Source organism: Coffea eugenioides, chromosome 2, assembly GCF_003713205.1.
Source record: "Coffea eugenioides isolate CCC68of chromosome 2, Ceug_1.0, whole genome shotgun sequence".
NCBI lineage: Eukaryota > Viridiplantae > Streptophyta > Magnoliopsida > Gentianales > Rubiaceae > Coffea > Coffea eugenioides.
In genome coordinates, this window is record NC_040036.1 from 866,779 (window position 1) to 937,955 (window position 71,177).

General features: G+C 37.0%; 7 protein-coding genes across 8 annotated transcripts in view; 3 read left to right on the forward strand and 4 right to left on the reverse strand.

The window, feature by feature from the left end:
- The window catches only part of LOC113753672 (AAA-ATPase At2g46620), a 2,328-nt gene extending 1,698 nt beyond the window's left edge, over positions 1–630 (forward strand). Inside the window, exon 1 of the mRNA XM_027297894.1 lies at positions 1–630. This exon is cut by the window's left edge and continues 1,698 nt beyond it. Within this exon, the coding sequence (XP_027153695.1) occupies positions 1–316 (316 nt within the window). The 3' untranslated portion in view covers positions 317–630.
- Positions 631–4,462: 3,832 nt separating this feature from the next.
- LOC113761623 (rhodanese-like domain-containing protein 14, chloroplastic) lies at positions 4,463–6,824 on the reverse strand. 2 transcript variants are annotated; one of them, XM_027304693.1, is made up of 6 exons: positions 6,422–6,824; positions 6,229–6,275; positions 5,680–5,772; positions 5,177–5,315; positions 4,983–5,085; positions 4,463–4,740 (listed from the first exon to the last, which is right to left on the reverse strand). In XM_027304693.1, the coding sequence occupies exons 1-6, from the start codon at positions 6,654–6,656 to the stop codon at positions 4,662–4,664; spliced, it is 696 nt and encodes a 231-aa protein (XP_027160494.1). In that variant the 5' UTR covers positions 6,657–6,824; the 3' UTR covers positions 4,463–4,661. The 2 variants fall into 2 exon arrangements, with proteins under 2 accessions (XP_027160494.1, XP_027160493.1); XM_027304692.1 differs by having other exon boundaries at positions 4,495–4,782; positions 6,422–6,814.
- A 4,726-nt stretch (positions 6,825–11,550) lies between these two features.
- LOC113762800 (molybdate-anion transporter) lies at positions 11,551–16,238 on the forward strand. The gene is made up of 8 exons (XM_027306397.1): positions 11,551–12,015; positions 12,590–12,734; positions 12,820–12,988; positions 13,602–13,872; positions 14,655–14,920; positions 14,997–15,212; positions 15,460–15,562; positions 15,724–16,238. Exons 1-8 carry the CDS (start codon positions 11,865–11,867, stop codon positions 15,786–15,788), a joined length of 1,386 nt encoding a protein of 461 aa, XP_027162198.1. The 5' UTR covers positions 11,551–11,864; the 3' UTR covers positions 15,789–16,238.
- Positions 16,239–17,277: 1,039 nt separating this feature from the next.
- Positions 17,278–19,650, reverse strand: LOC113761793 (F-box/WD repeat-containing protein pof10-like). Its single transcript, XM_027304930.1, has 3 exons — positions 19,446–19,650; positions 18,275–18,434; positions 17,278–17,801 (listed from the first exon to the last, which is right to left on the reverse strand). The coding sequence occupies exons 1-3, from the start codon at positions 19,591–19,593 to the stop codon at positions 17,561–17,563; spliced, it is 549 nt and encodes a 182-aa protein (XP_027160731.1). The 5' UTR covers positions 19,594–19,650; the 3' UTR covers positions 17,278–17,560.
- Positions 19,651–28,130: 8,480 nt separating this feature from the next.
- On the forward strand, positions 28,131–32,208 carry LOC113762049 (protein FAR1-RELATED SEQUENCE 5-like). Its single transcript, XM_027305295.1, has 6 exons — positions 28,131–30,316; positions 30,398–30,710; positions 30,803–30,886; positions 31,000–31,051; positions 31,210–31,226; positions 32,089–32,208. The coding sequence occupies exons 1-6, from the start codon at positions 28,131–28,133 to the stop codon at positions 32,206–32,208; spliced, it is 2,772 nt and encodes a 923-aa protein (XP_027161096.1).
- Positions 32,209–35,057: 2,849 nt separating this feature from the next.
- LOC113760986 (MAG2-interacting protein 2) lies at positions 35,058–53,210 on the reverse strand. The gene is made up of 12 exons (XM_027303769.1): positions 52,972–53,210; positions 52,839–52,887; positions 52,113–52,286; positions 51,534–51,735; positions 51,204–51,430; positions 49,399–50,371; positions 47,568–48,544; positions 46,976–47,058; positions 40,514–40,873; positions 38,442–39,678; positions 38,014–38,279; positions 35,058–37,852 (listed from the first exon to the last, which is right to left on the reverse strand). Exons 1-12 carry the CDS (start codon positions 53,092–53,094, stop codon positions 35,243–35,245), a joined length of 7,281 nt encoding a protein of 2,426 aa, XP_027159570.1. The 5' UTR covers positions 53,095–53,210; the 3' UTR covers positions 35,058–35,242.
- Positions 53,211–61,574: 8,364 nt separating this feature from the next.
- Positions 61,575–67,811, reverse strand: LOC113762076 (RNA-binding protein 2-like). The gene is made up of 9 exons (XM_027305330.1): positions 67,718–67,811; positions 67,438–67,559; positions 67,037–67,322; positions 66,897–66,958; positions 66,737–66,818; positions 66,195–66,299; positions 65,975–66,041; positions 62,357–63,121; positions 61,575–62,208 (listed from the first exon to the last, which is right to left on the reverse strand). The coding sequence occupies exons 1-6, from the start codon at positions 67,809–67,811 to the stop codon at positions 66,205–66,207; spliced, it is 741 nt and encodes a 246-aa protein (XP_027161131.1). The 3' UTR covers positions 61,575–62,208; positions 62,357–63,121; positions 65,975–66,041; positions 66,195–66,204.
- Between the last annotated feature and the right edge of the window lie 3,366 nt (positions 67,812–71,177).

A 71,177-nucleotide genomic window follows, 5' to 3' on the forward strand; every position in this document is an offset into this window, starting at 1 on the left:
CCAAAGCGGGGCGAGTTTGAGTCCGGCCGAAATTGGCGAGCTTATGATTGCCAACCGGGCCTCTCCCAGCCGGGCCTTGAAATCCGTAATATCCGCGCTGCAGAATAACGCGGACACCAAGTTAGCTGGCAGGGTGTCGCGCAACGGGTCGGTTCGGTCAGCGGAGGAATCCGGCGACTCGGGAATATTGTGTAAAGACGCCGGTGTTTCCACCGTCAAGGAGTTTCGGAAATTATATGGATTCTTGAGGAGGAGTCGAAGGGAATCCGCAGATTTGGATGACAAGGAAAGGGAAATTGGTCGACAAGAAAGTTGAGTCGTGCCCACCCGTCCACCAATCAAACTACACCAAATCAGAAAACCCCGTTTAAAGTTTCAGAAGAGTAGTCTGTCTTTCTCTCGCTGTTGTGCTCAATAGTCCAGTAAAGATATTTTTGGCTTTTTCTCTCCCCTTTTCCTATCTTCCTTCCATAGTATAGTTAGCATTTGGGGGAAAAAATACTACTGCTGTAGTATATTTAATTAGCACAGCGTTAATGTTTAGCGGGAAAACTTCCACAGGATACTACAGTAACGATTGTTGTAGCAGTACATATAGATCCATTTTTAAGTAGCATAGCATTACATTAATTATTATTTGTTTGCTGGGATCTTCTTCCCAAGAACAACATAGCAGAAAATTTTCCTTTCGTCCATGTCAGGTGTCTAACGATCTAATGATGTACTAGCAGTTACCCAAACAAAGTGCGGGGACGGTCCTAGTCAGAAAATAAATGTTAGCGACAAAAGGAGGTTTTGGTTTCAACGCCTTTAGAAGAAGGAAGGAGGGGGCTGGCAATGGCCTGTTGAAATTGGGATGCCCTCTGAAAATGGTCATTGACTTTGGACGTCCGTTGGTTGCATTTTATGTCTGATTTTGACTTTTTTGCAAAATGGCGCCGAGATTGCCTACCGTTTTCATATCATATCAATTAATCAATCAATAAAGGCATAAAAAGGGAAAGGATGACTTTTTTTTTTTTTTTTTTTGGGGGCTACCTAGTAGATAACACGACGCCTCACAAGATTCAAAGGTTGCCCTTATTATTCCTTTCTACTGGATTGGTATGGTTTGGTTTGGTTACGCTATATCTCCAAAGCGAGTGGTGGGTTCGTGAATAATACATGACGCAGCGTATATGTGCTGTCGAAAGAAGATGGATATGTCCATTCCATATGTGATATCGAATCATATCACTACTGCTTCGATAGGGTTTGGATGTGGAATGTTGCTAAATTGGTCTAGAAAATGAAAATTTAGTAGTAGAAGTAGTAGTATCAAAGCTAATCCATTCGCATATGACGACATGGAATTCATTTCGCAGCGTTGAGAATGAGAATGGCATTCAAATTGGGAATCAGGCGATCGTCATAGCTGAATGTGAATGTTCTCCGTGTATGGACTAAGTATAGTATATCCTTCTTTCTTTCTTTCTTTCTTATGATGGAGAGATGACAATAATACGCGGATTTACAATTGGTCTCCAACAACTCTCCTTAGTATACTATCCAGGTCCTTATATTCTTCTCTTAATCTAGTAGCCATGACATGCCCCCTTTGGATAATTACTCTACTTTTTTGCAAAATCTTTTTGTGGCCATTTTCACAAAATTAGTTCTGACTTGACATAAAAAGAGGTGCTTGATTTAATTCTCTGCAAATATATTTTGTGATCTAATGGCAGGTATAATGAACACTAATGCAAAATTTTACTCGTGTCACAAAGTACGAAAGTCCGCATGAGAGCATTGCAGGAATGAACGCATGCATATTCAGGAAATTTTCATCTACGAGGATTGGATTGTCGTCTAATCAGTTACTTTCGCTAATCTTAAAATTTGGTGGTACTAGTGTACAGAGTGAATCGATCAATTTGGATTGTCATCTAATCGGGGACGGTGAGGTCGTTCCTCTGCCGCTACAGCTCCGTCGTCATCGCAAGCTCTCTTGGTAATTTTAGGGCTTACACCTGCTCTGCCGCCTCCTCCTTCTTTTCACATAGCGCCAAACGAGTGGGTACTCAACAGTGGCAGCTTTCATTGCGACGAAGCTCCCGGCTGCTTTATGATTCGCCTCTTCAACAGCTTCTCCAATGCCCAAATCATCCGTACCCGCGATTCCCAGGCACTTTTGAAAATAATTTTGTTATGACTGCCCGGACCTTTTTCCCCCCCTTTTCTTGCTGTTAAAGTGACTAATTAGGAAAAAACAACCTATTCATTTGAGGTTCTGGAAGGGCTTGTTGCTGTACTTGATGTTGGAGGATTCTATGACCCCAAGCATTATAGACCGTTACGACCGTCACCAGGAAGGTTTTAACGAGGTTTTGGCTATGGACACTCCACTGAACTTAGCAGTGCCGGCCTCGTCTGCAAGGTAGCTTTTACTTGCCCATAAATCTCTCGGTGCTCTGTATTTTTTTTTTTCCATAGCCCTGGATCCGGTGCCTGTCTTTTAGTAGCAGCAGCAGTAGCGGGTTTAGTCTAGCAGCAGAGTTGTTGGTGCGTGAAATTTACAGTTATTCAGATTACTTTGTTAGATAAATAAGTTTATCAATCTGCGGTTATCCTTTTCTGTTCCTGATTTTTTACTTCCAGCATTATGGGAGGGAGATAGTTGCCAAGGAGGTTCAGCTAGATGAGGGACATCCAGATGTACACCTGTTATTTTTGACAGTTTATGACTTCATGGAGGTAACAATCCAACCGTGTATTGTAAGCCTTGTCCTGAATGGTTCATGGACTTAGTACTGTTTTACCTGTCCAATAATATTTTTCACTGAGCAAATGAAACCTTTGAATCCTATCTTCTTTCTGGTTTTCCCTGTCCTTTTCCCAGGGAGTTGCTTCTTTAGTTTTATTATTGCTTTAGATTAGACAAGGGAAGCTAGCTGATAGACTGGAATGGCAGTATTGAAAGGTATTGCTCTTGCTTCTTGACATGGCCCGTGTATGTTCTGTCATTAGGCAGATGCTTATCAACTTGCACCAAATTTTTTGCTTTAATTGGCTGTAGATGCTACTGACAATGGAATAAATCAATGCAATACAGGCCAGCCTCCTAGGTTTGTGAACAACACAAGCTTGTGCTCCAGCGTTGGAAGATTGAATCTGGATTGGACTCATTTTGATCAATCACCCTAGCATGAAAATAATGCCTTTCAACAAGCAATGGAGCTAGCGGGGAAGGAATTTTTGGAGGAGACTTCCCCTTGAACTCTCACTATTCTGAGTTGGGCTTGTCTTCCACTCGACAATATTTTTGAAGTTAGTACGAGGCTGATTGGAAACTTTTGTTTTCCTATCATCCTGCACAACTTCAGACCTTCAACTCATAGCTTAAGCATGACAAGATTGTTAAAGGAACAAATTTTTTTTTTTAACTTTTCATATCGGAGTGCTCATTTCTATGCAAAATCATGGTTGCAAGTTCGATCCGTAGTTATGGAATGTCTAGCAGAAAGAGAGAGCTGTAGATCCAACTGGGGAAGTCATTGTGCAAAATAGATCTTTTCCTGTAAGTGGAAACTGGTTGTCTCAATCATGTCCTTTTTTTTTTTTTTTTTTTGTCAGCAACGATATATTTTTTTGTCTCAATCATGTCCTTGATGACCTTATTTAGCTTTTTGATTCTGTCATCCTTCACCTCTTTCAATTGTTTGCCTATTGGTCTGTGATCATACCTTTCCTTCTTTAACAATCAATAAACCCAATGGTCATGACAACCCATAATGACAGTTATTAGCATTTCAGCAGTGGAAGCTTCACATTTTTGACCTGGAGAGGGAACTGAAGATTGATCCTTCAATTATGTATGTTATTTATGAGGTACCATCATGTTCATCACCCTACATTATTCTTTTTGAAAAGCATGTTAATAGGTTTATTCTCTTGCAGTCCACTCATTGTCGATGATCTTTTATATCAGCATGTGCATGGAAGGAAAACAAGTTCAATGTCGTCTATTAATGAAAGATATTCTCTTGATAAATATTCTTGCATTACTTGCTTTTCTTGCCTCAAAGAAGCAATAGGAATAGCGACCTCATCAAGGTCAAGTAATTTATGCTTGGCTAAGTGCAATGTTTTCATTTTGTTAGGTCAAAATGTGTGCAACAGATAGCTGGTGAATCATCTTTTCTTGGAAAAGAATATCATTAGTTGCAAAAAATTTCACAGTTTTATTGTTCTGTAGGATGATAGGAGTGAGAACTGGCATATTCAGGAAATGGCAGTCTCACCTGAAAATTTTGAAAGCCGGAAACCCCGACCATCTCTCTGGAGGGGTCTCAATGATGGAGAGCTTTGCGAAGCTACTCATATCCCTGGTTGTACTTCTGTGCATTCATTGGAGGAAATGAAACTTATGAATGTGTTCTTGCTATGGCAAGGGCTTCTTTGATGGCTTAAGCAACAAACAAGGTAATGAAGAACTTTATTTGAATAAGATGCATGTGCAGTTCGAATATGCTGACTCAAGTACCATTGTTTTATCATCCTCAAATCCTTAATTTCTTGAAACTCATTTCTGTACAACTATCATCGCAGGTAAAGAAACACACATTATTAGATACTATTATGTCAAGGTTAAAATTGAGTCCATTGGGAACAAAATTTGTGGCTCAACCTGAATCTTCAGAAGCTGCAGGCAATCCTTCTTTAAACCAGGTATTTAGTCCTCCTTCCAAGTGGTAGACATTGCTGTAACCATTGAGAACTAGCAAGTAAGCTGCTATCAGTGACCTACATAAAGTAACAAAAGCAGGTAATGAATCTTCTCCCTTGTACAGTGTGCAGACAGTGTAATGAACTTTTTAACACTTTGCATTATGTAGCACTGTCTTCACACACGTTAATTTATATATATATATATATATATTTTCCACTAGTTATATTTGGCACATCACTATGACTCTGGATTTTTGAACATAGAAATGTAATACCTTGATTGTTGCCCTTCCGGAAGACTTTGTGATGGCTTCATTGTACCACCAGATGAGCAAGCTACTATTATCTTCGCTTTCTTATCTATTTTCGATTCCACACCTGCTCACAAGTATTAAAAAATTAGTTCTCAATTTACATCAGAGCTTTTTCCATAAGCCTTAAGTTGATTGATTTATGCTAAGAGCCATACTTTGCATAAAGTCTGGATTTTCTTCTGTTCCTTGGAAGATGCCGAAAAATGCAAATGCTGCCCTCCGGGCAATGTCCCATGGTGTCCACTCCTTTATGAGCCTATAAATTTGAACATTAATAGCTCCTGGCGGATGAGCCTATGCCAGGAAATGATCATTTAGTAAAGCTTTTACAAAACAGGCATGGACATTTGAAATTATAGTTGGTTTGCCTAACCATGGGCAAGGCAGATGATCTATATGCTACACTAGTGTGAGAGAAGATCTTGCATAATTTGGTCAGTGCATCAGTTTTAGCAAAAATGATCCATGTGTCTTAGGTCTGAAGTATCCTGTCTTGAAAAGTGTTTTTAATACTTAAAAGTACTTATCGATCTATTGGTACTTGCATTTTGCGTGTCTTGGTGTGCACATTAAAAATTTGGGTTGCTGCTGATGACTTCTTTCTGACTTCAAATCAATAGTCATAATTCTGTTTCTATGGCAGAAGAAGGACATTTACCTCTTTAAACTCTGCTTCTGGACGTACATCAAGAATCACAAAGTTATTTTCTTTCTGAAGTCGCAAAGCTTCTTTCACCTCGACACTCCTTACCTACATAATCTGGCATGGTTAGGCCTTGTATGAAGTAATTTGTAATTTTATCACAATTTGCCATACATAAGCTAAGTTTTCATTTTGAATTAATAAAAAAAAAATGATCTGGATCCATAGAAACCTCACTTCTGCTTCACTTGTGGTTATTATCTTCTGGATGACCAAAAGGTTTCTACGGTTAAATAGATGGACATGGCATTGGAAGTAACTATTAAACAGCCACTGCTATGTTAAAAAAGTTTTGATGAATGTTAAAACTTGTGTGATATCTGAAGCATCCAAAACTCCGTATGCACTTGCGAAAAAATGTGGTTCTAAAATTTATGATGGAGACAACCTGTAAACTGAGAGACTATGCACCCTATATGAAGTAATTGCATTCTTTAGCCGTGTCCACAATGTGCATGCCTGCTTGTGTCAGTATGGTTTGTCGTATAGTGAATCAGATATTACCTTCTTCTCAAGTAGATACTTCCTCTTAATCGACCAGTCCTCTTCAGCTGATCCCTCCAAAAGGAAAGAAATCACTGAGATTATGCTTAAATGTTGCGATTTTGTGATTATATATCATGGGTGCATTTCTGAGGTCTTCTATAGTTTGCAATTACAAAATGATACGAGTCATAGGAGCAATAATAGCAGGTACCTGGTGATTTGGCGGGTTTGGTTGCGGCGCTTCGAACAGTGAATCTAGCAGCTGTTGAGCCTGAGTTTGTCCTGCTTGAGTTTTGAATAATGGCTTTAGGGGTCAAGCAACAGGAGCTGGGTTCATTAGCAGAGTTCGGGCAATAATTGTAGTTAAAAGCTGGGATCCTGGAATGAAAATTGCGATGTAAAGAGCAAGTTGAATGTGGATTGACTGAAGTGGTGAGGGAAGCCATGTGTCTAAAAGAAGAAATGCGCTTTTATATCAGGCGTGAATCAAGATTGAATTCAAATCAAATTCAAAGAGAAATGCGAGCTAAGCTTTCTTTCTCTTCCTGGGGTTCTTCCTCTGCGTTTGATTTCCTTTCTCTGAGAAATGTGCTTTTGTGTTGTGGAAGTTAGTGGGCCAGGGATCTTGTGGATATTTCGGAGTGTCAAAATCTGGAGTCGTGGCTGTGGTGCGCTGGTTCTCTGCCATTATGGACTTCTTTCGTCTCCCCTTATCCTATCAGCTTTATTACGTACGGTTTCCTAACTCTCTTTCTCCACATATTTTTCTTATGGTTTTATTTTCCTTAATTATGTGGTTAGCTTAACCCGCTCCACCGCCTCAACCAAAAAGCATATACCTATTGGCTTAATTATGTGGTTATGAAACTCAAGTCCCACAAACCAAAACTTAACTGTGGTAGAACTCTTGAGTCTTGCTCATTCCCCTTCCCACCCAGGGTTTCCCTTTAAAAAAAAAAAAAAAAACCATTATTGGTCTCATCCTCTTCCTGCCATGGTATATTAGTGAAAAGGCAACATGTATAACTTGATTTTCTATTATGTTTCGTTGAGGGCTTTAAGTAAGAAAAGTCCTGCAGACTCTCTCTAGTCCTTGTGAAATTATATTTACTTCCCCATTGAAGTTAATGGGCAGTACACATCGTATAATTAATTACTCATATGTTGTATTACAATGTGGTCCCCTTGTTATTTTTGATCTAAAAATATTTGTATAATATTTTTGTGGTGTTTCTCGTGTTGTTAAACCTTTCAAAACCAATACAAATGGGTTATTCATAAGATGTGCCTTTCTCACTAATGAGAGATAAGGCATCAAAATAAAGATCTTTATAGGCTAATATACATTAAAAGGAACAAGTCAAATTCCCAAAAATAATAATAGCAAATACTCGTATTACCAATACAAATAGTGAACTAGATGGTATTGGCACCATTCTTTAAGTCTAAGGATTTATGGCGAGCACTGAGAAATTTTTTTTTTTTTAATGGGGTCCATCTTCCCATCATCAAGTACTCAAATATTAGCATTACATGCCTCGATAATCCAATCTTCTGGGATGCATGCATATTTCGGTAGTTAATACTTCCTCACTCCCATTTTATATGTTATGGTCAACCTTGTAAATAGTTTTAAAAAAAAATGAAGTTTAACTGAGACAAGTAAGCTACTAAAAAAATGTCTTTTCATTATTGCCCTTCAATTAAACTCTAAATTTTTGTAAGTTGAGGTTAAAATTTTAAAAATGGCACAGCTACCTAAAACAAAGATAGTAGTAGTTTATAGCATGATTTATTCAGAGAATATGATTTAAATGCTTTACCTTGAGAGTTGTATCAAGGATATAATGGAAAAGTTGAATTTCATTTATTTCTATTTTAAATCATGACAAGTATTTAGGGACAAATCAAAATACATACCATGACATAAAGAGTAAGAGTATTTTGGGAGTATTAATTGTTTGTTTGGATTGCTTCATATTTCCCCAATTTTATTTGCTTACATCATCTTTACAATTTCCAATACACCTTTTTATCTTCCCAATATCTTTTTATCTCACATACATCACATCACAAAAAGTGCTACAGTAAAAATATCCCAAATAATCCCAAATAACTTACAATCCAAACAATGACCTAGGACTTTGTCATGTTAATTATGAAAGAGATACTCTCTGTAAAGAGATCAATTTAGTGTCGTGGGCTTATGCTTGGACAACGTAATTTATTTTCTTCTCCTCATGCTTGCGGCTGTTAGAAGAAGAGGTTGCTTTCGCTTATTTAGGTGGATTTGGATTCTGAAGTCCTCAAGGAACGTTCTGATTTTATTCCTTTCCCACAAAAATGGAAAAAAAAAAAATTAAAATCTTCAATATGGGCTCCTGTGCCATCATCAGATGTAATTGATCAGGCACCGCATACTTCAGCCTGGTTTTGTTCTGCAGGGACAACTTTTTTTATTTTTTCTGCAGAAATAACTTAATACTCCATCTGTCCCATTTTGATAGTCCTGTTTTCCTTTTTCGTTTGTCCCAAATTATAGTCTACTTTCCAATTGAAGAATGTACCTGCCTGTTTGGAACCTCAGGTATTTTGCAAGTTTGTATGATACTCTAGTTTTTTAACAACTTTTGCTACAAGAATTCTAAAAAACTTATCAAAATTTTTAACCTACACACTTCATCTAATACACAAAAAATTTCCCTTCGACTTTTCTTCTTTTTCCTCCCTCATCCAACTCACCATGTCCTCCGTCGCCAGCCACCACTTCCACCTCCGCTCCCGGCGCCGGTCACCTATTCCAGCACTGCCTTCCTCTTTTTTTCTCTCTCTCCCTCTCCCTTACCCCCTCTCCTCCTCTCCTCCCCTCCCCTCTTCCCTTCTCTCTCCCCCTCCCGCTTGCGACCAGATCGCAAAAGTGGAGGGGAAGGGGGGTTGCGATCTAGTCGCGGAGGGGGAGGGGAGGAGAGGGGGAGAGAAAAAGCTATATAAAAAAAAAAATTCCATGGCTTCCATTACTCTGGCGTCGGAGTGCGAGAGGGAGAGGGAGAGGGAGAAGAGGGGAAGAGAAAGGGAAAAAAAAAATTTTCCATGGCTGCTGGGCGACCAGATCGTAACTAGGGGGAGGGGGAGGAGAGTGGGGAGAGAAAAAGCAAAAGAAAAAATTCATGGCTGCAAGTTCTCATGGCTGTTGAGGGCGACGGGGATGGGGGAGAAGAGGGGTAGAGAAAAAGAAAAAAAAGAAATTTCCCATGGCTGCTGGTTTTTGCTAGTCAGAGACAAAGGTGTCGGGGGAGAGGGAAGGGAGAAGAAGAAGAGAGGAAAGAAAAGAAAAAAGAAAGAAAAAGAAAGAAAGAAAGAAAGTTTTCATCCTAAAAATTTTTCTTACAACTTCTACGGTAATCTATAGTAAATTTTTAGACAAACACCCAAAAAACTTACCTTCCAAACGGGGCGTAGTTTTCTTTTAATTTCTCTAAAATACCCTTATTCAATGTAGGTTGTTATTGGTATAAATTATCTTATTTAATATAGATTGTTAACCTATCCCATTTAATACATTTAGATTTTCCAAAACATATTGATGTATGAAAAGCCAACTTTGCTATTCTTTCAAGTCCAAATGTGAAATAATGTAAAATGAGGATTGATTCTTTCTTGGTCATCAATTCAAGTTCTTATAAACCATCAATTCAAGTTTCCATGAATAATTAATATAAAATTATACTTTACTTAATGTAAGGGTATTTTAGAAAAATAGCAACCTAAATTTATTGTTCCAACAAAATTAACTACTTTTTCTTAAACTGTGTGAAAAAAATCTAGGATTATCAAAATGGGAGGGAGGGAGTACATTTGAAGATTCTGCTTCCTTTTTTTTCCTCTTTATTTTTGTAAAGGAAAATGCTACATATTTTCTTGTCTGATTCATATATTTCGGTCTGAGTCCAAAATAATAGAGGAAAATGAATAAAACGGCCGGTGTTGGATGATTATTTGGACGTAATTATGTACCAAACATTTTCAGTAATAGAATGTTATGAATGCTTGCAAAACATGTGACTTATGCAACTTACAAAAAAAAAAAATTTTGTTTCCGTTTCCGAAAGGATGACACGTCATCAAATCAATCACTGCCCTAATTTTGATTGAAGAATAAGTGAAAATGAAGGTAAGATCACTTCATTTATTTATTGGTTGAAAATACGTACAACCCCATGTGACTTGCAATCTAAGAAAGTGATGGTAGGGAAGCAATCAGACAAGGATAGAAGAGCAAATAAGGAAAGCAATCAGATAAGGATTCCATTTGGATTGCTTTTTTATACAATTTTTTATAGGAGGATGACAATTTAAAATATAAAAGATAAAAAATGTGTTTAGAAAAATAATTTTTTTTAAAGAAAAATGACAGTCCAAACAAGTACACATCTGGTACTATTACAAATATCTAATTATTCCAAAAATAAAGAGATCATGACCGGTGTCAATCTCATTGTTACTCTTACCCTGTGCCCCAATAAAGCTAAGGCCGTGTTTAGATTGTAATTTTTTAAAAAAAATATTTATATTTTTCGTGAATATATTTTTAATTATTTTTTATTTTACACACATCATATTGCAACAATATATTTTTTTTACAAGAATTTGAAAAGTTAGCAGTTCAAACTAATTCTAAGGCTTTTAATCAGTCTCAAAAAAAAGATTAGAGGAACAAGGGAAAAAAAAAAAAAAAGGAATCTGTGCTAGGAGCCTTGAACTCCGGAGACCTTGCTCGATCAATTTCTCACATTCCTGCCACCAAATCTAGAAAAGCCCAAAACCGTTTGGGTAAGGGACCGTAGATTTTGAGATGCCTAAGGTAAGTAGGAACACAAATCAAGCAAACAAAAAATTAATTGCTTTTTTTTAAGTAAAAAATATTAAATTCAGAATCTTTTACTTAACAAATATTTCCCACTTAACAACTCAACTCAACCTTCCAACAAAGAAATTACTTGATTAGTCTCAATTCTTTTAATTGGGGAGCTGGACCTCGCCACAGAAAAAAAAAAAAAAAGAAAAAAAAAAACCAGCAACAACAATAACATCCAATGTGCCCGGTGCGCCACCCCAAAAGCCCAATCGGCAGTTGGAAGGGAAAGTACTGAGCTGACAATATATATACTCCTATAGTAACATAAAGCACCGACAGAATCACACCAATCCCCAGTAGCCGCGTGTCAGCTCGGTTGAATCTAACGGCTCAAAGAAATGAGAAGATGAATCTAAGGAGTTGTTTCCATGATTAGGCGCGTCCCTAGCTGGCGGGTATAAATAGTGAGCTTTCCCCCGGCTAGCTGCTGTGAAACCCCGGGTACCGGGTACGTAAAACAAATCCCACTACTTGAAAAGGAGTGGCTATTACTCTCTTTCATTTGTTGTTTTTTCGCAGTGGAGAGATAGTGTGTGTGAGGTTGCGGAGGAGGAGGAGCACCGGCGTCCGATTTCGATTCCCCAAATTAGATCGGCTCTTCTGTGTCTCGTGTGTTTTGCATTTTGTTTTTTATTTTTGACGGAAGAGAGATTAATTTTGTTTAGGACGACAAGGGGGACAGAGATCAATTGATTTTAGTAGAGTTGGAAGTAGTTTGAAAGAGATAATACACAATACAATGGAGTTGTTCTATTACATGGTGTTTGGGGCGCTGGGGGCGGTAGTGGCAGCTTTGGAGTTGAGTAAGGCCAACAAAGATCGGATCACAACTTCTCAGGCTTTCACTTCCTTCAAGAACAACTACCTTCTTGTTTACTCTCTCATGATGGGTACTTTCTCTATTACTTTCCTCTATTTTACTTCATTTCGTCTCTTCATTATTGTTCTGCCTCAGATCTACAAATTTTCGCAAATCAATTGCCACGCGTCCTTATTTGCCTATGTTTCAGTCTGATCTGTCTGTTATCATTGAGGAACCTCGGGTTTGTGGAATAAATAATTGGATCTTGGGGGGGGAGAGAGAGAGGAGGGGGGGGGGTGCTTCCAATGCTATCAATTCCTTAATCATGTTACTGCTTGTCATGCGCTCTCATTTTGAGGCTTCGGATCTGGATCTCGGGGATTTCATCTATTTGCGATTGCGTTCCTTTTGATTGATAAAGTGCAATTTGGACGGACGGAAGCAGGGCTGTCTTCATATATAGTATTTACACAAAAAATTGCTTATGCATTCACAACGTAACGTATTAAAACATTTCTTCAGATTCTAGATTATTGAAAGGTAAATAGCTGAAGCAAGTTATATATTTCTATATGTTAGCTGCTTTAGAACCCACGTGCATTCTTGTCTTGTATAATTCTGGGAGATTAGAGTGCTGACGATTAGCATTCTTGTGGTGACAGCTGGTGACTGGTTGCAAGGTCCATATGTCTATTACCTTTACAGCACCTATGGCTTCGGGAAGGGGGAAATTGGACAGCTTTTTATTGCTGGGTTTGGATCTTCCATGTTGTTTGGCACAATTGTCGGATCTCTGGCAGACAAACAGTGAGAAATCCCACCTAAAAATTACGCAGTCATAGCTTTTTATTTTCTGCCAATTCAACTCATTTGAGCTTTCAATAAATTTCAGGGGACGAAAGAGAGCATGCGTGACTTACTGCATTACTTACATACTCAGCTGCATCACCAAGCATTCCCCACAGTACAAAGTTTTGATGTTGGGACGTGTACTGGGTGGTATTGCTACCTCCCTACTTTGCTCAGGATTTGAGTCTTGGCTTGTTGCTGAACACTTCAAGGTGAGGGGAATTTGAATCACCTTTGATAAGTTAGAATTGTGAATGCATCCTATGCTAGAATCTCTCTGTCTTTACTGAATTTTGTTAGCTTGGGATGACTGTCCATCAACAAGGACAGGGGTGGATTGATCTGCAAGTACTTTCTCCTTACAAGTATTTCTTGTTTGGTCATTTTGCTCCATCAGTTTTGTTTCTGCATATCTGGTAGAAAACTTAACTACGTGGGGGTCCCTTGGTGTATTTCGGGATGATGAACTCATTTGCATGTTGGTCGAAGATAGTCTCCTAATTTATGCATCTCCATTTGCCTTGCTTCTAGACTTAGATACATGTGGAATTGAAAACTTGGTGTGTTCCTTCTATAAATTTATTTTTATCTTATAAATCCGGAATAAATGATTTATCTTCAGGATTTATAATCTGTTTCGTTTTTGGATTCGAAACACATCACTTTAGCATTTGCATCTTTTTGCATTTTTTCATTAAGCATGGTATCACCCCACCCCCCCCCAAAAAAAAAAAAACCACCCCTTTGAATAGTTTTAAAAGAATCAAAGTTAATAGCTTAGGTAGGGTGAAAGTGTTAATTCTAAGGGTTGATTTATCTTTGTAGAGGGGCTTTGATCAGCAATGGCTTTCATTAACTTTCTCAAAGGCTATATTTCTTGGAAATGGTCTTGTTGCTATTCTCTCTGGATTGTTTGGAAATCTGCTGGTTGATTCCTTAAGTCTTGGTCCTGTATCTCCCTTTGATGCCGCTTCATGCTTTCTGGCAATTGGAATGGCTATTATATTGTCAACATGGACTGAGAATTATGGTGATCCGTCGGAGAATAAGGACTTGCTAACTCAGTTCAAGAGCGCAGCTGTAGCAATTGCTTCTGGTAGATCTCCTAACCTGCTTATGCACTGAAAACCATTCCTAATGCTATCAACGGGGCGAATGACATAGTTGATGAATCATTGTTTTAGCCATTTACTCGAAATATATGTCTGTCTCGTGTGTTCTCATCTTTGGGCCCATTCTTATTTGCTGTATATGACTACATTCCAATTTCTTTTATGTTTTTGGTTACTTTTCTTTAGTTTACTAATTGATATCAAAGAATATTGGTTGCTAATTAAAACAGAAAATCCGGAAAAGGCAACTGTAGCAATCTTGAGTGCTTGTCCAAAAGAATCATTTTATGATAAGTTTTTGACATATAGATTCACATTTACTTTTATTTCAGTCCTTGTATATATATAACTATTGACAACAGGCACTAATTTCTTTTACTGAATGAAAAGGCTCTAATTTGAATTCTCTAGCAATAAAAATGAAGAATAGGAGAGATTCGAATCTACATGTGCTTTGAACCATGATTTTGGATGTGGTGTTCTTCTCCATCATGTGCAGCTTGTCATATTGAACTTTTTTAGCATGCAGTGATCTTGATGATAATTGACATCTAATGGCCCGTTGAACTCTTAATAAGGATGCAGTGACTTTTATAATAGTGAGTCACCTGTCAAAGTCTTAATTTATATTGGATGTGTTTTACTACTTTTGTAATGATGATATATTCTCAAGTGATGATTTATCAATTTTCTGCTTTCCTTTCTTTTTATCCTTCTTTTAGATTCCTTTATGTGGTCCTTAGTGCTATATTTTGTTGTGGTTCAGATGAGAGGATAGCATTATTGGGTGCAATTCAGTCCCTGTTTGAAGGTTCAATGTATACTTTTGTGTTTCTCTGGACTCCTGCTCTGAGTCCAAATGATGAAGAAATTCCCCATGGTTTTATTTTTTCAACTTTCATGTTGGCTTCAATGTTGGGAAGCTCATTTGCATCTCGACTTATGGCGCGTAACTCACCTAAAGTTGAGATTTATATGCAGATTGTCTTTGTGATCTCTTCTGCCTCTCTGCTGCTACCTATAATGACAAATGTATGTGCCAGCTCGCTTTCTCCACTCTTTACCTATCAATTATGGTTATTATCTAATTTTCCTAATTTTTTAACAGTTCTTGGTAGCCCCCTCGAAGGTAAAGGGTGGTGGTATCTCATTTTCTGGTTGTCTCCAAGTTCTTGGTTTCTGTACATTTGAAGCTTGTGTTGGAATTTTTTGGCCATCAATTATGAAGATGAGATCTCAATACATTCCTGAGGAGGCACGCAGCACTATAATGAACTTCTTCCGCATCCCCCTGAACATCTTTGTTTGCATTGTACTCTACAATGTAAGTTACTGATGCTTGGCAGAAAATAAAATTTTTTTTATTAGAATGCATAGCCCTTTGGTTTACACATTTCGCCAAAACATGGTAATTTCAATCCCACTCTAATGGGTAATGCTGCACCATTGCTTTGACACCATGAACTTCTGGGTATATGCAGGATCTTCTCATCTTTAGTTCTGTATGTTGAAAAACCCTTGTATCAATCATGTACTTTCCTCTATGCTAAGTGGATTTTTGCAATTTGAAGGTTGATGCATTCCCCATCACTGTTATGTTTGGCATGTGCTCGATCTTCCTGTTTGTGGCGTCCATCTTACAGAGACGGCTGGCAGCAATTGCGGACAAGCCAAGTAAGTAAATTTTGCTGCCTGTAGACATCACTCCTTGGTACAAGTTCATGTATTGAAAATTGTTGGAACAGAGTTGACACATCCACGTGTAGCAATTTAGTTAATGGTCTTGTATAATGTTACATTGCCACATGGTTACTCACCGGAATATTTGGTTGTAGAGGCAGAAGATTGGACGCCAATGAAAGAAAGAGACGCTGAAGCAGAGCCACTAAATGCTCCTTGATATTAACGAGTCTTCACAAACAAATGTTTTGTGAGGGTTCATCCCATGGCGGGCACACATTTGATTCATTAGTAGCCTATAAGAAATCTAAATTCACTCTTTCAGAAATGCCTAAGGAGAGCAGAAGCTGATGCCAAGAAGAAGTTTAATGCCGCTATAGCAATTTTTGGATGCAGATAGAACAAAGTTTTAACATTCATATACTCCTGAACTATTGCTGTGGAGATATCTTGGTGTTTATTTTTTTAATTTTCATGTTTTTGTCGATAAGCAGAAAGTGAAAAATGGTTGCCCCTTTCGTAAATTTGACCTCAGTTTAAGGTTATATTGAGGCCGTAGATTTGTATTTGATATTTTATAATGTTCTTTTTGATTAGCGACAATTTGTAAGAACAACATGCCATTAAGCATTCTTTGTAACAGCGGATTACACGTTTATTTTCCTCGGTAGCTGAGACGAGAGAAAAAAATTCCATGCAAGAATCAAGCACTTTTTAGTACATCATACACCTTTAAGAAGGTCATTAATATTAACACCAAAAATCAAGCACGCTCAAAAGAGTCATCGGATGGGCTCAGTTGGTCACAAGGGATTATAGGCAAGGTGTTTGAAATTCTTTGCCTATATTTTCCGGCCAAGATTTTTTGGTGCATTTGCGGAGGTAGTTTAGTTTTTTCCAAATTTTCAATAGCTTAGTTGGATCTATCCCTTCCCCCCACCCCCTGGCGGGCGGGAGTAATATAGGATTAGTTGTAAAAATGTTGTACAAAAAAAAGAGAGAGAGGAGAAAGAGCAAGAGACACTGCATACTCGAACATGGTGCTGAGTATGTCATCTGCCGTTCATTTGTAAGGTGGTAGCAACAAATGCTTCAGTAATTCAAAAGCCTGGAACAATGAAATAACCACTTGCGACTTTATGCTAAAGGTGATTCTACTTTTTACTGCCTGTGAAGGGTACGGCTAATACAAGCAATGCTTCACGTAGATATTACTGCTACAGTATCTTCAAGGAATCTTTTACGTTACTTCATACGTATAGCGCTGTTATGAAGAAAGGGATTGTAACTGGTCAGATTGCAAATTGAATCAAATGCAGGTTTGGAGGAGTTCTAACGGGTGTTAAGGAACCGATGTGAACATAAATTAATGTTTGGAGTTGTAGGAAACAAAAATCTCCAGCCATAAGTAATATTATTGCAAAAACCATTGCTGAAGCACTGTATAATGTTCAAGTGTAATTGCCCATGAAAGAATCAACAGAATACATTATATACAGTTGTGATTTGCAACAGTGCCGTTGAAAGAAGGTATAAAAACAGCAGTGGCCTAAAATAATACCTTGCTTTTTCGGTAGTTCCGCGAGGACAATAAGATACAATGCAACTGGCGTTCCATTGAAAACTGACCCATCAAAAGGATGCTTTCACAGATAAAATATGTGCAGTGTGTAAGCCTTAAAAAAAAAAAAAAAAAAAGGTTGGGATGGTTTTAGGCGCCGTAGCCATCCTAGGCCAGGGCAAGCTCTTGGAATCACAAGTTGTTTGCTAAATACTTACAAATTACCCACCAATGCAATACTCATATCCACAATGAAATTTGAAGACATGACCTTTATAGAGGAAGTAGTCCGTCCTAACCAACTGATCCAGTGTGCATTGTGCATTGGCAGCAAATTTCGTATTACAACTTGCGCTTATATTCTGTATTACAACTTGCGCTTATATTCTGTATTACAACATATGTTATACACAAACACAATTGAGAATTATTCACAGAACTCGACTCCTTTTTGCATGTACAGAAGCAGACTCCAAGTCCCCAATGAAGAATAGGATCTTATCTAAAATACCTGAAGATGGTTCCACCATGTTAGAAAATTCTTCTTCCCCAACAGTTGCAGGAGAATGAATGATTTCCCCAGTTTTTGGTCTTCTAGAGCCTAAATGCCGTTGAATCTCGCCTTGGTGGACAAGGTAATAATCATCTCCTTCTCTTATGATCTTTAGGCCCCTGAAAGTACTAAAGTCAGCTTAGTAAAACAGCAAAAAGGATATTTAATTACTTTGTCACAATAAAAAGCTTAAGGTCTTCAGCAAAACAGATTGCTAAATATATCAGGTCCTTAGTTATGAGCCTCAATTGAATCTTCTTTATCAAATTCTTGAGACCAAACACTTGCGTGCAGATAAATAGTGGTCTACAGGGGATTTTTTTTATTGCTATCACAAAAAATATCCAAGGGTTATTTTCCAATTTGGGAAAAAGAAAAGGACAATAGCTTCAAGGATAATGAATTTAATAAAGGTAAGACACAGAAGACGTTGCAAACAAACGCATGCATTTGCACTAGTGACAGGGCAGCATTAGCAGGCAAAGGGACCAAACGTTCTTCAACCGAGGTAAGGCCAGGGTTAATGTAATATACTTCCAACATTGCGTAATGTGTTGCTATTTGAATGAGTTGCTATTTGATTTCAACTTACAATCCAACACGATCACCTCGATCTTGCACTGCATACACATCTTTCCACAATTTTGAACCTTCAGGAGCAAAGAATGTGGCATGATCTACTCCCCATCTTTGCGTAAACAGGTTAGACCATAAAGTGTCGTCTGAGGCTAAGATTTTCCACTTCCTGCACACTTCAACAATAAGAAGGCATCTTTCTCCATCAAATTCAATACAAGGAAACAGAAGATGCATAATCCCAGCATGTAAATGGAAAAATCCAGTTACACTAAAGCAGACAATGGGCTTGCAAAGGTATTTTATGGCTATGAATGATATAAATCAAAATTCAAAGGTTGCCCTTCTCACAAAATCATTTTCTCTACCACTATGGTGTTTTTTCCTGTCTGCAAGGGGTGGGTGCATGATGAATACAAGATCTCGTATCCCCAGTTAAAATTTGAGAACTGGAAATTCGGGGGAGTTAGCAAATAGACATAACGAGCCAGTGCTTGGCAACAATCTAAAGGATCCTTACTCCTTAGAAGCTGATTCTGTCGAATCCTGATTGACTCTTGCCCATGTATATATAATGATGGAGCAATTTTGATCGCTTCTCAATTTCAAAACTAGTTGAGTAATAGTAAGAATGTTAGAGGCTCGAAACTGCAAAACAGTTATCTGTTGGTTCGGTTCCCCTCAACTCAAACAGTGATTTATTGCCAAAAAGCTGCAGCATTTCTTTGCTGAGATGCAGGAGAACAGCCAATCTTAGACAAATTCAACAATGGCAAATTAGACTTCAGAGAGGTAGAATTTTAAGTCCTGATTAAGCGGAAGTTGAACTATCCCAAAATAATCAAGATTCTCAACGCAGCCAATATAATAAGGAAATAAAGGACTGAACTCAGACATTAACATCGATCAGATGCTAAAATGAAGGAAAAAATTCAAAGACCAGCACTCGGTAATCACCGTTCGGAGAATGGATCCCTAATGTCACAAAACCTACAGGCACTCCGCGAATTATTAATTAATGGAGGATAGTACTGTCTTGGGTAGAATTTACAAAAGAAATCGAGATCGGATCTTAACTAAAAATTTAGCAATCCAGAGCAACATCAAGTACACTGAGAATTCAATCTGGGGGGAAAAAAAAGGTTTGGAGAAACCAGAAGAAATAAAAGGAGTCAGTCGATACTAACCCAATTGAGCAGTTGCAAGATTTTGATGATCTAACAAACTAAGAATCTTGAGACAGACATCGACAGGTAATCTCTCCATCGAGCGACAGAGAAACAAAAGTGGGAGACGAAGAAGACGGGATGAGATATGAAGATCACCCCATCCCATGTGCCGATGTGACGAATAATCTCTTTGTTTCTTCTACCAGCACTGCTTCAAATTCTAATTTACCCTTTTTTTGGGGTAATAAATAAATGACAAATATATATATATATATATATACACACACACTAGTAGTGCCCGTCTCAAATTTAAACGGCGAGTCGCACTAAATGGAGGAGCAAAACTTTATGAGGCACGTGTCTATCACGTGTTCAGTACTCTTACACCCAAGCCGTCTGTCTAATGCTGTCAGAGCTTGGAGGCATTCAACTACAATAAAATCTCCCGTTGTTTTGTTTGTCACAAAGATTTTTTTTTTTTTTTAAAAACAAAATGTAAAATTGGGCATGCTCCAACTGCAATAAAATTTTTTTATTACTTCGAAATGCGGACCACAATAATAAGCGTAACAACCAACGTATACCTTTTGTAATTATAAACCGGTAAGCCGGAGAGATTGATGTAGATTAATACGACTCGTTTTACTGCTACAGTACTACTACTGCCACCTGTATTCTCTGGCTTCACAGAAAGTTGTCCATTTGCAAAACTAAAAATGACTAACCAAATCTCTTCATTGCCTTTGTCTGATCCAGCAGAGCATGGATCCACCTGACAAATGCACAAATAGACTACATATTCACCGGATATCACTTCAGCACAGAAATAATTCTTTTGTCTGTTGTGGTAGAAATTTAATTTGAACCATAAGATGGACTTGTGTGCAATATAGCCGTTGGATCCTACTTAGAAGAAGTGGCACGATTTCAGATGTAGTGGTTGGATACCGGTTGTAGAAGTAAAAGCTTTCATTTGACCAACTAAAAAAATGATAAATTGTTTAAAGGGTAAAAAATGAATTTAACATATATAAAGACACATATAGGGCTGCCCAACCCGACACCATTTGTCTTATGAAGAATCTAATGCTTGCCGACAAACATACAAGAGTGTTGTGATAATGGTGCGGCGGGTGAGACAATCCAACACCATCTGCTTGAGTTCATCCAGCGAAAGAGGTTGCGGAGAAAACTATCCATCAGGCAAGCATAAGGGCGTGGACAGCAGCAGTAGTAGAGAGATGGAAATCCAAGAGGAAGCTGAAAATTATGAGGAGGTGGAGGATCTACTCAACTATTTTGAAAGATGCACATCTGAGATAAAGGAAAGTCAGAAACAACTTTTGGACGTTGTAATGGGTTTATCCAAGTCCCTGAATCATCTAGAGTCTGGGATAATGAAGGAGCTGAGAAGAATTAGTGTGGGCTACTGTGATGGATGTCATATGAAGGCCATTCAATGTAAAGCAGAGGATGCTGAGCGAAAAGTGAGCAGGAAATCAAAAATGGGATATGATTTCACTATGTTGAAAAAAAATAATCACATTCCTAGCACACCAGCACAATCCATGAAACAAATGATGGTTAAGAGTAGGGGAAGAAGAGAGAGTCGTATGGTTATCGGCGTTAAAAATGGTAACAATTTTGGTGACTTTATAGCCTCCCCAACTAAAGAGTACAACTCTCGGAAGACAAAGTGGAGCACTGTTGGTCTTCAGGAGAATGAACCCAGAAGAAAGATCTCAAAAAAATCACCTAAAATTGGTGAGCCAGATTCTGAGATGTCATCTAACTCGACAAACGAATACAAAGTCAAGAAGCAAACACCTAGCAGGGCACATGAAAGAAAACCCAAAGGACTAGCAGGAAGGGTATCAGTATATACCCAAAGAAGGAACGAAGCACGGAGAAGAGCAGAAGGAGCTTTAGAGGTGAGAAACTTGATATTGAATAATGTGAATTAAATTGCTCATCCTTTAACCTCTGTTTTTGTATAGCAAACTTGATATAGTAAAATGAGGCACTAATATGCAAAATTTAACCTTTGTTTTGAGTTTTCTAGACAATAAGGAGAGAGGGAGTTGATAATTGCAAAACTGCTAGTGCTGTGGTTCATGATTTTCTCATGAATATGACATTGCCGCTGGAGTAAGTGAAAGTGTTCCTAAAATTATATTTAGAAACACATTGCCCGTATGGTGTTGATAAGCAAACATAGATATCTGACTGAAAAAACACGTGCAGGCAAGCCGTCGTTACAATTAGAGGCCAGGTAGCTAACAGAGAGCATATTCTTTGTCTATTGCCTTGTATGGGTGTCGAAGCTGAGGTAAATCTCACATAATTAAGTATTTTTATCACAAAACATTAATTTTGAAAACTTAGTATACTGACATTGTGTTCTTGTAGATTGTTAACTGTTACTCTGCATTGCTCACGGCACGTGCAAGGAGAAATTCTGGGAATGCATCATATCGCGTGTGGTACATGCCGAGTTGGTCAGCGGTAAGTCTGTTAGGAACATAAATTGAGCTGAAGGATCATTTCCATAAGGTTCATTGCTTGGTAGGAGGAGTCAGCAACAGTCACTGATTTTGGATTTGGGCTAATATTTGCAATTGTTTGTTGAAGGAAATGGTGACAAAAAATGAGATGACACTGGATGAGCTGTATATCTATTACCTAACTGAGAACAAATTTGGTGGCTTGATTATGGAGTGTGAGAAGGTAAATAGTCTCATTAGTTATTAATGAATGGGATGTATTAAAAAATATGGGATTAGTAATTTCATTCGTTATTGATATCTGCAGATTTGTATACCACTGAATTGGGATGGAAAACACTGGTATTTGGCAGTCATTTACATGAAAGAGAATAAGGTTATGATATTCGACCCATTCCCTGATGAAGATTTCAATGAATTGCGGTTGATGAATGCAAAGGTGGTGGTAAGAAATGAAAACTCTTACATGATATATGTCATGAATGCATGATATTTGATGTGTGTAGAATGAAGAGTTTGAATTGCTTTGAAGCTACTGGTATTGTCATCTTTTGTAGTGTTCAAAAATTAGTGGTGCACTATATACGGGATATGGGGAAAATTTCAGATATGACTTCAACGACTTTGAATACTTGAGTCCCAGTTGGTGCCCAAGGCAAATCAACAAGTAATTTGTCTATGTTTATGTCTAGTAGAATAGCTTGAGACCTGATTTTTCAATATGTGAATTGTTATATAACCTTTTTTGGCTGCACACGAACAAAATAGGTGGGACTCTGCTATGTTCGTGATGAAATACATGGAAGTATGCGATGAAATGGAGGATGGGATCAAAATTGAGGTAGGTAGTTCACTCATTCATTAACTATGTCCAATTTTCATGTGTGTGCATTTGATTTTTGTTTATATGGGGTTTCTGGCTTTGCCTCAACTCAGATAATATCCAATCAAGCTAGGAGAAGCCGAGCAATTGAACTATTTGTGGATGCATCCAACGAAGCCAGACAAACCTGTGTTGATGAATTTGAAGGCCTTCAAGAGATATTCCAACCAGTGCATCCCAACTAGCTTCAAGAGAATTTTTGTGAAGTTCAATTGGTTGGGAGTCATCTCCTTCTTTGAATAGGACTGCTAGTGGGAGTTGAATTCATGAGATTACTGTGCCTCTGTAAGGTTGATGGTTTCCTGAGAGATATAATATTGTGGCATTGATGCTACTTCTTCTGTCTTTGCTGTATCATCTGTACTGAGCGATGATTTTCTAAGTTCTGTGTGTTTTGAGCTTTTCCTTTGTACCTATCACCAACCAAGTGGTGAATTTATTGTCAGCGTAGCAGTGGCATTAAAATTCTTGACCTGGTTTTGTATGTTTAGTTCTTTTGTCAATTGGTTGCGCTTTCTGCTTTTTGTGGAAGATGTTATACTGTCTATTTGATGAAGCAGAGTCAGTTTTTTGTTTTTTCAATATTGTAAACTTGAAGAGTGACGCTTGGTTTTTGCTTGAACATTTTCTTGAGGTTTTGAGAAATTTTTGGATACTCAGCACTTGATTTTGTCTTTATTGCCAGATATATGACATTTTTCAGCTTCTACCTGCCAAAGTTCAAGTAGGAGTTTTCTCTGCTACCATGCCACCTGAAGCCCTTGAAATCACTAGAAAGTTTATGAATAAGCCGGTCAGGATTTTGGTTAAGCGTGATGAATTAACTGTCGAGGGAATTAAACAGTTTTATGTGAATGTTGAAAAGGAAGAGTGGAAGCTTGAAACTTTATGTGATCTCTATGAGACTCTAGCCATCACCCAGAGTGTGATTTTCAGAGAAATTTCCAACTTTGTGATGAATTTTAAAAAAATTCTACAAAAGGGGTGATTTTGGGTTTAATTTCCGTCAGGGGGGTCTTCGCATTTGTGAAATGCGAGCTCAATGAGCTCGCATTTCACAAATGCGAGCTTACAATGCGAGCTCTTATCTTTTTTATTTTGGTATTTTTTGAGAGGTAGGGAATTATTTGCAGAAAGCTTCTAATTTTTGTTTTAAAAAATGTTGCAAATATTTAAAATTTTGCAAATAGCTCGCATTTGTTAAATTTGACCTGCAAAAATTGTATTTAACTTTTTTGTTAGATTTCGCATTTATAAGTATGACTTGTAGAAAATTAGATTCAAATTTAGATGTATTAGGGTTTTAAAAATATTATATAAGTGATAAAAATTTTATAAATTGTAAAAATAAAATCAAACTGCTTGGATAATTAAATGTTATATTTGCATAAGAAATAATACAATAATCATAATAATGATAATACAATAATATTGGTGTAATAAAACTGCCATTAATTTAAATATTTACTTATAATGCCCAAAGAGCCTAATTACCAATTTTTTCTTCTCGCGCTCAAATATAACATTAACCCGCATGCGAGCTAACCTTGAAATAGAAAAAACACAGAATCCCGCTTGCGGGTTTCAGGAGTATTCGGATATTCTCATATGCACCTATGCAAATCGAACCAACCGGATATCTTATCCGTATCCCATTTTTTTAAATAAAAATCTTATAAATTTGAAAAATAAAATCAAATTTAGATGTATTAGGGTTTTAAAAATATTATATAAGTGATAAAAATTTTATAAATTGTAAAAATAAAATCAAATTTAAATAATTAAATGTTATATTTGCATAAGAAATAATACAATAATCATAATAATGATAATACAATAATATTGGTGTAATAAAACTGCCATTAATTTAAATATTTACTTATAATGCCCAAAGAGCCTAATTACCAATTTTTTCTTCTCGCGCTCAAATATAACATTAACCCGCATGCGAGCTAACCTTGAAATAGAAAAAACACAGAATCCCGCTTACGGGTTTCAACGTTATTCTGCGCTTCGTGTGTTTGCTTTTGTTTTGCTTTTGTCTTTTTTTTTCGAAATGGAGGGTTGGCGGTGGAGCTTAGTACGAGCTCGCATTCTGAGAATGCGAGCTCAGAATGCGAGCTCACTGAACTCGCATTGCGATGTTGAGCTCTCACTGAGCTCGCATTCTCAAAATGCGAGCTCAATGAGTTCGCATTCTCAGAATGCGAAGACCCCAATTCCAGAAAACCATTCACAATACGCCCTCGTTGTAGAATCATTTTTTTTTTCATCACAATGTAAGAATTCACCCGTGATTTTCGTGAATACTCGACGCAAAGTTGACTGGCTTACTGACCAAATGAGAGGCCGTGACCACACAGTCTCAGCTACGCATGGAGACATGGATCAGAATACCCGGGATATAATAATGCGCGAATTTCGCTCTGGTTCTTCTCGTATTCTCGTATTATCATATTCCACATGGACAACCACTATCATCTTTTGTTATGTTCATACTCTAGTGAATTGGATAAGACCGAATTGGATGTCTAATGCGACTCTCCTGATGGTTACCCACAATGGCATAAATGCAAGTGCACCTGCAATCCTGGAGACCATTAAAGTCTATATATAGCGTTGTTGTGCCTAAGTCTCACACAGCATTCCAACTTGTATAGTGTACTCAAAAAAAGATAATGGCCAGTAGCTCTTCAAATTCAGCAGCATCATTTGCAAAATATCCAGACCGCTTATGCGAGTGCAAGAATGGTTTCTGTCGAATTATGGTGGTCGGCAAGTCAGAGGCAAATCGAGGGAGGCACTACTATGTATGCCCGAGTGAAGTGGTAAGATCAATCTTGCTGGAAAAAGATGTTATAGAAAATTAATCTTAAAAAATCATCTTCCTTTTTTCTCATACTGACTAAGTTCAGCTATCCAGCGCTGCCGACCATGGATAGGATGGTGTGATGAATATGCAAATGCCCTTGACACGGTGAAATCCGGCGGTCACCTTGCTGCACCGACAGTTGACGAATTGCAGGGCCGAATTCTGGATGAAGTCATGCAAACAAGAGCTGAAATAATGAAGATTAGAGCAATGATGAAGGAAGTAGTTGCTTCACAAACTATGGTGAAGTATGTAATGTTTCTAGTTATGTGTCTATGCCTTATTTTGTTAGCTAAGGTGTAGGATATGGATTCTGATCATCTGCAAGACCAGTTGTTGGGTAATTTTTTGGTACAAAAGCTTCAAATAGCTATTATCGATGTTTTTGGTTCTTTAGAATAGCTTTATGTCGTTGATCTGCTACAAGACCATCTTTTATCAGCTTTTCCTGTAATGCTTAGAAAGTATGGGATGCTTTGCCTTGACCTTAATCTTTTATCTTGGGTTTGTTGTAATGCTTAAAAGGTTTAAAGTTGATTTACAACAAGGATTTCCCACCATTAGCAGGCATTAATTACCTTTGTTCCATTAATTACCTCTGTTCCATTAATAGCTGACATTAACTACCTCTGTTCCATTGTATCATTAATGACTCTCAACTGCTACAAAATCATCTTTTATTATGTATGGACCCTATTAGTCTTTATTGAAGTCGTTCATATCAGCAACTGAACTGAACATTGAGACTTGCGTTTCTGTTTCCTCGCTGCCATTGCTCTTAACTAGCTTCTACACATAAGGGAGCAGCTTGTAGACAAATACACGAAAGACCTACGTTTAAGGCTGAGCTGATATTCCCTTTTTTTTTGTTTTACGTTGAAATTGAATATGAAATATAATTATAAATACACAACCAAGGCAAGTCAGTCAATAATACGTAAGACAAAAGCAAAACAAATATTTTTTCTGTGCAGGCATTTGACAGACATCAGAGATAGGAACAAGCTAGAGACATCAGAGCGACATCAGAAACAAGAAAATAGAAAATATCAAAATTCTAACAAAGAGATTTATTTACTACCGAAGCAGTTGCTACGTCTGTAATAGATGCATTGGTTGTGGTTGCCCAAAATAGCTAGAAAGGTTGGAGACGACATCATCACCTTCTGTGACCACTTGCGCTAATATCAGAGGAACTGGAACTGGGGAAGGAGATCCATTGCCAATCCAGCTCGTGAGATCGCTGAGCTTGAAGACCGTATCATTTGCTACTAAGGAGTTCAATCACTCACAGTCTATCCATAACAACGATAAGACTAAACAGAAATACCGTGAAGAGAGACAAAGCCATGGGCGGGACCTATATAATACATGGACTGGCAGATTTGAAATGTACTTCACATATGGGTGGGAGATGAAATAATAGCCATCAGATCTAGTTTTCAAAAGGAAATTATAGGCGGGATTTGAAATTATAGCCATCAGATTTGAAATTGGTTTCATTATAAAGGAAATTATAGGCGGGAGATTCAATTACGGATTAATATTTCATACTAGTTTTCAAAAGCCAAAATGGATACCGGTTGCTTCAATACTAGTAACTTCAATTACGCAACCTTAGAATTGAGTAATGGGGTAGTTGGCAACGAGTCTGGACCAACTCATTAATCATGAAGTACATAACCTGCATTTAACGCAACCTTAAATTGTTGAACGAGGTAGTTGGCAACCAAATGATATCAAACAATACCTCGGACTCAGGACAGCTAAAATCAGAGTTTAATGCCAGACCAGATAATTGGTTGGGGATTTGATGTGAAAACTAAATAGCTATTGTTATTAATGCCAACAACCAACGTAAATGGGCAGATAATAAAAATGAATACGAAAAAAATAAAAAAAAATTACAAAGCCCCTTCTCAAACGTCAAATAGCACATAGGAAAGTTGGCATCGGATATCCACAAAGGGGAGCTTTTTTTCAAAAACTACAGGCCAAGAATATTGGGAAAAAATAGAGACCGGAAGGGGTACAATAGGAGCACAAGGTTCCTATTGTAACAGGTAATCATCTTATCCTATTTAAAATACATTTAAATTTTGTTATCTATGATTGCCTGCTACATTTTTATTGAGATTTATATGCATCGTGTATATGAAGACAGTGAATAGAAAAAAGTATATTGAACTATAAATTTGTCATTTGTATGAAAGAAAATAATGAATTATCAGATGAATAGAAATAGCTTGAGAAATTACTCCTACAAAATATTATTATCAAGTAAAAATTGTAGAAGATGCAGATTTTTAGAATTAATTTCCGAATCCCACATGCAAAATAGAAGTAGATCAGGTATAGTAAAACATTTAGGAATAAAATATTCATACAGAACATATTGTGATATGTTCAAAAGGTGAGCAGTGGAGACCACTCAAAGAGACAAAATGAATTGGCACGAACCATCTTGTCTGGAGCATGCAAATGAAGAGTTAGAGAGAGAACAACTCACGGGCTCCCGAGAGCAAAATGGAGAACGAGGAGAAATGCGAGCAGAAGCTGGAGAAGGAGTAATGCAAGAAGAGGTGATGGCCAATAATGTTCAAGCTCGTTGCATAGATGATCTGGAATATGATCAAGTAATGAACATGACATTTGACTCAGTGGAAGATGCAGAGCTTTTCTATTTCGTGTATGCTAGAGCAATGGGTTTTGGCATAAGAAGAAGTGATCGAAAATATTATGATGATGGGAAGACACGTTATAGAAAATGGCTATGCTGTAGGGAGGGTGAACGTGAAGAGAGATGGAAAACAATGGAAAATCGAATGAGAGAAGCAAAAGTTGTGACTAGGGTGAAATGCAAAGCTTGCTTTCGAATCAAGTATGATCTGCCAAGCAGCAAATTTATAGTCACTGAATTTTTAAGGGAGCACAATCATACATTGGCAACGCCCTCAACTGCCATTTTTCTAAGAGCACATAGAAATGTTTCTGATGCAGACTATGCTCATGCATATGCATTGCGAAGGGTCGGGACAAGAACAAGCCAGATTATGAAGCTCTTTGCACTGGAGGCAGGTGGCTATGACAAAGTCAATTTTCAGAATAAAGATCTGTATAATAAAATAGAAAGGGAGCGCAAGAATGAGATTATACATGGTGATGCTGAGGGTGCAATCGCATATCTACAAGGAAAAAAGGACTTGGATAATGACTTCTGTTACAAGTATCATACAGATTCAGAAAATAGACTAATGCGTCTCTTCTGGGCAGATTCACAGTCCTTATACGATTACAAATGCTTTGGTGAGGTCCTAGTTTTTGATTCTACGTATAAGACGAATGACTACAACCAGCCATTGGTGGTGTTATGTGGAGTAAATAATCATTTCTCAACATGTATATTTGCGTGTTGTTTAGTATCCAATGAAGATGAGGAAGCATTTGACTGGGTCCTTCAAACATTAGTCGATGCAAATGGTGGGAAAAAGCCAATTTCTATTATAACAGATGGAGACCCAGCTATGAAAAAAGCCATCAAGAATATAATACCTGAGGCAAGGCATAGGCTCTGTTCCTGGCATCTTCAACGAAATGCAAAGTACAATGCAAACAAAGCTTTCATGAAGCGTTTCTCCTCGTGTATGCATAATAATTGGTCCCCTCAAAGATTTGAGCGCGAATGGGAAAAAGCTGTTATTGAGTGTGGCATCCAAGATAGTGAGTGGGTGAAATCAGTTTACAAAAAACGTGATAAATGGGCCACGGCATATCTTCGCGATCATTTCTTTGCAGGCATGAAAAGTACACAGAGATGTGAGAAAATGAATGACGTTTTAAAGATTCATTTGACAGGGGAGCTGAAATTGTTTGAGTTCATGCGGGCATTCGATTTGGGAGTTGCTGCTATACGGCACGAAGAAAATAGGCTAATTGCCGAGACCGAACAAACAAGCCTTCTTCCAACCACTGATATGCCTTGGATAGAGGAGCATGCAGCAGAAATATATACTAGAAATATATTTTTGATGGTCCGAAATGCTATTAAAGGTCAAGGCATGTATAATAGATCTGACCTCATTGATGATGGGGTACACAAAATACATTTTGTTGAGCACTCACGGGAGAATGGCAGGTTCAGGGTCCAGCAAACCATTCTAGGTGGAATGCTTGCATGCTCTTGTATGATGTTTGAAACCCTTGGCCTTCCATGCACACATATGTTTAGAATTATGCTACTTGAAGGGATAGAAAGAATCCCTGATTTCCTCATAATGAAGAGATGGACACGAAAGGCAAGGGAAGAATTTCATCGAGGGGCTACAGTAGTGCAAAATGTAGCAGATGATGTGACTGAGCTTGCTAGGTATGGGAGATTGATGGCTGGTTGCAAGCCAATGTGTCTCTATGCCTCCAAGACGGATGTCGGATATGAACGCATACTGAGCATTATTGAACGAGAAACACCTGAAGTGAGAAAATTGAGTGAAAACAGAAGGCCTGCCGAACCTACATTACGTCAACCCCAACGTAACTATGGAGTTAAAGACCCAGAACGAGCAAGATCAAAAGGCAGCCAAAGACAAGAACCTAGGAGAAGGTCAACTGGTATTCAGTGTGGAAAATGTGGGTGAGTGAACTACATTGAGCTTCTGCATAAAATATTATGTTTCATTCCTACCAAATTCTTGTATACACTTATTTTTGGTAGGAAACGTGATGGCCATAACAAAAGGACGTGTCCTTTGAACACCAGCAATTTAGATGATAACTGCTCTTATGAGGAAACAGACGAGCTTGGTAGTGATGAACAATTTGATGAAGTGCACTACCAACGAGCAGCATTTGGAGGAAGCAGCAGCAGTAAGCAAACAAGTTTCAATGATATATCCAGACTGCAAGCTTGTGGTGGAGTCGTTCACACAACTGATTACAATCAATCATTAATGGGTAGCTGGTCTATGCAGCTATCCACTCATATGTCTACTTCTACAGATGGTGGCAGGATGAATGTCGAAATGCAGGTAGAGTCAATCCTTATTTAACTTTTATTTCTGATGCGTTGTTGCCTACTACTGTAAGTTTATTCTATGAACATGTTGTGCTGTCATTGTAGCCAATGACTTGTGATTTTAGCTCAGAAACACCAACTTTCTGTGATGCTGGTAGTCATTCCCTCATTCCACGGTTTTCATCTAAGGTAAATGACTTACCCCCCCTGTTGAACTCATTGCACTACTTTGAATAATATTCTGTGTATTCCAAAAGAATGCACAAAAACACCAATAATGAAGTGGATAACATTGTGTACAGGCGAGTAGCAGTACTGGAATTCCTTATGCATGGAGCTCTGACAGTGGTTATGGCAACTAACTATCCGTGGCACAGGCATGAAACCTTACATCATATTTGTACGTGTACCAACTAGTTTTTTTTATAGATATTTCTTCTTGTCTTCTAAACATGGGATACACAAGGGTAACTTTTTTTATATACTTTTTAACCATGTAAATGTCCTTGCAGATTTTGAAGGCACCTCGGTATTAAGTTTATGGAGTTTGATGATGATATTTGTCTAATATCAGAGAGATGATCTGGCACCTCAAATATGCTGACTTGAATCTATTTACGATTGATATTTTGATTTGCATGTTTTACCAAAGAACTTAACTTTAAGCATGTACGTGGTGTGCTCATAAGCGTCTTTGCCAAAGAACTTAACTGGAGATACTCTCTGCTTGGTTGAAACTTTAGCTTATTGTTTCCACTTTTGATACGTCACGAAGACCTTGATTCTCTGTCTGCAGTGTATGACTTGTTGATATATGTTTCTTTTTTGTGTTTCTCTGCTATGTGTATAAGAGTATGAATTTACCCAGGTTGGTCCAGGGTTCTTGAAACCAGCACAGGTCAAGCAAATATTTTCTGTTCGCTCCGCCCCTGTCCCGAGAAAAACTCTCTCCCTCTAGCTTCGTTCATAGTTTAGCTCATTGAACGCCAACTGGACCGGTAAGACCAGCTAAGAAAAGACGACCAACCCCTATCCTACTGATCTGAACTTAAAGAGCAAAAACTGAATATATGCCGAAATATGAGATTGGAAGCTTTTCTTATAGAAATATTGAACGAGTGGCAAACACGCCGGCTCACGCACGCTATGAACCCAGAAGGTTAAAGTGGGATGCGCCAACTTAGTAGAAAGTAATGAAATCACTGAAAAAAGCATGCATGTAATGCCATTATACCGAAAATACTGTATATATGATTATATTCTTGCTAAACTTCAGGGATAAGAACTTCATTTGCAGTAAGCTAAACTTGAAGGAATTTAAATGAAGATGACAAGGAAGAAGATTCAGGGGAAGTAATACCAATCATCATGACGTTTTTGGGATCTAACAGAATGATACTTACGGTGTTTACGGCTCCATAACCACTGCCAGAGAATGTGTTGTGAAAGCTGGAGCAGATAAGGTGTTTACTGTGTTTACGGTGGTTATGCATGGAGTAGATATGTTGTGAAAGCTGGTAAACCGAAACTCCATCTAGAATATGTTGCTAAACATAAATTCATGTTTGTGGGCCAAAGAATGCTTAGTTATTACGGTGGAAGATTGTTTTGAATGCCAATTGTATGGTTCTTAAAAAGGATCTATTACCACGTGCCATGTTCATACTTGAAGAATGTGTTATGCCAACATGGCAGTTATGCGTTGTTATCCAGACGCTCATTTAATTTGCAATTTTTGCATGCATGCAGAGTAATTATCGTCATTAACATTGACTTTTATTTTGTATTTTTTGTTCAAGCATGCTTTGTAATTCGTGTTTAATGATCGGTCTTGAGATGCCAATATATGGATATAAGTAGTTGAATTAATACACGTGTAAACCAAAGTTAATATATAATACACGGTAATGATATACTAGTTTGTAACAATGCTAAATCTAGTACGTGCCACGCGTGTACTGAAAACTAGTAGTGTTACTAATTCACATTCAATGAAATGAATACTAGTACTAATATACATGTAAATAAAATAAGGTAATAAAGATTAAAACTCCTAAGATGGAAGAAAATAAGGCAATAAAGATTAAACCTCCTAATATGATAATTCCTCTCCTTATGAATTTAATTAACTAATATAATATATTATTATATAATATTAATAAATTTATAATATATATTTATATAAGATATTATACATGTGTATATAATATTTATAAATATAATTACATTTACATTTTTTATTATAAATATATTATATAATTATATATTAATTTTTAACAAGTAGTGGGACGAGCCTCGTTTCTAAAGGGGAATCAGACTTGGCTTTTATCCAATACCCTTCAACTTCAAATTACTAGGGAATTGGAAAACTCCAAATTTTTAGATATAATTCCAAAATTTCAATTCCGATAGTAGTAATCCAAACAATGATTATGAGATTTATTTCAATTCTCTATACCGAAACCTTTTTACCAAATACCACCTAATTATGCATTCAATCCGATAGTCGATAGATGTGGTGCTTGCTCATAAGAAAATGGTAATAGATATGGATCATTTCGTTATGAATTTCCTAATGCGTTGTAAGACTATAACGATAATAGCTAATTACAGCAATTAATCAGATAGTCGATTCCGATGATTATAACTAATTAAGTTTCTAATTTGATTATAGATTCCTTGGTGCTAACTCATAAGTACACAATTGTAGATATGGATCATCGGAATCGATGAATTCTCCAATTCGTTGTTGGGCTAAGATGATAACAACTCATTATAACAATTAAATTGGATAGTCAATTCCGACGATTATAACTAATTAAGTTTCTAATTTGATTATAGATTCCTTGGTGCTAACTCATAAGTACACAATTGTAGATATGGATCATCGGAATCGATGAATTCTCCAATTCGTTGTTGGGCTAAGATGATAACAACTCATTATAACAATTAAATTGGACAGTCAATTCCGACGATTATAACTAATTAAAGGTCTAATCTATTGTCGATTCCTTGATGCTAGCTCATAAGATGGTGATAGATATGGATCATTGTTATCTCTCAATTTGTTGTTAGATCATTGTCAGATAGTGGATTCCAACGATTATAACTACTTAGGCCTATTTATACAACTATTAATAGGACTAATTTATATGATTGTTCATGGTCAACTAAGTTGATTAAAGTTACTAATATGATCTCATATATATCAATTAATTATAATAACTTAAAAGCGTGTGGTTTTCATGAAAGTTAAAGCACGCCATTTGCCAAAATGATAGAGCACGCCTTTAAACAAATCCAAGTTTTGATAACAAATCTCCCTCCTGACCAGTGGCACGCGGGCAATTTGGAAATATCTTAATCGTCAGAATACATTTCGCGCCATTGCATTTCTTTGGCGCCAACAGAAGGTTTTACTGACCATTTCGCGCCATTGTCAATTCCGAGAGGTCCCACAACAAATTATGTTGCCGGTTTTGCCCTTGATGCCTGGCCGGTTAACAAGTTTGCTTGTCCTTGCTTGCTTGGCCCACCACTATCCATTTGTCACCTTTATGTTGGTTTTCTACATGAGTAGAATACATTCGTTTCTTCATTTAAGAAAAAACCCATATTCACCACCTGGCAATAAATGATCCAGCAGAGCATGGAGACACCGGGGTATTCAGGACGTCAGCAATTTTCGAAACCAATTGCACAACACAAATGACAAAGGACAAGGGGTAGGAACGGTTGCGGCGATTTTGTGCATTTTGCACACCGCGTAACTTTGTTTGCACATGGCGTAATTTTATTTGCGTAACGTATAATTTTAGTACAAAATTTTGTGAACCCCACACACGTTATGAAAATCGAGATACAAGAAGTAATCTGGATCGCACATTTTTTTTTGACCAAAATCTGGCCATGAACAGCTCAGAAGCGGTCCTTCTGATTACCGCTACTGCCCCTCATCCAATGACAAATGTAGATGATGCAGACGCAATTCTGTAGACATTAAGCCAATAACTGGCTGTACACACATTAGATATATATATGTATATATAGACATTAAGCCAATATCTGGCTGTAAAACGGGTATTATTCTATTGCAAGACCTATCACAATTCCAAATTTCTTCCAAGCTACTAATGTTCACCGCACAAAAATCACACAGATAGAGATCTCCACCATCAATTCTTTCCAAAAACTCTTCTCGAGACATCTGTGCTACATCGAAGTCTCAAGAAACTTGTGACAGAAAAAAGATTCTTTTCAACCAGCTGGTGGGGGTCAAAAATTAAAAAAAAAAAAAAAAAATTTGTAGCCAAACAAAGCAAAACACAAGTAAAACGATAGTGCGAACAAAAAGCTGCTCAGTAATAAATTGAGACTATGATTCATTTGTTTTTCACTGTTGGTATCTGCTATGTAAGTATATAGACTCCTCTATACACACAAAGGAAAACGTCACCGGACCCTTGAATTCTTCAGCAAGATGTATATGAAGATATCTTTTAACAACTCTAAAACCAATTGTTCATTAAAACATCCAAAACATCATCAACCCGGTGCAGGAAGTAATGACAAAGCGGATGGGATCAATTCTCCTAACCTGTCTCTAAAGCTCAATATGGTGTTCAACAAAGGTTCACTAGAATTGATGCCCTCCCAAGAGGCTTCATCATCGTCTAGCAGTAGGAGCTGCTTTTCGAAATATCTTCTAAGACTAGCATCCACAACATTCACTATACTAAATGATGCACTAGTGTGCATGAATTTTGTAACAAAAAACCCTGCCAGAATCTGCTGGTCAGCTTTCACAAGCTCTGCTAGAAAACATGGGAAAAGCAGTCTTGTGAAAACAAAAATAAGGTTCAAGTTGCTTTTATCTTCACTGGCTATCATATATTTGAGGCTTGACAACTGTGCCTCCTGCCACTGACGAGAGACATTCCCAAACATATAGCAAAGACACGAGAAAGTGGCGCCATAAGAAGATTTGGTGATGATAGGTACTATTATTCCAGATGATAATAAAAGAAGCAAGAATTCATAATCTTTGCCAAATTCATCCGGGATGCCTGTTTGTTTCAACTTTACCTCTACGGCTTCCAAGCACTGCAATTGAACAGCTTCATATGGCAGTAACAACATTATCTTAAGAGCAATAAAACAGTTCAATTCAAGCATAATTTGACTTAGACAACGAGCATCATCTTCATCAAGCAAAATTTGCGTGGTATTTCCTTTGTACTTATCAGCCAATCTCAGAAATTCCTCGTACCTGGAAAGCCTTATTAATTTTTTGACGATCTCCAGCCAACATACATGTAAAGGATGAACCAAAAGAGTGCTGTTACTCTTCGACTCTTTCTCCCTAGATTCTTCCAGAAAGCTTTCCCATCCCTCATCCCAATCATCATTACTCCAACTATTTCCAATATCATCTACCTTAGGAGAATCTTTTCTTCCATACATGAAAAGTTCCTCCCACACTCCCAACATAGCTATCAAAGTATCAATCTCGGATTCAGACTTGGCAGATTCAGACACTTTTACAAAGCAAGAAACAGCTGATTCAGTAGTTAATAAATCTTCTGGTGCAATTTCCAAGCTTGGCGAAATAGCTGACAACATCTGAGATGACTTAAGGGCAACTAAAGTATTTGTAAATCTGTTAGCTGTGTCTGCAACATCACTGGTCTTTTCATGATTTACACATCCACTCTGGACATTCTCCCACCCTTCCCAAGGAATAACATAGGTGTCTAGCTCAGAAGAGAACACTTTCAGCTCCTTGTCTGTAGCTCTAATACACTGCATAAGCTCCAGGATATATACACGTGAGTGGCTAGGAAGCTGCAAGTTGTCAGATACCTCTGCCAACTTTTTCCAAACAGAATCCCTGACACATTTCAAATCCTCCAAGTTCCCTTCAAGTTTACTCAAAGATGACAAGAAAGAGTGAAACTTTTGCTTTTCAAGAGATCCACTATCTAGGTCAAGCAAGATCATCTCCAGTAAACTTATGTAAAGATGGGGGAGATCCTGGATATTGATATAACATCTTCCAGTGCTTAATGCCAAAGCCGACCCAGGCGAGAGTTGACTCAGTGCATCGGTAAATACATAGGCAACAGCTAGAAACCTACATCCTGAGAAAAGCATTGCTCTGCAGAAATTAAAAATTTCAACTATAGCATCACCATTAACGCCTGAGTTACTGAAACTAATAATGGTGCCCCAACCTTCAATGGGAGAGACTTTCCCCTTTAAAATCAAGTTAATGAATACTTTGAGACACGTCACTAAAGATTCTGAACAGAAGCTTTCATCTGAATGCTCAAGATATTTAAGTTCCTGCATGTCACTCATCATTTTAAGCCACATATTCAATAGCTTGAGAAGACACTCCTGCCACATTGAGTCAAAACGTTTACTTGACGGTTTCTCAAAAGGTACCATTACTGCAAAGAATCGCATCATTATGTCCAGTATACCTGGATATTCAATGAATTTCACGTATTTAAGGACAGCATTATAGGTTTGCTCAAGCTCACTCAGGAAGCAATGAAAATTTTCAGGGCTTTCACTAAGGCTATCTGTTTTAAATTGAGTTTCAAAGGTTGTCAACAAATTCAGCACATGGTGTCTGTAGACATACTGCCATGATAAAAGACCTTCAGGTAATGAATCTCCATACAACCCGATAAGGTTGCGGACCATATCTGCCAGCGCTTCAACATTCTTTTCACTAATGTGAGAAAAGACTTCATCATTGAAGCAATCCCAGTTCAGATCTGTCAATCCAGCAATTTTCTTGAAGTTGAGGCCACCAATAAAGGAAACCCTGAAACATTCTTGGCTTACAACCTTGCTGAAACGAGCTAAATGGATGGCATCTAAGTGCATTGGACTCTGGCCAATAGTAGGAAGTGGTTCTTTTAGCTCTTCCAGCTGCAAGTAGCACTCAGCAAGTAGACCATATATATAAGCAAGCCGCTGCTTATCATGACCATCAATCAAAGGGTAGACAGACACAGTAATGACTGTTATGGTTTCTGCAGCAGAGGAAATCACTTCATTTCTGAATTGTGAAAGATCAGCCACAATATCATCCACTGTCCAAGCCTCAGAAGTAAAAGTAGAACTTATATAGTGGAGTAGCACCTAAGAATTAACAAAAAGAAAAGAAATTTTGTAAATTGAAAATGCAAAATTCAGAAAACTTGAAATTTAGAAATACTAACATACACTTTAAGATTTCTCATATTAAAGACATGAGGACTGATAATTAATTTAAGCCTGATGACTTTCACAGATGATCATACCTTGGTCTGATCCAAGCCATAGGTATGGGCTAATTTTATAACATCTTCTAATACATGTTTCTTCTCCAGTTTTATGGATTCAATAAAGGAAAAAACAACACTCTCCCTGTAGCTAGTGTCTCCAGACAAAAAACGAGCTGTTTCAACACCAGGAATAATCTGTTCCAAAACCCTTGAATGATCTGCCACACGCTTTTGGTCTTCTAATTTTAGTTTCCACTCTCTCCAGAATGCAGATTGTGCCTTGTCTAATTCATCTCTTTCATCTAAATTCAACAAGTCATGTGAGGAAAACAAAAAACAAAATTATTAACTTGCTTCTCCACTATATTGGGACCAACAATAACTCAAAAGCAAAAGAAATATGAGCCTGTACTCTGGGACCAATATTTAGTATTAAGCAAAGAAAGCTGGGTCAAAGAGATCACCTGATGCAACTGATTTGTGTTTCTGTTGGAATTCCCTAAGCAACAGCATCCTCCTCTGAGCAGGCTCCTCACATTCGCCTCTGCAGTTATGTAATAAACCATAAATCAACCCCACATTCATAATGCTCATAATTTCGTTGTAACTTTCCCTTGCTTTCACAAATCCTTCAATAATATCCACACCAGAAAAGCCATCCACCAGATTTAAGAGAAAAGAGCATCCCATGATGTCCTCCTCTTCAGTAACAGGAGGTTCCATAATTGATTTAGCAATGGAGATGATCAAATTATCTTTTGGAGCAAAACCGTTCCTTGCCAACCAAGAGATAATAGTTACAACAGCTTGTGTTCTAACACTTATGTACTGCTTTCCTGAAACTGAGCCTGATATATGTTTTTTAGTTGTTTCTGCTTTAGTACTCAGTTCAAGTAACCAAGGAAGGCGCAAAGCAGAAAAGGACAAAATTTTCCCGTTTTCTCTAAGGATAGATTCCCATTGATAACCATTCTCAAAAGGCAAATTTTCTGCAACTAGAGAGAGAAAATCTTTTACGGCATCAAGATGTCCTTGATCACCATAACCAACATTATCAACCTTTCCTGAACAAGTTCCAAAATCAACAGAACCTTGTGTACTATATAGTGGATATGAGATGGCTAAAGTACCCTGAACTGCAGATTCAGGAGGCTCACTCCCGGTCAGCATCATTAAAGTTTCACACTGTCCCATCATGTCAAGATCTTTCCACCCATTGAGCAGATCACCAATAGATTCTTCATCACAGTGGCTCAAAGAAAACCCTAAAAGATGCTTTCGAGAATTTACATCCATATTATCAAGGGCAGGACCTCTTGCAAGAGCAGCACATAAGTCCCAGACAGAACCATGACCCTTTTTAGCCAAAACACGACACAGATCAAAAGCTAGTTGCAAATCTCCAGCAACAGCAGCTTCTCTTGCAATAGCTTCTTGTACGGATGATATTTCATCGTGTGAGCTCAATCCAAGAAGTTTGGCAATTTCAATAAGTTCATCAACATTGAGATAAGCTCCATCTTGACTTGTAATTGCCAACTTAATTATTTCCAATGGATCTTTCATTTGTCTAAATTGCAATGGCAGGACATTTACTCCCAGTTTTGGAAGTTTCAAGGTAAGGGCATCAATGACATCAGCTTCTACCCTGGCATTTCTGCTACTAGGCAAGATATTAAGACATTCCTTAGCCTTCCATATCTGAAAGAAAATTCAGCAGGTTGTCAATAATTTATTCTCTATTGTCGCCATTTGAATAAAAATAATCTTCTTAAGAACATTCCAACAGGAAAAAAGCCATGCCAATAGCCCCATTGACAAGATTCCAATTAGCAAAGATGATTCAAGTAGCTAAAATAGTTAAAATAGATCAGATATGTCATAAGTGAGAAAATATACTTCTAAGTAAGCCAATATATTCTAATATTTCTTTCACTATAACAATCACACTTGAGACCAAAAGTAGCACGAGTCATTTCTAAACTGCAGTTATATACTCCAGCAACAATTCACTCAAACAAACCCTCATCTTTGCTCCCCACCCCCAAATTCACATGAAACTCAGATGCCTGAGAGATGTGAGAGGATTCCCAAGAAAATTTTATTACAGTACACCTGTGTCATGTGTCATGCCTAGAATAAGTAAATTTATAGCTCTGAAGTTAAATGTGTACTTGAAACCAGCCACCCCCAACTTATACACCATTAAAACATCTTAAAAATTAGAATGTATTAGACATCATTACATTGTCTCAACTGCTATTCATGCAAACTATCAATAACTGACTTGAGTTCATTGCTTAAAAATTGTCAGACATTTCAGTCTGACGTAAATAATTTCCATTTTGAATGTCTTATCCCAAAAAGTTATAGAGTAAGCCCACATCACCAACATGCCATCAATAGATGGAAAAAGCTTGTCTTATGCCACTGTTGTAAGACATTGATCACAGCTGGAAAACTTGTACAAACAGCAACCCACTTCAGACTCCCAACTTAATGGAAGAGTACAGTACAACACGACTTAAACACTTACTTCTGGACAATCAAGACTTGATGCTGAGAAGAAATACTCTCTTGCAGCTTGAATGACCAGAGTTTCGGCCTTATCTGCAGCCAAAACTACTGAACCTGTACTTTTTAAATAGTTCCTTGCAAGTGGAAATTTTCCAGCTTTAAGCAATCCCCTACAGAACTCTATCAACATGTACTCCAAATCAAGGAAGGGAAAAGCTTTTTCTTGCAAAGACTGCAAATCACGCCACATGTTAGCCCAGTCATTATCTGATCGACCCATCTGCCTCCGAATAAATTTGGAGAGTATAAGACGAAGTGTCTGTTTTACACCTTTTTCATCTGTATGTGGCTCCCTAAAATAGTTAATAGGCTTTGGCACCTGAAGACCAATACGAGAATAAGATGACAAACACATGAATAACAACATTTGAATAAAATGATACCCAGTAGGGCATCTCCAACTGCAACATTGCAATCAATGCTTCTAACTATGAATGCTTTTACATCAGAATGTAGCTTGAAAGAAATATAAAAGCCAGACAAGAAAACACAGGACTCAGCTATTAGATGTGACTTATACTCAATTTCACAATGCATACAGTCGTTTCCCCATGTCCCAATTGAATGTCTTGCCTTTTTGGTCTTTTTCAACACAATGTCTGCTTTCCAAAATGGAGAAGTTCAAATGCTTCTCTTCTTCTGTATTTTATACATCAAAAGAGACAGCAGCCTCATATTTCCCCACTATCTTTTAAATTTGAGTTTGATTAATATGTGGGTCCATATATTCCTTACTTTCTAGTAAAACTATCATATTTTTTGTTAAACTCAGAAAAAGGGAATGAATTTTCCTTACCTTTTATTCATCAATCATAACGGTATATATACAAGTATAGACATATCTAGTTCCTATTATTTAGCCTACAGATCAGCCTACAATCTGTAACTTATCTAATCCCTACAAATCAGCCTACATCTGTAACTTATCTAATCCCTACAAATCAGCTATCTAATCCCTACAAATCAGCCTACAATCTGTAACACTCCCCCTCAAGTTGGAGCATAGATATCAATCATGCCCAACTTGTTACATAGATAATCAGTACGGACCCTGTTAAGAGATTTTGTGAATATATCACCTAATTGTTCCCCAGTCTTCACATAACCTGTAGTGATCAAACCCTGTTGGATCTTTTCACGAATGAAGTGACAATCAATCTCAATATGTTTCGTTCGTTCATGAAAGACTGGATTAGAAGCAATGTGAAGTGCAGCTTGATTATCACATCGTAGCTTTGCAGGTACCGAGACCTTAATTCCTACTTCACTCAGGAGCTGATATACCCATATGATTTCACACACAGACTTTGCCATAGCTCTGTATTCAGCTTCTGCACTTGATCGTGAGACTACATTCTGTTTCTTACTCTTCCATGAAACCAAATTTCCCCCAACAAAAACACAATATCCTGAAGTAGATCTCCTATCTTCCTTACACCCTGCCCAATCAGAATCTGAGAAACATTCGATCCTAGTATGACCATAATTGCCATATAGGATACCACGTCCAGGAGCACCTTTTAAATAGTGTAAAACTTGTTCTGCTGCTTTCCAATGGTCAATAGTTGGTGATGACATGTACTGGCTCAGCACACTCACTGAATAAGCAATATCAGGACGTGTCACAGTAAGATAATTCAACTTTCCAATAAGTCTTCTATACCTCTCAGGATCTGCAAACAACTCACCTTCTTTGGTTAACTGTAAATTAGGAACCATTGGGGTACTACATGGTTTAGCACCCAATTTTCCCGACTCCATCAGTAAATCAAGCACATACTTCCTCTGAGATAGGAAGATTCCTTTCTTACTCCTGCTAACTTCAACTCCCAAGAAATACTTTAACATCCCCAAGTCTTGGGTATGGAACTGAGTAGTAAGAAAGGACTTCAGAGACGAAATTCCTCTAGGGTCACTACCTGTGATGACAATATCATCCACATATACAACTAACAGAATAATACCCCCATGAGATTGTTTATAGAAAACAGAATGATCGGACTTGCTCTTTTGCATCCCAAACTTTTCAAGAGCTTGGCTAAATTTTCCAAACCAAGCCCGAGGACTCTGTTTCAAACCATATAGAGATTTGTTCAGACGACAGACTTTCCCATACTCCCCTGGAGCAACAAAACCTGGTGGTTGCTCCATATAGACCTCCTCCTGAAGATCACCATGAAGAAAGGCATTCTTGATGTCTAATTGATGCAGAGGCCAGTCATAAGCTGCTGCAAGGGAGATAAATAACCTGATAGAAGCAAGTTTAGCTACAGGAGAAAAAGTATCATGATAGTCCACGCCATAAGTCTGAGCATATCCTTTAGCAACAAGTCTAGCTTTCAATCGAGAAATGGAACCATCAGGATTCATTTTGACCGTAAACACCCATTTACATCCAATAGCTCGTTTACCTGCAGGTAGGGTAACTAAAGTCCACGTACCATTGACATCTAGAGCATTCATTTCCTCAATCATAGCATTCCGCCATCCGGAATGAGCTAATGCCTCTTGAACAGTTTTGGGTACAGAAATAGTGTCTAGGGATGTAAGAAAAGCACGAGAAGAGGAAGACAAATGATTGTAGGAAACAACTGAAGAGATTGGATAAGTACATGCACGTTTACCTTTTCTTTGAGCAATAGGGAGATCAAGATCATCATTGGTAGTCGGATCTGATGACGAAGATACTGGTTCATCAGGACATGATGTTGGAGACTCCAGGACCAAGTCAGAACTGGGCAGATGTGGGCGACGCGAGTAGGTGTATTTGATGGGAGGCTTAACTGGTGTAGAGGGAGGCGAATCCAAATTTGGTATGACACTATAGATTAACAAATCATCATCCTCCCCCGGACTCACAGAACCTGAAGATGAGGAGAAAGGTGTTTGTTCCAAAAAAGTGACATCGGCAGACACAAGATACTTACCAAGACTAGGACAATAACAACGATACCCTTTTTGTACACGGGAATAACCCAGGAATATACACTTTAAGGACTTAGGATCAAGTTTTGTAACTTGAGGACGAACATCCCGAACAAAACAAGTACACCCGAATATCTTTGGTTCTATAGGAAACAATTGTCTATTCGGGAATAGAGTGTGTAAAGGAGTATTACCAGATAAAACAGAGGAAGGCATACGATTGATTAGAAAACAAGCAGTAGATACAGCATCAGCCCAGAAGCATTTAGAAACCTTCATTTGAAATAACAAGGCTCGAGAAGTTTCAAGAAGATGTCTATTCTTTCTCTCAGCAACCCCATTTTGAGAAGGGGTGTCAACGCAAGAAGTTTGATGGAGAATACCCTGCTCAAGCATGTATTTCTGAAAATTTCCTGAAACATATTCTTTTGCATTATCACTTCTTAAAATTTGTACTGGTTTACCAAATTGGGTTCGTATTTCAGCACAAAAGGAAGAAAAGTGAAAGAATAATTCTGAGCGATTTTTCATCAAATAAAGCCATGTCATTCTAGAATAATCATCAACAAAGGTAACAAAATATCTGAAACCAGTTTTAGAAGTCACCGGACAAGGACCCCAAACATCGGAATGGACTAACTCAAAGGGAGCAGTAGCTCGTTTATTGATTCTAGGACTAGAACTAAGACGATGGTGTTTAGCAAACTGACACGACTCACAATCTAATGAAGTAATGTTCGAAAGCTGAGGACAAAGTTGCTTTAACATAGAAAGCGAAGGATGACCCAATCGACAGTGTTCTTCAAGAGGAGAGACTGTTCCAGCACAGGCTATAGACCCTGGTTTCTGTGTATCAAGAATGTAGAGACCGTCAGACTCATGTCCCTTACCAATAATCTTCTTCGTCATGAGATCCTGAAATACACAAGAACCAGGAAAAAATGAGACACAACAATTAAGGGCACGAGTAAGTTTGCTGACAGAAATCAGATTAAACGATAGTCGTGGTAGACTCAGAACAGATGACAAATGGAGAGATGATGTAGGTTTAGTGGTTCCAGACCCAATAACACTGGATGTTGAACCATCGGCTAAAGTAACAGGAGTGATAGATTTATGTGGCTGAAAGTTAGAAAGTAAATTGGGATTACCTGTCATGTGATCTGTAGCACCAGAATCAATGACCCATTTTGGAGAAGAGGAAACAAGGCATGTATTGGGTTTACCTGTCTCAACAAGTGCAGTAACACGACCGGATGGCTGTTTCACTGTTTCGTGAAACTGAGTCAATCTGGCATACTCATCTGCAGAGATTGTAACAGACTTTTCAGAGGTCTCAGAACTAGATGCAACATGTGCAAATTGAGCTTTCTTATACTGTAGCTTTCGACAGTCCCGCTTGATATGTCCTGGTTTATGACAGTAGTGACATACAATTTCTCCTTGCTCCTTTCCACGATTTTCAGTAATTTTATCAGAGTTGTTGGACGCCGACCCCATGCTCTTACTGTTGCCACTACTCTTGTAGTGTTGTCTTCCTGAATCAAATGTGGTAGTACGGCTAATAAGAACACTGTTAGGCTGAGTGGATAGAACAGGTAACGTATTCTCTGTACGAAGAATCCTTCGAAAAGCATCTTCTAGACAGGAAATTTCTGATCCGGAAAGAATTTGAGATTTGGCAGTCTCAAATTCAGACGGAAGACCGGCGAGAAAACTCATAACAGCCATCTTCTCTCGCTGATTCCGTTGTTCCTCCACATTGATACTGAAGGGAAGCAGCATATTGAGCTCTTCATATGTTTTCTTGAAGTCCATAAAATAACTGGTGAGAGACTTATCTCCTTTATCTGCCCTGTAAAAATCCTTGCAAACATCATAGATACGAGAGAAGTTTCCTTTTCCCGAATATAAGAACTGCAAATAGTTCATTAACTGTTTCACTGTCTTACAATGGGTAACCAGGCCCACCACCTCACTATCAATAGAATTACGAATTTGTATATACAAGCGAGCATCTTCTCTCACCCAAGACAGTCTAGAGTCATCCGTAGGTGGATCATCGGTCAGATGACCATCCATAGAAATACTGAGTAGATATAATTCAATAGTATGGTTCCAATCAAGAAAATTAATTCCATTTAATTTGTGTTCCGTGATTTTTGAAACCAACGGAACTATATCAGAAACTCCAGTCTTTTTGTCAGACATAATTGCTAAGAAAATTCAACAAGATAACAGATTACCCACAAGAGAACCTGTCGTAGCCAGGTCCCACACCTAGATCGATGTTGACCCAAAAACGTACCTCCCTGAGTTGGCGGTGTCTTTAGAGGAACCTTTAACGCCTGCACCTTGAATATGGCAGCAGCCTCCCTCACGCCCAACAGCCCAGAAAATTTTTTTTTTTTTTTCTTAAAAAAACTTATGAACAGAACTGCTCTACACAGAACTGCTCTGATACCATGTTAAACTCAGAAAAAGGGAATGAATTTTCCTTACCTTTTATTCATCAATCATAACGGTATATATACAAGTATAGACATATCTAGTTCCTATTATTTAGCCTACAGATCAGCCTACAATCTGTAACTTATCTAATCCCTACAAATCAGCCTACATCTGTAACTTATCTAATCCCTACAAATCAGCTATCTAATCCCTACAAATCAGCCTACAATCTGTAACATTTTTTAACTCACATTCCAAATTTCCAAACTGAGGCATCCAATTCCACATGGCAATAGTAGAATAAAATTGACATCTCAGAAAGCTTTCGAAATTCTAATGGTAGAAAAGTCTGTTATATTTTGAATAAAAAATTGTAGATACTCTGTCCAAGCCTGCTAGTCTTTGATGGTACTAAAAGCAACATTTTCGCTAAATCAATGTCACCCTCACCAGGAGACAAACTGACAAGAACCAATATCAAAGAACAATGACCTAATTGAAAAACTTCTTTTCTGTACGAAATCCGTCCTAAACAATGGCTGGCAGAGGCAGAAGACCCGACAATAATTTTGTTATACCCCTCTTACAAACTCCAAGGATCCAAAAGCAGGTTTACATGGTTAAGACAATAATGAGATACTCCTTAACATCCATTTCTCTTTGTTATACATCAGACTACAAGACTAAGAACAGAAAAGAAATTCCAGGAAACTTAATGGAATCACAATTTTTTGTTTAAAAGGTACTCAGATCCATGAATTGAATAAAATTGAAACATAAACTGAAGATTGAAACACAAGACCAACTAGGAAAGCCCAAAGGAGCACTAAAGCAGACAGTGCTGCAAGTCTGCATCTCAGGTCATAAACATGAGTACAGAAAGCAGACCAAAACATAAGCCAATTAATGCTCAAATCAAAACAGTCAAAACTACTAAAATTGGAAACATGCCAGACCAATAACCATGGTAATCGCCAAAGTCCATCCAGCTGAAACCAAAACAGCCAAAACTATTTAAGAAAAGCAACATGTGAGGTCAATAAACCTGGTAAATTGCCAAAATCCTCCCAGCTTCAACGTGGCCTTCAGTGACTTTCAATCTTGTCTTGAGGTCCTCATTTCCATAACCTGTAACATCCAATTGCATTATCTTTGGAGACATTACATTGAACAATAATTATGGTCAGACTTGAGCAATTTGATGCACAGAACTTATTTAGCAAGTTGCAATTTATTATAACCAAAATGAATTTTGCAGCAAATAACCAATAGACCCTCAACAAGTACAACTTATTTATTTGTTAAAACTGCTAAAGAGCACTTCCTTATTGTTAAAAATATACTATAGAAGCCCTTCTAATAAACCTCCTCATCCCATTTGAATGTAATTTCAGACCTTGCCCCAGCCGGGGAAGAAAATGTATTTTTGTCTATCATACTTGAAAGCCATAGCCAAGCTACACAAAGAAATAACTTCCTGTTTTGTTTAACCTATTCATGGTTAAGGTCTGCAAGCTCTGCTATCAGGTATGAAACTGATCACCTAAGTAAAACATCATCATCAATCCAGCTACTCTGCTAACCATTTTCCACTTCAAATTAGTGAGTTGGAACCCTGTAATTTCAAGAATACAAACCTCGTAAATGTTGAAGTTTAGATAAAATTGAGGACATTGTACTCCATCTATCTGTTGAAGAGCACAAATACATGCACTGCAGAGCACAATCCACCACCTGGGCCTCATCTTTGAAAAAGTAACTATTTTCCAGATCCGTGCACCCTTCTTCAAATACTATCAAACATATCCCTAGTTTATTTTCCAAAGAAATCTCTTTTAGCCATCTAACCAGAAATGAGTCAGCTGTATTATCCATAGTACATTGGCTACCAGTCAGCTCATCTGTAGAATCAGCAGCTATATGATAATCCCTCTTTTGCATGAATGGGATTGCAATATTCTTTAGTCTTCCAATTACGTCTTCCTCTGTCACTCCCCTGAGCAGCAATCTGAATTTTTCATAGTCAGATAACTTCTCCCAAGCAATAAGACTAAGAAAAAAATTTCTTTTCCCTTCATTTTCATCAGAATAAATAAGCTGGCGCAGGAAAGAGATGTCCTCATAGAAATGCTGCAACTCTGAGATCCCCTTTTGATAACCAAAGTCAACCAAGCACATGCAGTTTTCAAGCTGCCCACTTAAGGTATCAATATCTCTGGCTCTATTTTTGTACCAGCTAGAAAGATCAGCAGTTGATGGCCATTGAAATCCCATGTATCTCTTGACAATTGGTTCAGTTCTAATAAGAACCCTGCTACCATGGTCCTCAGGTAGACTGTTTATAAATGAGACCATCTTATCACATTCAACCCAATCTTCCTCCCTCAGAGCAATACTTGCAGGAGGGGAATTCCCAGGAAGGAGCTGTGCATAACTCTGAACTGGAACTGTCTCAGGAATAGCAGCAAGAACCTCCAATATGTATGGACCGAGCGAATATGGATGTCGTTTGAAAAGAAGGTTTAACGCTCCAATCTTCCCTGTCTCTGCAAGGGCTACAGCAGCGTCATTAATTGGTAAATTACGAAATTTATTGTACTCTTGAGCCGAGAACCTGCAAAATGGTTTAGTTAAGGGCATAGTCATTGGGAACTATTTTAGCATCCTACAACTGCAAGACAAAACAATGCTAGGAAGATTACAAGACCTCCAGATTCAAAAGTTCATAAACTGATATTGTGAAACCCAAAAAAAACTGCAGGCTACCATATAATATGCTAATATAAACGACACAAGATTTTCGAGCCTGAATGTTCTCCCCTACTTGGTTGTCAGGACAAATATCGCCCTCCAGAAATCCAGTCCAAAGTCTGCTTAAGTTCAGCAATTCAATCCTAAACACTTGTGCCCATACTACCCAATAGTCTGTTCAGGTGATCAAAATTCTGCATATAACGTTGTCTCAGCATTACATTCCCTGAATTCTTTACGCAGAGAATAAGCCAGAATCACTTGCAACACTGCCTTGGTTCAAAAACTTAAATTCCCTCTTCTCCTTACTATTTCATTCTTTTTGTGGTCGAGTTTTGGGAAGGATTTCAGGGGTTTGTGTAGGAGATGGATGTTTATTCCCCAGTGAGTTCATCAGCCAGCTCATACTATAAACAAATCATTGAAGGTTGTGATGTTTGAAAGCAATCAGGGAAGGAGAATGGTAGGAAAAAATTCCTCACTCCAAACAGATGACTCTAAGCAGTGCTCTCCGAGATGTCAAGGATCACGAAATTGCTTAAAGAAAACATAAAAACATATTGCTGCCCAAATATACAAAATAACATAAGATAAAGCTTTAGTACTTGTCTTTAAACAAGAGAAAACTTATATTTATGTATAAATACATAAGTATATATATGTAGGAAGAAACAAAACTTATATTTCTTTAAACAGTGAAAATTAAAATATTATTACCTTCCCATGTTTATCCCAAGAAATGTTTCCAGCCGGTCTCTAAACAAAAGCAACTTTAATCTTGCCATACGGAAGTCCCACACTTGGCTGCTCTCATCTTCTTGTGATTTAGAAAACCTGTAATTCTCTGTTAGGTGGAGTCCATAAGCCAGTAAAGCCTTCTCTGCATCTTCTGTTGGTCCTACACAATCTACACATTCAGACAGGACAAAAACATGGTCCTTGATAGTTGACAGCAATTTATTTATCTCGTTTACTCCTTGACTAGAAGACATCCATTGTGACTTCAACAGTTCATCTTTATCCAACCCATGATGATGAGCAAAGCTAAGAGCAACTTGATAGTCTTGTTTACGTATTAGCAAGTCATACATTTCAGAAACAGATCTTTCTGAAAGTGAAAATAAATTCCACTGCAGTTTAGCACATTCCAGCTGCTCAATAAGACGCAAGTCTGTTGTTCTTTTTTCTTCAGATGATTTATAGCTTTGCCCAGATGTACTCTCCAAAAGAAAAAGGCATCCAGACAACTTCTCCACTGTTTCCATGATAGGCATTGAGTAAACAGGATCTTTCTCCAACAATTTAACACCAGTAGGGACATCAAACATCGTAATAGTGCCATCCCTTTTCGCAACAGCAAGTACATCATCAGACCACCAAGTAAAGTCAACTATATCATTCAGAAAATCCATGCCTCCACCAGACAAGTCATTTTTCATTTGCAGATCATGCCTCTTTGTATTGTAAAGATTTGATAGGTTCCACTGCTTTTGATGAAACTTAAAAATAAGCAAGCAACCCCTAGCATCAAGAGTGCCAACAAAATTTCCCTCAGGTGAGATGAGCACCTTCGGAGAAATCAACTGATCTACACCTTTTGCTTCAGCATATAAACCTTCAAAATCAATGGATACCATGAGCTCCAAATCTGAGCTGCTACTTCTTTGCCAAAGAGATAGACTAGGTGATCCTGAGGAAATTGTCAAACACTAAATATCATAGAAGATTTTTGAGAATAAATATTAAAAAAAAATTACATCAAGGAAGAGTTAATTATTTCTGAAACATGGACTATCCAGGGAGATAATTGGCTATTTAGCAAAACAGAATGCCTCTATTAAGTATATTTTGTTGATAATAGACTTCTGAAAAAAAAAAAAAAAATCTTTCTCCTGACTTAATTAAAGTAGATGGATTCCAAATAATGCAATAAATTACAACTTTCCAAACTTACAGTATCTTAGTAAACAACAGAATGTAGGAATATTTTACACTAGAAGACTGCCAAATGACTAGAAACAAGTGAAGAACTAAAGTTTGTACAATTTATCCTCATGCAAAATCTACTTTTTAAGAATAACAGGCTAACTCTGACCTTTATGCCTCTTTTTACAAGATGTTTCAAGTAATCAGTCTGATAAAAAAAAAATAGTTCATAGATGAAACTATTGTCTATTGCACTCGCTATTTCAATTTATATAACTAAAGTTGTTAAAAGAGAGGTTCACAGCAACAATCAGTAATCACATGCTATAGGCAGTAACTCAGAGGACTTATTTGCCAATTATTTGTATATAGGCTAACCACAAAAGAAGATTGAGAACAAAAGTAACAAAATTCACAAACGAAGAAAGTTACTACATCTTCGTTCTTAAAATTAACTAAACTCATTCTTAGACCATATTTCCAATTCTGAGGTACAGCCTTTAGGGGTGTGCTGTCAACTAGTTAGAGTTTCTTTTATCCAACATTCTACCAACACAAATACTTTGAGATCTATTCAACTCCAAAATTTTACTAACCTGGATGTCCTGACGTATTGGAAATGGCAACACCACTGGCACTACTGATTGTAGCAAACAAAGACAACTTTGGATGGTGATGCATACAGAAAACATTCTTTGGGAATTGTTTCTTCAGCATTACTCCAGTACGTGCAAGAGGAGCTGCAGACATGGAGGCACTTAGATCCTGACTAATTTCTAAATCGTGGAGTGAACCATCTGATGTAAGAATGCTAAAGGTACACCTGTAAAAAATGTTAGCAACTAAGAGACCGACAATTGAAATAGGAAAATATGGAAAAAGCAATTAGCAGGGAGAAGGAACCTCAAATCAAACATAGAGCTTACAAGCATGCTTTGTTCACATCATTGTCATCCTGCAAAATCAAGCACAATATTGGTAGGGAGACTTTAAGATGCTTCCCGGTGATTCTGGTAATTTCTTCTCCATTAGCTTTAATGAAATATAGAGTATTAGTGTCATCAAAAACTCCAAGGACTTCATGAGCTTCTGACCATGTACCACATGTGAAGGCACTGATGTTTCCACCTAGTAGATAAAAACAAGCAAGAAGCACTGTTAAGCTTATGGAGACGCATGAATATCAGAGCCCAACCATCAAGACTGGATTAACATGTTTATTTTTCAGGTTTTGAATCAATGATAGCACCCCTCAAATTTCTATAACTTATTGGTAAAAAAGGAAATACAACATCAACATTAGCTCCCATCATGCGAGAGCCCTAAAAGATGAAAGCAATAAACAACTACAGAGATGCCATTACACACCAAATAATGGTCTAATTATAATCTTGTGGCATTAGAACAAACAGTTCACCCTGGTTGTAGATAGAAGATCCTCCCAAATTCTACAAACTCATTGTAACATACATTATTTGATAATTTTCCAAGATTGGCTAACTCACTGGTAAAAGTGCCACTTGGTTGTTGATAGTCATCATCTTTCTGCAAGAACGTTATCTGATTCCTGAAAGCTACAGCCACTCGATCAGCATGGGGAGAGATGAACAAAGCTGCATGCTTACCCACCTTTTTTGGATTCCTATATTCTGTCCATCTCTCCTTCATTTGGGTGATGCCTTCATGGTTGAGGAAGTTTCAGAACAAACATCAGCAAGCAAAGAAATTCAGAGAGAGAGAGAGAGAGAGAAGCATGTGTGTGCATATATAGTTCCAGGAGAGAATGACATATGAACACTAGAAAATCAAGTTGAAGCAAAATGTTATATAGCTTTGAAATGGAACAAGGAACAGCTGAATGACTTTGAAGTCCAAGACTATTTTGATTTCCAAATGTCACTGCCTGCGTTATCAAATTAATCGATCAATAATCAGCCACAGAGTCCCTCAAGCCTAAATTACTTAAATTATATAATATTTCCAAGCCGAATTTGCAATTGCCTAGCACAAGTACATTAAACATGCAGAAGACTGAATGCAAGCTGAAAATATGCAAACTGAAAATGGTATAGCTTTTGCGTATTCACAAGTTTGGATTCAACCCTAATAAAGGTCCAGTATCACGTATTTATGAGTACTAGTTGTACAACTTACACCTATATTTGAACATCACGAACTCAAGCATCTGATACAACTAGTGAGTTACCATTAACAGTCAGCATTAGAAGTACCTCGCAACGAAAAGTAGGAGAGTAAAGTCCTTCCGCGGCCATCGTCCACCTAAATTGGTCATAAAAAATAAGCAATCAGGATATGCAAATTTCTGGCGAAAAAAGGACATAGCCAAGAAAATGCAGAGTGAACCTGTTGACCCGTCGGAGGGTAATTGGAGTAAGTTCCTGAAGCGTGACGCCGTACTTCAAACAGAACTTCTCTCACGCCTCCGCCCATGGATGGATTCCAATTATGTGTAGCGTCAATTTCCATTTCCAAGTTGCCGCCGGTGGGATACTAGATGCTTATAAATCCCTCGCCAGGTTTCTCAAAATCTCGTCCCCTGAGAAACCATGGAAAGCGGACCAAATCCTTGCGGATCAACTGTCTCGAAAATAAATCGGTTCGGTTCGGTTCCTCTGTTCTAAGCCGAAAAGGTCGCCGGTTTAGACTTTCGGCTGAAAGTAAGTTAGTTATTATTTATTAATAAGGGTTTGCTTAACGGTGTTAAGGTTTATTGAAAAAGTGAAGTTTAATTAGGTGGCAAGCGCTTTATTGCAAGGAGTAATAAAATGCGGGTCCGCATTTAAATAATAATTAATACTAATTTATATGTAAATCATGTGCTAACCAATACGTGTTTGTATTTATTCCAACCCGTAAAAAAAATGACCCAAGAAAACAGCAATTAATGACGCTATCCTTTTTCTTCCTTTTATTTATTTTTCCTTAAAACCTGGTTCAACTTCCTCTACTACCAGCGAAGATACTTGCTCTGACGTAAAAAAAAAAAAAAGAAAATTAGGTTAAGAATATATGGAGTAACTTTTCTTTAACAAAAGAATATGGGATAATTTTACTAACCTTCATTGATGTTTTTAGCAAGTGTGGGAAGCTTCTCTCAAGTTTAAGAATTACATCTACCTCTTTTGCTTTTCACTGTTTGTGTGAAAATTTAAGTACTTAAATTTTCTCTCGAAAATTCCAGAATACCCTTTCGTAATAAAAGAACAAAATAGTTTATCGTGCATCTTCTTCAACCTCTACACAGACCTAATATTCTGTAGTAAGAACTAGCCAAGCACACTCCAAACTGTAATCGCTAATCCAAGCAATGCCGGCAGCCCAAGAAATGCTGATCATTACTTGTTTCAGCGCTTGCCTAAAGCCTCGTCTGTGCTCAAATGCTTGCCCCAAAAAAAAATTTCATTGACACTCAATCACAATCCAAATATAACCTCCAGGGCTTGACAATTCTCAAACATAAAACAATCTAGCTTTACACCACCATTACCAATATTGAAGCAATGTCCCTATATTTCCAAGAATATTATCATCATAGAAACATAGAACAAATTCCACCTCCATTGCAAAACCACAACTAAAAATTGCTAATGCAAGGAAACAAATCCAAATACAACAAAAAATTTTAGTCAAAACAATGCAAATTAACCACCTTTGTTCCTCATGATAATATCAGAAACATCCCTTGAGGTTTCTCCAAGTATTACTTGACACCTTTGAGGTTTTAAAAATATCATTTACCTCCCTCAGTAATTGTAAAAAGACCATATTAACCCTCACTTGACACATAATTCACATATCGAATAAATGGAGTTTAAAAATAAAAAAAAAACTAAATGAAAGTCACTTTCTTCTCTTTCTCTTTTCTCGATCATTCTCTCTTACTCTTTTTTGGATGACTATGCAATATTTTATTTATAAATTATAATAAATTGAATTTTGTTTATCTTTTATTTTTGTGATTGTGATAAAGTGGGAAATGATTTATTTGCTTATTTTGACTTAATTTTTATAATTATTGGTACAATTTAATGGTTTGGGCAAGCGGTTGAGAAGGTGTTGGAAAAAATATATAAAATTTATAAGAAATTGATTTTGAACATATAGAGTTAAATTGGTGCAAGTATATTTCTTTTCAAACATCTTTTTTTTTATTTTTAAAATTTATATTTTTACGGGGTATAGTATTATGATGTGGTAGTACTACAAGAAATTACTTTTTAGGTGATACTTTTCTTGAAGTGAACAAAATAGTTTACAAATATTTTTATTTGGCAAGTAAAAGCGTAGTTTAGGATTTTTAAAAAATGTTACACAAATAACAAAAATAAGGGAGGTAAGTGATATTTTTAAAACCTTAGGATGCTAGGTGATATTAAGAGAAACCTCAAGGGAGGTTTCTAATATTATCCCTTATTCCTCTTTCTTGTTCAATTATGAATATGATGATCTATTTCTCAAAATTACGAGGCTTTTTCTCTTCATCTAACTTGACAATGATATTTGCTCCTCATCTAAACTTGTAATTTGACAATTTCAACTTGCTATATCTATAGATTCTAAACTTAAAAAGTGATAGGATTTAGTAGTATAGTGATTAAGAAAAAGAGGAGGAACAATAGTAGACAACAACCATAGAGAAGATTAGTGGTTATAGTGAAAGGCAATTGTTGATTGGAGTAGAGCTATGGAAAGATAAAGTGAAAATGTAAGAAGAGAAGATAAATAAGAAATTGGGTATTCGTTAAGAGTTGGAGAGAATAACGTTTTTGGTTGGGAATTATAGAGGCGGGGTTTCATTTTTTAAAATTTTATTTTTGGTTTTATATATCCCTATAGATTATTTATTAAGTGAAGGACATTATATAATTTATTGCTCTTGGAGAAGTCAGTGTAATTATTTAAGCTTGAGGAGAATTAAGTGAAATTGTTAAAAATCTAAAGAAAGGTTTCTGAAATTATCATATGAGAATATTTATTGATGTTGATTAACATTTGGACCCCACATTTTGTTTATGCCTACTATTAGACCCCTTAAACGACACCCCTTTGGACTAAAAAGTCCAAAAGTGGAGTGCAACTGATGCTCGAGACGTCCCCTCGCGGCAAAGGTTAACAAACAAGACTATGAGAGTCACTAATGGATAAAGCTTATGTTTAGTAACGGTAAAGGTCAACAAATAATGATGGGGCAAAGTGACGATAAAAAAGTATCAAGGGGCAAAGTACAACTTATACCTAATTAACTGCATGGGATTTAGTGCGATTAACACTATAAAGAATGATGAATGCATGAGAGGCTATAGGCGCCTTTGAATTCCCAAAACTAGAAAAAAACAAGAGGAAATCACTGAGTTTTGGCTCAATGATCACCAAAAAAGAACTTAATACGATCTCCGTTGCATAAGAAACTCGTGATTAACAAGCCCGGATTGTGATGGTGATATTCAAGTTTGGCAGCGGAAAACCTACAACCCAATCTAACCCCCGAGGTGTGAACTTCTTGGTATTATCTCAACCCACAACCCAACGAGTTAACGAACCAAGGTTTTAGTAAAATGGCTCCACAATCAAGTGCGATTCTTAATTGATAAGCCAAAGTTGAACACTCAAGAGAACCTCTAAAGTATTCAAAAGGAGCTCACGAAAAATCAAGAGAGAATCTCTCAATTTTTGCTGGAAAATTCGATTAATTATTCTGGAAAAACGTTTTAACTCTTTTATAGAATTTACAAAACACGAAACCAACTCCAACTAGGAAACTAACTTGACTTTCTTGGGCCTAATGGAAACTGTTAGGTTGGCCGTGCTTAATGACTCTAAAAATGACATGAAAATGACTCAAAGTAGCAACTAAATGATTCGGTCTATCCTCAAGACTAAACTAGGCGAATTACATCAATTTTAACCTACTTAAGCAACTACTAAACAAATGACTAAACAACGAATCTAAGAGCTAGTTTGCTGGACCACTTGAAGCAATGTAACAATTGATTGTTCTTCTTGATTAAGATTTTCAACCACTTTAGAACCTTCAATTGATTCACGAACAACATGAACTAATGTATTGAGTTGTTCTTTAAATTTCTTAACACGAGCTCTAGTAATCGGTCCAACTGGAACAATAACTTGATCATTACTCGAACCACGAACTTGATCATCAACGCCTCCAATCTCGTTGCTATCAGGAATTCGAATCATACTTGTTTCGAAAAAAATTCAAAAGAAGTGTCAGAACATTTTTTTAATCCCTATAGAATAAGATAGATTATATTATATGCAAAAAATATTAAAAGAAAAAACAAGAAGGGAAAAAAAAGGGGAAAGATTCTATCAACTCTCGGACAAGGTATCCACCTAGCTAGCTAGCTAGCTAGGCTACACTTGCCTACCCTATGAGGCCTGGAAAGGTTAGTTTCCTATACTACTAGTAGTAAAATATGTCTACAGACGAAAAAGAAAAGGAAAAAGGGTTTGCTGAAATTGAAGCAGACGATGACCACCGAATTTAACAAATGTACAATTTGTTCATCATTGAGACAAACTTTTGTGCCCACTGCTTTCAGATTAGGTATTCTCTTTTCTCAATTAAAAAAAAAAAAAAACTCAAAAAAGGAAGGCCCCTCCACTTCCTTTGAAAATCAAAAGTACCAAAATATAACTTCGCGGCGTGAAGGCTAGTTACCTGCACATTTGCTAGTACTAATACGTACCTAGCTAGCTAGCGTCTTAAGTAGGAACCCAATTAGTTGGATTCGCTTTTTGCACCATTAAGGGTGGAAATTAGCTAGCTTTCTGCGCAAATCTGTCTTGATCTGAATCACCATTGTAATCAATCAATGAAAAGAGTTAAAACGCTTATTGCCAATTTCTAGTATTGCAAATTGTTGATGATGAAATGGTAAAGGTGTCGTCGATTTGTTAGGTCACGCATGTTTCCGGTCAAAGAGTGATTAGCCTATGTTGTTGTTCCTGGATGAATTAATTTGACCATGAAATATTAATATAGCACTACAAAATGTTACACGACAAAGACATGGCAACAAATCCGTACAAAAATCACGTGCGATTTTTCAAAGTATCCTCCACTATGCTCGATTTTTTTTTTTTTTTTTATAAACAAACAAAAAAAAACTGGAAAGGACCGTTAGTGGATTCTTAGTCTTAGTATCATGATAATTTGTTATTTCTTAGCCTAATTGACTGGGAAATGATAATTTGTTCTCTATAGACGACTGATTGACCAGGCGCAGGAATTGCTTTCTCATCTCTTATAGTCAGTCCTTGGCTGTGGGAGCCATTTCACTGCCGGACAATTGTTTCAGACATATCAAAGTTAAGGAAGGTGGTTGAGCATATACGGCAAATTAAATGGTCACTGTCTGGCATTATAAAAAGAGGCGAGGCAGCACTCTTCTTGATCATCTTCAAGAAGTAAAGACTCTTTCTGCCGCAGGGGAGAAAGTGAGCCAAATTAAGGGAGAAGCAGACATGGCGTGATACTGGTTGCGGCTCATAACATTCTGTCGTAGAGCAGAGCAGAACAGCTTGAAGATGAGCCGAACCAATATCACTCTTGTATGCTTCCCCGTTCAATAATTAACGTGTTCCGTCTATAAATTCTTTCTCATTGATCAAGGCCATCTGGAAGTACGTGATCTATAAAGCCTTCACCTTTCTTCTTCTTCTTCATTTTTAAATCCTAACAATATTGCTGTATAGTAATTTGCAGGTTTCCGGCCGGTGCTGCAGAGAACAAGAAAACGTTTCGAGCCATTAAGTGCGCGCCTCACTTTGTGGTTTCTTTTGCTTGATCTTGCCATCACTAATTCTCTCCGCAGGGACTTGATTTCCAGTAACCAAACTTTTGTTGGAGCGTATTTCGATTTGGAACAGTTAGATAAATGACTGATATTGCATCATACATAACCGATTATAATTTATATCCATCCATCATTTCAACAGGGTTTAGGTCATTTTTGGGCACCATTTTTACGGGTCAGAATTTAATTACCAAGGGCTATTTTCTACTTTATTTATTCCCTCAGTAACTCCAAAAACAGATACCAATATCCAACTTCACCGGCCCGTAACATATATAATCTGCTTGAATGATTATGATGATATATGCTACCGGTGGATGTAACATTAATTACGGGTCGATGTATCGAGTACTCGCCAAAGCCACGCACAGACTTTCTTCATGCTTCTAAGTTTTATGCTGACCAAAAGATTGCGAGGTTTTGCTGTTTCAGCAGTCCTTACAAACGATTAATATTTTGTTTGTGCATTCCCAGCCTTTATTTGACTTTAAATCTACCGCGACAAGCTAACTACGGCTTGAGTAGTAGTAGCCTGCTGTGTCTTTGCTTAAGTTTACGGGAAGGAGGGCGGAGGAACGATTGCTTAGTATACAAGCAAATCAAGTTAATTACAAGCAAATTAAGGCAAGAAGATCTCTGCTGAGGTTACAGAATATCCCATAAATTAAAGGGATCGGGAGTTCAAATTCCCCTACTTCCTTCGTGTTTCTTTTAAGTCCCATCCCTTCTGTTTGCTAAGAAAAAAGATATGTATATCAGAAAAAAGAAAAACTAGGGTCTCCGCGATCAGACGCATGTAATGTACTTCCCAATACTGAAAGAAGTAGGTAGCCATATACGTCTCCCATGTTTTTTCACATTCATAGAGAGGGAGTAGTAACCCAACAACCTGCCTAATGGATCTCGCAGCACTTGCTTATTCTTCTATTTTGTTCAGTTCTTGCAGCAGGGCTGTCAGAAACCCTCGTCCATTCATTCCGTAGATTGGAAGTAGGAATTTGATTCGCTACTGTAGACACGTGTGTGATGGAAAAGAAAAAGCAGAATTCTGTCGTTTACTGCGAAGACAGTAGTGTCTTCTTTATTAGTTTACGACTTAATAGGAAATTGCAGAAATTAATAATTAGGTGTGGATTACCCCAATAATAATATAAAAAATATTAAGGAAGCACGTACATATTAACAGTAATACCGAATTACTTTTAAGGATGGATGTTAATAAAATACGCTTACTTTTGGACGTAGTACTACGAATAAAATATCCATTGTCATTTTCCAGCAGCTTAAGTTATACTACTACTACTACTATATAACTCAGCAAAGCATGTCATTTTCAAGAATGCGAAATAAAAAAAAAAAAAGGCTGTTTGACGTTGAAACTTTCAAATTCACCTGCCCCTTTAAATTTTAGATTATCCTCGATCTTATAATGTATGGAGAGGTAATTTTCAAATCCCATAGACATACATCATCTCCATCTCCATGACAGAATCACTACTGAGTAATTAATTAATAGAAATTAAACAAAACCATCCCTAGGCAGTAGGCACAGGACATCAATAAGAATATGTGTAAAACAAGTTGGTCGCTTAATTGTCCTTTAGCTTTAAATACATATGTTCTCCAAGATATACTACTCTACCGTGTCTTTTACACCAAGAAACATAATAATTTTATTGTGCAGAAGAAGGTCGGCAATTGCTGGAACTGGAAGGAGGGTCGTTATACATATGATGGTCTTTAAAGGCGGCAATCAATTGAAGAGTCATAGTATATAATTTGGAGGATGGATACAGGCAACCAGCTTCTACGTTGGTATTTCAAGATTTTGATTATTGATTTCCGAAACGAATGCTTATGAGCCAAAAGCAAGCAGCATACAGTCACCAAAATCGTATAACAATATTATATTTATGATTTGATAGAGGGTTAATTCCACTTTGTCCCCAAACTTTGGACGATTACCCACTTAAGTCCCTAAACTTCAAAATGGGACACTTAAGCTTAAGGAAATTGTTAACAAATCCTATGTCGTTGGTGGCGAAGTGCCCATTTTATAAGGGTTTAGGTTATAAGTGTCCCATTTTATAAGTTCAGGGACTTAAGTGGGAGGTATTTATAAGTTTAGGGACTTAAGTGTTCCATTTTGAAGTTTAGGGACTTAAGTGGATAATCGTCCAAAGTTTGGGGGACAAAGTGAAATTAACCCTTTGATAGAATTAGAACCGAGTGCTCGAAACTGAAGAGTTCCATCTCTCTCTCTCTTTCCAAGTAAGTAGTCAAAGATTCTCTCCTCTGGACTGGAGTGGAGACGTACTTCTTCGCTAGTCACTGCTACTCTTCCCATCAACAAATTTATCCAAAACAAAAAGACTTTTGCTAATTCCATTCTCTGTTCGTTAGTTGGGAGTCCTGGTCCAAAAAAATTCCAACGCATACCTACCCATCCGACTCGCAGCAGGAATGGGAAAATAGTTTCCTTGCTAATCCAGCATTTCCAAGATTTTCCCTTTGCAGGCCCTGTCCCTTCCGCATTTAGGCAGCTTAACAAACATGATGATGTCTGCAGCGGATAAGCCCAGTAGATTGGCTTTAAACAAATGACTTTGCCCTTTGCTCAAAAACTCGACTGTTCCCCCCTGAGATAATTTAGCAGCAGTGACGACATGTACGTGCTTGTAAAAAAAAAAAAAAAAAATCTCAACATCTCTGATTGCTTACTGTGCATTTGTGTCTGCATTAATAAGTGATATCAATCGTATTTATATCACTCGTTGTATTTATTTTTAAATAATAAAAAAAAAAAACATCGTTTGTAATCCACTGACCATTTAATTTCTTACTTAATAATCTAGTGCACGTGTCGCATGGATAAGCATTTCAGTACTCATTATTTGAACCTGTACCACTTGCTAATTCTTTGTGCATCTAATTCCAACCTGCACCATTAGGCACATATCTTCTTTCCTCTTCCACTTTTAACATTTTCATTTTTTGCAGATTGGCGTAAAGTTGCAGTAATCCTCTGAAAATAAATATATGCGACGCCGATAAGCATTAGTCAGAGACCGTTGAGGTAGGAGGGGGGAGAGAGTTACCTGTTTGGACAGGGGAAGGGGAGGAGTGTGTCAAAAGGACGCCGGTCCAATTTTCAGTTTCATATTATTACAAGAGTACACTTACCACCAAAGTGACACCCAAATATTGCACTTGGATGGTTACTGCTTCTGTGAAATGCCACGTAATTAGCATGCTCATATGGCGATTTCGGTTTGTAATGAGAAGCCAGTACCGTTCTAATGTTATATCTTAATTAGAAGATTCTAATGGTTCAACTCCCAAAAAAATCCGGATTTTCTCTGCTCCACCCATATAATATGTAGGAAGTAGGAACCACCCCAACCAGTGATTAATCACGTCGACTCTCGGACTTTAAAACCACAAATCAGATCAATTCAACAACCAGTCCACCGATCACAATTCCGCTCACCACCTGCCTTCTATTCTTCCTCTGTCGCATTCTTCTTCTTCTTCTTCTCCCCCCCGCGTCTTTCACAAAAGCAAAAGCGATGTATTAACTTTCTCCATTTCTAATCAGCCTCTCCCCTCTGCAACTCGTCTCAATTTTAAGCAAGAGACGCAACAGCCAGGATAATCGCAGAAAGCATCTTGCACCCAAAGACAACGCGTGGACGAGTCACTTCACGGTCAAAACTTAAAAACTGCAGTTTCTCATAAAATTGGCAAGCCAAGAGCACATCTATCAAACGCAAAATATATAGAGGAATTAAGATGGGTGGTAATTGCAGTGCTCTAATAAATGACACCTGAAAAGACAGTTCTTCCTCGTAGATAAAAATTACACTGAAGCAAGGGGGAAAAAAAAAACTATGGCAGACACACTATACCTTAGAACAGTAGTGCCTATTCAAAACAAACCAAAACCTAGGCACACAATCACCGTTACTATATCTCCAAGAACAGGTGAGAACCGTCACACAGAAGTAGACTCGACAGACAGACATAATCCAACTGACAGGAAGTCGCCCATTAGAAATATAGCTACATGAACTGGAATCACAACCCTTTAGGCGGAAGGACCATACCTTGCACTCCAGCCAAACGTATCAGAGAAGTCAGACACGCATAACTAGAATGGATCCAAAAGTAAGCCACGCAAGTAACAGAGCGCTGAAATTTACAGCACATCATCACCTGCCAAAGGAAAGCCACGTGTTGCACTATCATTAGAGGTGCCATGATTACTGATGCTAAATATCTATTTATAACGCATAGAAGCAGCCAGAATATAAGCAGCTTGAAATCATAAGAAAGCAAAGACACCAAAAAAGAGCCCCTAGAAACTTCCTAGGTAGAAAAGCCGATAAGGCTATCCCAGCAAGTAAAGACGATAATCTCCATCCTGCAATACAGATAGCAATCAGCGTACTAGCAGTCTTAACAAGAGAGCACTCTTTTAGTGAAAATGACAAATATATGTTGGACCTGACCTTGCACACTCCAATCAGCTTCGGTATTTCTGAGGAAATGATTAAAACTAACATTCAAGGATATTCAGTTTCCGATTCTTGGTTTATCTTCTATGCCTGATCCCAACGACAGCTGCAAAGCTGACATGAGAATCTCGGAAGCTAAAAAAGTTTGCCCTTCTCCTGCAGACCACCAAAGCTCTACATGAACTACATTCTGTAGAAGTATTTAATTCATTTAGACATCGCAATATAAAAAACATTAGCATTTATCAAATCTCATATATCTTCTAACATAACATATTTGACAGGTACCAATTGATTCAAACTATGATATAGACAATAAATGTGATCCCCACACATTTCTGTTCAAACAATCATCAATTTAGTTTGCAGCTCATTTTCGACATAAAATCTAAACGGTTTTTGAGATTTACTAAGATCTAGGGGTTGTTCTTTAAACAACAGTTTGGTTTGACTTAAAGCTCGCTATCTATCCTCATTAGCTATTCCACCTACTTAATGCAGCTTTCAAAACCATTCTTTACAACGAAGATCAGAAGCTTGGATGCAAAATTTTGATTTAAGAAGAGTAGTGCAAGGCAATTTTCTAGAAAAACCATTAAACAAAAATTCCAACAGATACATGCATACAAGTCTCAAGCCACATTTCAATTTATTCTACTTTATTTGTAGAATTAATATTCATAAATTACTTATTTTATTACTTTTAGGATCTATGATGCACTTTTAGACTGATCAGTAAATTGATGGAATTTGAAAGTAATCTTCAAGCCCTCAGATGAGCTAAGTTTCCAGTTTTTAGTAACCTCTTTCCAAAAAGCACTTTTACACACTTACTGTCTGTTTCCTTTAATTCCAATGGTTATACTCTCATTTTAAAGAAAGACAGAAAGGCAAGTCCACTTACTCTTTTTGAAAAATGACTAATCTTACGTGTATCAAAAACTAAAATGGCTACCATATCGTCAATCTCAGGGTCCCTTGGGACTGTAAAGACTAATGTATCTTTTTAAATGGCATAAGTCAGTTTAGAGTCATCATTACAAAGGTGATTATGAATTAATTAATTTATCAAAAAGGGGGAGAGAGTAAAAGCCATCCAAAAGTGGCCTAGCAAATTTGGAAAATCATTAATGTAAAGCTTAACTAGTATTGCAGTGAGACAGCTCATTGATGATACGATAAAAGAATCATTGCTGCAGAGAGAGAAGGATGACAACTATGAACTACCATTGTTCAAATCTATTTAGCAGTACAAAGTTTCACACCACAATGAACAGAGTGTTACCAGAACCTACACGTAACTAAGTAAGACAAAATAACAAAGCTCTGAGAGTGTTATCAGGACCTACACGTAACTAAATAAGACCAAAAAACAAAGCTCTGCATGAATGCTAGTTTCAACCATATAATGAAAAATCAAATTTACTTCTCCCACCCACAACGTAAACAGGAAAAAAAGACTAAGAAGGCAACAATCTTAGTACCAATACCTATAGAGTGGAACTAGCTATAACTCGTCACACATTATTTGAAGGCCTACCAAGGGGAGATGGCACGAAGAAAAGTAGAGGGAAGGGTGAATGTATTGACCTCTAGAAAGTATCACGGAAATCAGGGTTGTGTCAAATGTCACGGGAAAATTTACCAGTTGCGTATTTTCCCAGTTGCGTTCAAGGTTGGCAAGTGGAGAATAATCAGTTTCCCTTAATTGTTTCTCTAAAAGCTCTCAATATTAGTAGAAAACTTACATATCTTTTCACCTGATATGGTAATTAATATTTAGCCATAACAAAGGACCACAACTTGAAGAGATACAAAAACTATTAGCTTTTCTCTTTTAGCAAGTAAGATGTTCACCGAAATCTTATCCTGCAGTCTTAGAAGGTGCAGTAAATGTGATTTACTTAGTAGCACATTTTCTAACGAACAAAATTCCATTTTTTACTACAGCCTTTAGATAGGCTAGTTGTGCTTAGTGAAGCATCATGCAGAAAAGATTGAAAAGATCAGCTATTACTCCAATTACGATCTAAGCTGAAAAGAGACGGAATCTGTATTACTGCACTACGATGTTATAGTAAATTTTGGATCCCCTTCTCCATAGCTCAGTTTGTTATGCCTCAAACAGCATGTGTGCTTTGACATTTGATGCAGAAAATAACACCAATTAATATGCATAAATTTTGGATGCAGCCCCTAGCATTAAATGGTCATTTTGGAATAAGTATAACAGAAGAACTCTGAAGAAGGCATGCCAGGACTAACTAGGTAACATTAGTTGTTCTGCCATCGTTAATATGGTAAACTTTAGTTGGTCTATTACAGATTTTATGGCTTGAGTAAGCTTGTAGCCTGATTTGCTTACCAGCCTTGAAATCTTTCTGCAAATGTGACATTCTAAAACATTCGAAAGGGAGCATTGTCAAGTATATGGACAACGGCTCTGACACATAATCTATACATGTAACAGTGCAGACAATGACTAAAAAGATTTAATAGAATCTCAGAGACTACTTCCCACCATTAGAATAGCACTACTAAAGTCACTAAATCCTGGCTCAAGTGACTATCACTTTGATTTGCTTAGCATTGCTTTTCAATCCATTTTTCCTTGTCTTTTTCTTTCTTTTTTCCCCCTTATTCCTGACTGCTTAGCACCAGTCCAGCTCCCAAAAAAAAATCGTATAAACTTGTCGACAACTAAAAAAATCGTATAAACACGGATAGCGAACAGAACATGTACCATATGCAGAGTACTACACTCTAAATATCATAATATTACCTGAAAATCAAGTTAGTAATTTAAAAGAGTGTCATAAGATTCATATGTAACCAACTCTTTAAGCTCTACATGGAAATTATGGTAATATCCTCAGATAGAAACACTAGCCATCCAATAAACATGACAACATCAGAGTCTAGTGAAAGTCTGAGACAGAAAATAAAGAAAAACATAAGCTAAGGGCCATTTAAACTCCAGCATCCAACCCTTGAAAAATGAGAACCCACCCGATTCAAGCTGAACCCAGGAAAACCACCCATCTGGAGTCTGTACTAACTTACACAATCTGAGTGCCTACAATAGAAGCAACATTTTGTGAAAACCAAAATAATACAAAGATATTCAAAACTCAGTAGACTTTAGTCACCATTGCGGTGGTTCTCAGATTGCAGTTGCCATAAACTTCTACATATGAGAGTGTAGAACAGATCACCTGTCACCTTATACCTCATCATTTTCAACGGTACCCACCAGCCAACCTTGCAGCCGGGTGACGAGCAAATTGCAATATCAAACGGACAGAAAGAGGATCAAGCTCATCAAATTTGTAACCTGCAAATAATATTTGACTACTTCACAATTCATATCTAAAATTAGTTCAACTGACAGGCTCATAGACATCAACAAATCTCAAAATCCAGCTATTACCCCATCATATATACTCAATGCTCTCCAATGAAAACGCCCATATGTTACACTACCTAGTTTGGAAAACCAGCATGAGTACATATTTGGAGGTCAACCAAGAGGCATGTAAAATCCTGTCTAAATTCCATCCATTTTCTAGACGGCAACTGGTTTTATGCCGTCGGAGGTGTAACTTAAAAGTCGCAATATTCCTCTAACAAAGAGCACACTAACCCGATCACTGACATGATACATAATCATCTTCTTTCATATATGTCATGAAAAACAAAGATAGTAAGACTACCCTCACAACCACCAAATAAAGCATCCATTGCTATATAAGAGTGTGATTATCATCTCACCTTGCAAAGCATCCTTAACAACAGCTGCATGAGCGGGACTAACAAAATCCACAAAACAAAGTACTGATGGATCACCACCATGCTGCACGAGTTGCAAGGCGGTGATTTTACCAATAAATTAAGCAATAAATCACAAACATAAATCCAAGCAAAGGCTTACATATTTTGGCTCTTTCCTTATAAGTCTCAATTCTTGATAGCCTTCAAAGCAGCGAAACAGATCTGCAGAAAATGGAGTAAAGGAAACAACAGAGGAACTATAGGAGTAAAACCACTAGTTTGCATGTCGCAGAAGGATACGAGCAACTTCCCGCCGTCTACAGTCTGAAGGCAAACCCAGCACAAACAATGTCCTGGAAGCATCAGATGGAACAGAATTTGTTGGTATTCCACCCTGCAAAGTCATGCTTTGGCTATCCTTTCTTCTTGCTGGATTGGATCCCATAACACTGAGTTGAGCTGGATTGGATCCCATAAAACTGAGTTGAGCTGGATTGGATCCCGTAACACTGAGATCAACATGATGATCTTTAAATCCGCCATCCACAGACCGGGCAGATGTTCCCCCAATATGAGGCGACATTTTCTGTTCAATTGCAATAGTATGTCAGAGATACACAACACCCCTAAACAGAGAAAGAAAAGAAAAAGGGTAACTAATTTGAGACCCCAAGTCTAGATTTTTAATAAGAACTGATTACCGAGCACTGGAGGTAAAAATCGTAGGATGCTCCAATGGGGTCAGTGTCTACAATTACACGGGTTTCTCCTCTTCCATCCCCACGAGCATAAAAACTTGAGAAACTAAGGCTGCTAGGGTCATCTGTGACGTGGCAGAAAATAGAAGTCCATATTATCCCGATTCACAAACCGACAAAATGATGGATATAGATTTAAGAAATGGAAATGCGAGTCAGGATTAGAAGGACAATAAATGATCTCAGCTATTTAAAATATACAATAGATACACCATCACCATACCTAACAAATAAAATTTGAGAACCACTATCATAGCTATCATCATTCTTGCCCTTTTCTTTCCACACCCAAAAACAGAAAAGGGCAACAGAGTCATATCAGTCACCTCATTTCTTATGCTTCAATTTTAACGCTATTATTATCTAAGAAACCACGCAAATTTGTATTTATTTCTCCTGCGGTATGGTATGGTTTTTCATACCATCCAACAAACACACATTGTCAAAACAATATCCTATATCGCTTTTCGACCCTCCCGCACACGACACGAACAAACAACATAAACATCTTTTTCTTTTCAAAGCGAGCCAATTTAGCACCAGCGAGAAGAGGCTATAGACACCCCTATCCTAGCTGTGTGTGGTGACGACCGAGAAAGAGATAGGCCTATCATGTCGCAGAGCCCCAACAAATAAAAGCGAGACCTCCATATAAAGACTCATCCCCCAGCCACCCCAGGAGAGCTATATCATCTCCGGTAAATACCCAGTGGTAGGTTCAGCGTTTCCTGTGCAATACTGCGCAAATCTACATACAGAAAAATTTTGTACCAAGGGCGTGAAAAGCTAAGGGTATTCTGACCGCCAGGTTAAACAAGGCACCAGATCGAGCTATTTCTCCCATAAATGAAAAACGGATAGTCACTTTAAAACCTAGCATCTCTAGCGCAATGTAGAAACAACGAAAAGCGAAATTTGAAAGCACAGAAGATAAAAAGCAGTGAGACGGGAATTAAAGTTGACCAAAGATTCAGAACATCGAAACGAACTGTTTAGCGGCAGCCAACGGGGAGAGCCTCCGCCAATCCCCTTCAAAGCCATTATACTTGTTGTAAGCCATTACTGCCGTCTCCGAAGCGAGCCTCTGCGACCTATTTCCCAGAAGCATTGCACTTTCGAGTTAAGCCACTACCGTCTCCGAAGACCTCCACGATCCTCCTTATCTAACCATATATATCTATCTGCGTAATCCGCTGCCTGAGCCACCGCTGGAGTGCGTCCGTGAATGCCTGTGAGGGACCAGCGCCTTTATCTGCTCACCGATCTGAGTCGGTAGGAATTATTATCCAGAGCAACAAAGAGACCTCTCGTTTCTTCGTTTTCCTTCTACTTTTTGGTGGTTTTTCACGGTACTCCGTCTGTCCATCTCTTTTCTTTTCTTTTTTTCCTAATCCTATAATCCTCTCATTTTTTTTTAAAAAAAAAAAATTGGTTTATATTGTATTGCTCACTCGATTGTAGGGCTGTCAACGGGCCGGGTCCGGGCCGGAATTCATTATTCCGGACCCGGACCCGAATTACTATGCCGGATCCGGATCCGACCCGTTTACCCGACGGGTCTTTTATTCTATGTTCCGGATCCGGATCCGGGTCTACCCGAACAAATTTACCAAATTTTATAATTTCTAATAAAAATGAGAAAAAAATATATTTGTAAACTAATTTCTAACTAATGCAAAGAAAAAATCAAATAAGAAAAGAAATCAAAATTAACTTTATTAAAATACATCACCCTAATCAAATTATATTGATAAATATATATTTTTTAAATTATTAATTCATTTATATCCGGATCCGGGTCTAATACGGGTCGGAATACTATATTCCGTATCCGACCCGTTTTTTGTTTGACAAAACGGATCCGGATCCGGATCCGGGAAACGGAATTAAATCCCTACCCATACCCGCAATAATTTCACGGATCCGGTCCGGATCCGGGTCTAGATCCGACCCGTTGACAGGCCTACTCGATTGGCATTGCTGTTTTAAATTTAGAATTTTACTCCGTAAATTAAATTAAATTAAATTATTTGCACTCCAAGGCTGATCACACGAGTGATGAATTAAACTTCCTTTAAGGTACAACTAACAAGCTTTTCAAAATTTAAAAGCTTGAAATTTTGAAAATTGAAATTGCTTTGAATTAGTATGTATGTATGTTAGGGTGCATCCAATAAAATTGAAATTTAAAAATTTAAATTCATTAAATTACTACGAAATTGTTTGTTAAGTACTCGTTTAAATAAAAAACAATTGCAATTCAAACAGAACCTAAGGTGGCGTTTGGTTCGCACATCGGTATTGGATTCGGATTCGGAATCGGATATCTTGGGTTTGGAATGAGGTCATTCATTCCAACATATTTGTTTGGTTCAAGTACCTAGAATGTGTATCATTACTATAGTTGATGTTTGGTTCGTCGACTCTTTCGGAATGGAATATAATAAATATATTATAAACTCCATCGTAAATGATAGTTATTGGCTCTTTGTAAATGGGATATAAGAAATCTTCACTAATTAAATATATTAGTATAAATGTATTAGTAAATTTAGTCTAACAATTAATAATTTCTATTAGTAAACATGTATAATTATTAGTATAATGGATAATATTAATTATATTACATAAATTAATATACATTATATAATACATATAAATAATAATATTATTATTATAAGTTTGTAACTAATTAAATTAAATATTATATATATAATTAAATATAAATATACAAATGTTATAATATAAATATATAATTATATAATATATACAAATATTAATTATAATAATATTTTATATAAATATAATATATATTACATATTAAATATAGTTATTATTGTATATTATTATATTTAAAATAATAATTATTATAATTATATAACTTATTAATATTACATACATGTATATATTATAATTATATGCACATGTAATATACATTTATAAATATACATATATATTATAAATATAATATTATATAATATTAATAAATTTATAATATATATTATATAAGTATAATTATATTTAACTAAATAATTATAATATATAATTATATAATACAATAACATCATTATTATAAGTTTGTAACTAATTAAATTAAATATTATATATATAATTAATTATAATTATACAAACGCTATAAAATAAATACATAATTATAATTATATAATATATAAATATTAATTGTACTCATATTTTATACAAGTATAATGCATATTAATATTAGATATAGTAATTATTATATATTATTGTATTTAAAATAATAAATATAAATATAATTATAATTATATAATTTATTAATATTATATACATGTGTATATTATAATCATGTGCACATATAATATGCATTTATAAATATACATATATATTATAAATATATTATTATATAATATTAATAAATTTATAATATATATTATATGAATATAATTATATTTAACTAAATAATTATAATATATATTTATATAATGTACTAATATTATAATTATAATATATATTTATATAATGTACTAATATTATAATTATAATATATATTTATATAATGTACTAATATTATAATTATAATATATATTTATATAATGTACTAATATTATAATTATAATATATTATATATATGTATATATTATAATATATAATATATATAATATATATATAAATATTATAATTATAATATATTATATATATGTATA

Coding starts and splice junctions, on each gene's coding strand:
- LOC113761623 (XM_027304692.1), bottom strand. CDS start 6,656: ATGGCTTCCCTCACCACTTCAGTCAATCCACATTCAACTTGCTCTTTA. Junction 6,276..6,421: donor CAAACCCGCCAAATCACCAG/GTACCTGCTATT, acceptor TGGAGGGATCAG/CTGAAGAGGACTGGTCGATT. Junction 5,086..5,176: donor AAATCCAGACTTTATGCAAA/GTATGGCTCTTA, acceptor ACTTGTGAGCAG/GTGTGGAATCGAAAATAGAT.
- LOC113762800 (XM_027306397.1), top strand. CDS start 11,865: ATGGAGTTGTTCTATTACATGGTGTTTGGGGCGCTGGGGGCGGTAGTG. Junction 12,016..12,589: donor TGTTTACTCTCTCATGATGG/GTACTTTCTCTA, acceptor TTGTGGTGACAG/CTGGTGACTGGTTGCAAGGT. Junction 13,873..14,654: donor AGCTGTAGCAATTGCTTCTG/GTAGATCTCCTA, acceptor GTTGTGGTTCAG/ATGAGAGGATAGCATTATTG.
- LOC113761793 (XM_027304930.1), bottom strand. CDS start 19,593: ATGGGATGGGGTGATCTTCATATCTCATCCCGTCTTCTTCGTCTCCCA. Junction 18,435..19,445: donor TCTTGCAACTGCTCAATTGG/GTTAGTATCGAC, acceptor TTATTGTTGAAG/TGTGCAGGAAGTGGAAAATC. Junction 17,802..18,274: donor CGAGGTGATCGTGTTGGATT/GTAAGTTGAAAT, acceptor TAGTACTTTCAG/GGGCCTAAAGATCATAAGAG.
- LOC113762049 (XM_027305295.1), top strand. CDS start 28,131: ATGAATTGGCACGAACCATCTTGTCTGGAGCATGCAAATGAAGAGTTA. Junction 30,711..30,802: donor GGATGAATGTCGAAATGCAG/GTAGAGTCAATC, acceptor CTGTCATTGTAG/CCAATGACTTGTGATTTTAG. Junction 30,887..30,999: donor TTCCACGGTTTTCATCTAAG/GTAAATGACTTA, acceptor CATTGTGTACAG/GCGAGTAGCAGTACTGGAAT.
- LOC113760986 (XM_027303769.1), bottom strand. CDS start 53,094: ATGGAAATTGACGCTACACATAATTGGAATCCATCCATGGGCGGAGGC. Junction 52,287..52,838: donor CTCCTACTTTTCGTTGCGAG/GTACTTCTAATG, acceptor TCAACCATGAAG/GCATCACCCAAATGAAGGAG. Junction 40,874..46,975: donor GGATTTTGGCAATTTACCAG/GTTTATTGACCT, acceptor ATTGGTCTTCAG/GTGCCAAAGCCTATTAACTA.
- LOC113762076 (XM_027305330.1), bottom strand. CDS start 67,811: ATGACTCTGTTGCCCTTTTCTGTTTTTGGGTGTGGAAAGAAAAGGGCA. Junction 67,323..67,437: donor ATTTTTACCTCCAGTGCTCG/GTAATCAGTTCT, acceptor GCAATTGAACAG/AAAATGTCGCCTCATATTGG. Junction 66,819..66,896: donor TAAGGAAAGAGCCAAAATAT/GTAAGCCTTTGC, acceptor CAACTCGTGCAG/CATGGTGGTGATCCATCAGT.